The sequence below is a fragment of the Capra hircus genome, chromosome 23 (genome assembly GCF_001704415.2).
Source record: "Capra hircus breed San Clemente chromosome 23, ASM170441v1, whole genome shotgun sequence".
Classification (NCBI taxonomy): Eukaryota; Metazoa; Chordata; class Mammalia; order Artiodactyla; family Bovidae; genus Capra; species Capra hircus.
This window is the reverse complement of record NC_030830.1, coordinates 37787388-37857661: the sequence shown is the minus strand read 5'-3', so window position 1 is coordinate 37857661 and position 70274 is coordinate 37787388. Positions and strand designations below refer to the sequence as shown.

The window sequence follows — 70274 nt, the reverse complement described above, 5'->3', positions numbered from 1 at the left end:
AAAAGGGGGGTTTCCTTCCTGTTTTAGAAGGAACCCTTCACCTTCCTTCTGAAACTTCCTCACACAAATCTCCTCCTTTGGGCTTTTCCTCTCCATGTTTCTCCAATTCTTGGTTTTTCCTTTCTTTCTGACGGGAAAGGCCATTAGCCTTTTATCTTCCTTGGGTAGTCACCTTACTTTTTGTGTATGTTTGGTCCTTTCAAACTGTGGTTCCCTGTAAGGCGGCTTTATTGTGTTGTCTTGCGTTGTTCTGTATCTTCCACAGTAAGTGTTCAGTGAATTGTTTTTAAGTAATTAGATAATTTCCTGGAAGAAACTGAAGTAAAAATAGGTCAGTTACAACCATTATACCCCTAGGGAACAGAGCGGAAGCAAATGTTAAAACTGCCCTGTAGCTAAATTACCACAACTTGGGGCTCATGGGGACACCAAAAGGAAGAGGAAAAAAAAAACAAAAAACCTTCACAATAAAAATACTACAAGCCACTTGAAAAAAGGTCCATACAGTCAAAGCTGTGGTTTTTCCAATAGTCATGTATGGATGTGAAAGTTGGACCATAAAGAAGGCTGAGCACTGAAGAATTGATGCTTTTGAACTGTGGTGTTGAAGAAAACTCTTGGGAGTCCCTTGGACTGCAAGAAGGTCAAACCAGTCAAACAGAAAAGAAATCAATCCTGGATATTTATTGGAGGGACTGATGCTGAAGCTCCAATACTTTGGCCACCTGATATGAAGAACCAACTCATTAGAAAAGACTTTGTTGCTGGGAAAGATTGAAAGCAGGAGAAGGGGATGACAGAGGATGAGGTGATTGGATAGCAACACTGACTCAATGGACATGAGTTTGAGGAAGCTCTGGGAGGTGGTGATGGACAGGGAAGCCTGATGTGCTACAGTCCATGGGGTTGAAAAGAGTCGGACTCGACTGAGTGACTGAACAACAGCAGCACTCAAAAACACGTGCATTCCAACATGAAAATGAATGGGCAAAACAGGAGGATTAGTACTCCCTGGAACTTGATGTCATAGAAAATGGCAGTTTTCAAATGAAAGCAAAGAATGGAAAGTACTGAAAGAAAGAAAAAAAAAAAAGAACATGACATTGTGAGAAAAGAAGAGGTGTATTTGAAAATGAATTGAATGATCTAGAAATAATATACGTGCCTGAAATGACTGAGTGAAAGAAAATCTTGCTCAGCATTCACTCAACTGAGCAACCTGTCAGCCTGTACTTCCAGCTCAGCTGGTTAGTGCCCTCCTGCGGTCCCGGCCCTCCGTGACTGCCCCCTCACAGGGGCATTACCTGTGGCATTACAGTACCACACTGCCATATAGCTGCCTCTTTCCTCCCCTGTTAGACTGTAAGTTCTCTGGGCACACTGGACTGTCCTATTCATGGTTGGCACAGTGCCTGGCACATGGTAAGAACCCAGTGAATATTCACTAGAAAATGAATGAATGAGCAAAAGTACTTTTAACCATTACAAAGTTATTTATGCTAGCACCGCTTAAAGAATGAAAACTTTGGGAAGACCCATATGCCCCCAAAGCAGGATCAAATAAACAGCAGAAAATTAACAAGAAATACTGGGACTTCCCTGGGGGTCCGTTGGTTAAGACTCCACGCTTCCACCATAGGGGGCTCGGGTTTGATCCCTGGTCAAGAAACTTAAGATCTGGATATGGCCCCCCAAAAGAGAAATAATACATAATATACATAATACTCTTGTAGACCTTGAGAATGGTCGGGTATGTAGATTAGCAGTCCCTGGGATCATGTGGGGAACTACCATTAGAATGAAAAGACAGAATACAAAATAGCAATCTTTTGTTATTGCAACCAAGTTGATGTCCCGCTAACCAGGTCAGGAAGCAACTTGAGGTGATGCCAAAGCCAGAATGAGAACTCAGGCCTCACCTGAGGAGGGGTGAGCTATACCAGGTGTTAGAATTTATCCTGGTATAAAGAAGATGGGTTTGTCTGGATGCAGACTTTGTCTTTATTACTTTTGGGTGAAAACGTTCTGGCTGCTGCCTCTGTTCACCTGCTTGCCTGGAGTAGGGATGGGGAGCACGGGCCTTCCTTCTGTCCTGAATCCCTGGGGTTCCATACCTGCCTTAACTCAGGAAACACCTCTTGTCCTAATTAGGCTCAAAAAAGGCACTGTCTCAGGAATTCTCACATATCATGCAGGTCACTGGGCATATTGTTATGTGAGATCACCAAGCCTTCCAGGAGAAACATGGAAGACAGCTATGAAATAGATCCCAAGGCCTTGGGATGAAGCCTACAAGAGTGAAGAGGGGAAATGGGACCTATTCGCACCCCACTCCAGTACTCTTGCCTGGAGAATCCCATGGACGGAGGAGCCTGGTAGGCTGCAGTCCATGGGGTCGCTAAGAGTCAGACACGACTGAGCGACTTCACTTTCACTTTTCACTTTCATGCCCTGGAGGAGGAAATGGCAACCCACTCCAGTGTTCTTGCCTGGAGAATCCCAGGAATGGGGGAGCCTGGTGGGCTGCCGTCTATGGGGTTGCACAGAGTCGGACATGACTGAAGTGACTTAACAGTAACAGTCACTCAGGGGAGAGGGGACATGTCACAGTGAGCACAGTAATTACCGTAGAGTTGGAAAGGACCAGACGCCTAGTTGGTGTTCTGTTCTATTATCCTCCTCTTGGTGGAGAAAGGTCTCTTGTGCCCAATGTCTGTTTGTCCTGAAAGGTGGGAAGAAGTTTTCTTCTCCTGCAGTAAAAATCAAACATTAATGGGCCCTTGCCCCGAGTCTGGGTGAGTTTGGAGATTAAGACAACATCAGGTCTTTTCATTCAATGGAAGGATACTCAGCACTGAAAAGACATTGATTTGGGCAATGACATGGATGAGTCTCAAAAATATTTTTCTAAGTGAAATAATCCAGACCCACAGAATGCATGTATAATTCCATCTCTATGAAGTTGTAAAACAGGCAAAATGAATCTATGGGGTTAAAAATCAAAACGGTGGTTGCCTATGGAGGAATGACTGGAAAGAGTCAGGAGGACGTTTTGATGGGAATAAAAGCATTATTCATCCTGATTGGGATGGTGGTTACATGAGTGGGTACACTAGTAAGATCTCACCAAATTGTATTCTTAAAATCTGGGCATTTTCTTGTAAGATCATTATTCCTTAATTAAGGAAGAAATATTGGAGTAGGAGATGGCAAGCCACTCCAGTATTCTTGCCTGGAAAATTCCATGGACAGAGAAGCCTGGTGGGCTATGGTCCACAGGCTCATAGTCGGAGACGACTGAACACGTGTGCATGCAAGGGAGAAAGATTTTAGAACTAAGATTCTTGTTGTTTCCTTTTAGCAGGTATCTAAGGGTTTTAAAGGAAAGGTGCTGTCACAACATCTATTGGACACATTCATGTGAATTCTTACGTAACTAGAGAAATAAAACCATTCTTTTCTCCCTTGCTTCCCTACCAGCCCATGGCAGAGTCTAAATCCTGTGCAGGGCTGTCCTGATAAGTGTTTAAGAACTAGCTTTCTAGGAAAAGAAAAACCCTGATTCATAGCACTTGCTGATGAATGTGGTGTAAATACTCTCACCAGGGCTGATTTCATTGCTGCTGATGTGATGTCAACAAGCGTGGACTTGGGAAGAAATGGGTACAATTGAATTTCGCAAGCCAGTAGGAGCCAGCTCCAGCACAACCCTGCAACAAGCCTTTATTGCAAAACTTCAGGGGAGTCTTGGCAACGCTGAGGGAGCAGCTGTTAAAAGTGGTGTGAGGCTCTGGAGCAAGCAGTCATTGCCTGTTAGCTTGAACGTGAAGGGTGGCAGGAGGAAGGGACACTGCACCAAAGCGGTGGTGTGACAGACCACCCACTTGTAAGAGCGGTCAGCCTTGCTGGATATGGTGGTTTAGCAGCCATGTAACTGGGGTTAGCAACCTGTTGGCAGCATCAGGATTTTTAAGTGAACATATGGATTAATAGATACCATCACTGACTCAGTGGGCATGAATTTGAGCAAACTCCAGGAGATCATGAAGGACAGGGAAGCCTGGCGTGCTACAGTCCGTGGGGTCCCAAAGAGTCGGACATGGCTGAGCGACTGAACAGCAACAACATGCGTTAGTTCATTTAAAGTTCCTGAATTCTGGTTTCTGTTTGGAAGAACAGAGAGGAACATCTGACACCGTGGGGCCTGCATTCCCTCCTGAAAAGAACAGGTCATAACAGGGTAAAAGCTGCATCTCAACACCATACCTACTGCAATCCAGGGTTTGCCTGCCTGGCTCTGGTTGGCATGTGAGTTTGTAAATCCTGCTTTTAGGTTGTGCCGCCTCTGAGAATTGGTTTCTGGTAGAACTGTGTGTGTGTAGATGGTTACCTACTGGATGAGCAGAAGAATACCCATGCGCAGCCACAGTTCTCCAGTTGGAGGATCTAGATGTCCACTTGATGTCTTAGGGTACCCATGTTCACTCTGGGTGCTCTTGGGACACCAAGGAACAGCAGCACGTGGCCAGGGCGTTGCCTGGAGCCCCCATTCTCTATTCTGGCAGAACATTAGAATCACTGAAGTGAATTGAAGTCACTCAGTCATGTCAGATTCATTGCGACCCCATCAACTGTAGCCTACCAGGCTATTACTTGGATAGAGAATCACTGAAGGAGTTTTGGTTTTTGTTTTTTTTAAAAAAAAAAAAAAGCTCAGCTCTCAGCCCAGACAGTTGCCTAAGAATTTCCAGGGATAGAGTCTAGAAATTTAAATGTTTTAGAGAAGCTCTGCAGACGATCATAATATGTTTTGTTTTGTTTTGTTTTAAGTAAGGCACCACGTAAAGGTGCTTTTTCCTTGGACCAAAGGAAGAATCACATGTAGCCTCCAGCTTACATTCTCTTTCCTCCCCAGGTTGTAGTTCCTGTTCCTTCCTTAAAGAGAAGGACAGGGAAGTAAGGGAGGTGTGGCTTGCTCACCCCACCTCTGCGGGGAACCAGGTAGAAGTTGTATCTTGTACAGAAGAGTAGGGCCAGGGTTCCAGCAGAACACAGAGGCAGAATGAACTTTGGCTCACAGTGAAGCTAGGTGCCCTGTGAGAGTTCAGGAGGGACAGAAAGTAAAAATGCCCCTTGAGTCCTTCAGCCAATATGTATAGAACACTTCCTGTATGCCAAGCACTGGTGTAGATGCTGGAGATACAGCAGTAAGCAAAACAGACAAAAATGCCTGCCTTCATGGAACTGGCATTCTTATTCATTTATTTTTAATTTTGGCTGTGCTGGGTCTTTGTTGCAGGGCAGGGGCTCTCCATTGCTGCTCACAGGCTTTCTGTAGTTGTGACGAGCAGGGGCTACTCTCTAGTTGCAGTGCATGGGCTTCTTGTTGCGATAGCGTCTTTTTTTTGGTGGAGCATATGAAATTAAAAGATGCTTGGTCCTTGGAAGAAAAGCTATGACCAACCTAGACAGCATATTAAAAAGCAGAGACATTACTTTGTCAGCAAAGGTCCATCTAGTCAAACCTATGGCTTTTCCACTAGTCATGCATGGATGTGAGAGTTGGACCATAAAAAAAGCTCAGTGCTGAGGAATTGATGCTTTTGAACTACGGTGTTGGAGAAGACTCTTGAGAGTCCCTTTGACTGCAAGGAGACCAAACCAGTCAATCCTAAAGGAAATCAGTCCTGAATATTCATTGGAAGAACCGATGCTGAAGCTCTAATACTTTTGTTAGGACTGACTGAAACTGCTCACCCTGGTCAGGCCCTTTAGTAACTATTCACATGAGTTGTTTTATGATAGGAGATCCTGGTAAGGAATACGGAACTAATAAGCCACCACCAACCAGAAGAGTTCGGGAAAGGTCGAAAGGAGACACCGCATGTCCGTCCACTTCCCAGAATCCCTCTCGCTAGCATCCATCTTGGCTGAGCGATGCATGCGACACCAGGAAAGACTCTGGATTAGAATGATTGGCCAAAGACTAATCCCATCATCATAAAACCCGAGACTGCGAGCCACGTGGCAGAACAGTTCTCCTGGGTTCCCTTACCTACTGCTCTCCACCCGGTGCCCTTTCCCAATAAAATCTCTTGCTTTGTCAGCACATGTGTCTCCTCGGACAGTTCATTTCCGAGTGTTAGACAAGAGCCCAGTTTCAGGCCCTGGAAGGGGTCCCCCTTCCTGCAACACTCTGGCCACCTGATGTGAAGAACTGACTTGTTGGAAAAGACCCTGATGCTGGGAAAGATTGAAGGCAGGAAGAGAAGGGGACAAAAGAGGATGAGGTGGTTGGATGGCATCACCGATTTGATGGACATGCATTTGCGTAAGCTCCAGGAGTTGGTAATGGACAGGGAAGCCTGACATGCTGCAGTCCATGGGGTCACAGAGTTGACCACGACTGACTGAACAGGCTCTAGGGTGCCTGGGCTCAGTAGTCATGGCACAGAATGCCGGCTCAGTAATTGTGGCACATGGGCTTAGCTGCTCCACAACATGTGGGATCTTCTTGGACCAGGACTCAAGCCTGTGTCCCCTATATTGGTAGATGGATTCTTAACCACTGGACCACCAGGGAAATCCCAGAGCTGGCATTCTAATGCGGGAGCAATAAATATCTTTAGAAAATCAATATAACGGAAAGCAATAAAGGAGACAAATAAAGCAAGGGAGAGAGTCTGGGAACACCTTGTGGTATTGCACTTTGGGGAGTATGTGGGAATGAGGAAAGGCCTTGGTGAGAAGGTAACACATAAGCAAATATGTAAAGGAGGTGAGAGGGTGAGCCAGACAGGTATACGGCAAAAGAAAGTTCTAGATGGGAAGAATGACGCAGGCATAGGCCCTGGGGGTGGAAGGTAGTCTGGAAGGTTGGAGGGAAAGAGGTCAGAGGCCTAAAGCAGAGGGAGAGGAGGGAGAACAGTGGAAAGGAGGTCAGGGAGTTGAGCCTTGTAGGCTACTGGCTGTGGGCTTGGCTATGACACCCCAGGTGGTGCAGTGGTAAAAAAATCTGCCTGTCAATGCAGGAGACTTAAGATCCCTGGGTCAAGAAGATCCCCTGGAGAAGGAAAAGGCAACCCACTCCAGTATTCTTGCCTGGAGAATCCCAGGGACAGAGGAGCCTGGTGAGCTACATTCCATGGGGTAGCAGAGCTGGGCATGACTGAGCCCAGCACAGGAGCAGCAGAGACATACACCGGATATATCCCTAATGTAGACCAGACAAAGGTGGCCCTTGAAAAGAGTGGGGAAACTGAGGCTAGAGTCTTGGACATTCAGCCGGCTTTCTTTCCAATTTGCCCTACAGCAATCAGAAGGGTCAGCTGGGACAATATAGGGGGCTGGGACTGTGGTAGTGGCTTGCTGAGCCCTGAGATGGGTGGAAAACTGCAGGGTGGGTGTATGTGTAACCCTGAAGGGTGGGGCCTGACAGAGGAGGCTGGACGGGCTGGGGCTCCTTGGAATCTGGTAAACGAGGAAAGAGGACCCTCTACTCTCCCACAAGCACTTCCTACGCACTCCGAGCGTCCTGCTTCTTATTCAGGAAAGATTAGTGGAGGGCCTACTCTGTGGTGGGCTCTGTGCTACCTTGTGGGGACGCAGAGACACAGAAGCCAAGCTTCTGTCCCCCTTGGTCTTATAAGGACTAAAGCCTCTGGCGAGATTTAACAACGTCATTTGTGGGACTTCTCTGGTGATCCAGAGGCTAAGAATCTGCATGTCGGTGCAGGGGATATGGGTTTGACTCCTGGTCCAGGAAGATCCCACATGCTGCAGAGCCACTAAGCCTACGTGTCACAACTACTGAGTCTGCACTCTAGAGCCCCACGCTCTGCAACAAGAGAAGCCATCACAATGAGAAGCCCGCCCATCACAGCTAGAGAGTAGCCCCTTCTCACCGCAACTAGAGAAAGCCCAAATGCAGCAGCAAACCCCAGCACAGCCAAAAAGATTTCTTTATAAGCATCATTTGTTGCATTTCCTCGCATTCCTAGCACCGTGCCTATTTGTTAAAAGAAAAGAAGGAAGAGAGAATCCTGGTGGGAAGAAAGAAGAAATCACACAGCTCTTTGATGGAAGGAGTGGATTTTAGTGGTTTGTTATGTAACTCTCCCAGAGTTACAGCTCTCCCAGAAAGAGGAAAAACAGGAGCTTTGTCATGGAGAAGACGCACTGATGGTGTATCTCAGATGGAGAATCACTGCTTCTTGGATGGAGGCTGGCGTGGGGTTGTTGCAGGGAGGAAGCCAATTCCGACTCCATGTTGGAAACTGTTTCTTTGACTTGCTTTTCATCGCTTTTATTTCTATAATCACACTCCGTGGCTTGCCTGGAGGACCCTGCCCCTCTGCTTGACTATAAACTAAAGTGTCTTTGTTCAGCTCTTAGAGAGATGGTTTGTCCCTCCCCACCTGTGAATAGAAGAGATTAGCACATCCCTTCCAAAGGCTGGCCATTCCCTTAGAGATGTTTTGCAAGTCTGAAGACCCTTTCACTTTACTTCCCCACTGCCTTTTGACTTTGGTTCCTCATTGCTTGTTTCTCTCTGATCTATAAAAGAATCTGGCATCCAGACCCCAATAAGATGGTTATTTTAAGGCACTAGCTTGCCATCTTTTTGGAGCCTGCCAGCTCCCCGTTTAAAGTCTCTTCCTTGTCTCAACACCTGTCTCAGATTCATTGGTCTATTGTGCAGCCAGCAGAGCGAGCTTGGACTTGGTAAACAGGAGGAGACCGGCAGAGTAGTTCAGGCTGGGAAGTGATGACGGGAGAAAGGTCATCGGGACAGGCAGGGCAGCTGGCTGCTTGGAAACAATCTGTCCTTTCTCCACTTGGAAACCTCCAGGCTGCTCATGTTTCTCCCTGCGCTGCTGCTGAGGGCCCTTCCGGCCTCAAGAAAGGCCCATAGCTGTTTGGAGATAAAAGAGAGCCTGATCTGGGGTGTGAGGCCCCACCTGCCGGCCGTGTGCTCGCCCTCCGGGCGCCTGGGAAGGCGCCGCCTGGCACCGTTCCGGGGCTCAGGCCTTGCGTTGCTGGCTCCCATCTGGCGCCTCTCTGCCCAGACCCCTTCCTTGGCTCTGAGGGTGAGGGGGGGGGTGCTGTCCTCCCCAAGAAACATGATCCCTCCCTCTGCTCCCGGCCGGTCCCCCTCTCCCAGGCGCTGGGGGCGTAGCTCAGCCTCCTGCCTGTTCCCTGTTAGGCCAGCCCCCACCCCGCTGCTGTTTCACACAAGGCTCTCCATCATCGCTCCCAGAACGCCACCCTGGACCCCCCTCCACCCCCGGGCCAGCCTCTGGTGACCTTGAGGGCTTCTGGAATAAAGAAGGGGCGGGGCCTGGGCCTTGCACAAGCCTGGCCCAGTCCCCGGGAACTGCCGGCTTTGAAACTAGATCGTTCGCACGCCAAAGAAGAGCTGTTTACGGTCCCCACTGACACCTCCGGGCCACCCGCGTCAGGACTGACACGCCTGCTGACTTGCCTTTCAGGTCCCCGCGCCCTCAGAGGGAGTCTCCGCCTGCGGAGGGCGGGTGGTTTGCCGCCCTGGGTCCCTCCAGGCGCCAGTCGGCTCTGGGAATAATCACATCCCGCCAACTGACAAGTTAGGAGCACTGGGAGCAGAAAGGGGCCGGGGCGCACACAAGGGGAAATGTAGGGAGCGTCCTGGGGCAGTGAAGGGCAGAAGCAGGGCTGCCTGAGCCTGACACTCACGCTGACGGGCAGCTGGAGGCACCAAGCCCTCCCAGGAGACGGGAAGGTCAATACTGGAGGGACAGGATGGGAAATCCTGGCCGTTTGGAGGAGGGAACAGGAGAAACTGGTCTGCGAGGGAGGCGAGCTTTCTTCATTCCTCCTCCTCCAAAGCCAGGGGCTGGCGGGGAACGCCCACCCCTCCACTGGCATCAGCGGTTGGCCTCTGCCCATCACGTGACTACCCAGACAGCCCACCCCCTCACCCCCGTCTGGGCCCGGTTGGGGGGCTAGAAGACTGCAGCAGGGAAGGGGAGGCTGTGAGGGGAGGAGGAGCAAGGGCAGCGTCACAGGAGCAGGTTTCAGCCAGCTGCCTGAATCTCCTCTGGAGCCACGTCAGCCCCCACTCCCAGGTCTGACAGTCACAGGCGACTAGGCTCTTGGCAGGTGCTGTGCTTGACTGAGGCTGCAGGCCAGGTTGGGCAGCAGGGGAGTCCCAGGGATCACGGCAGCCTGTCCCCTCCCGGGCTTGGCTCACTGAGGACAAATGCTTCTCCGAAGAGTCCTCACTTGCCCCTGAAAAACCCCATCACAAACCCCTGGAGATCTCATGGGTATTTCTCTTGCTCTCTCTCTCTCTCTCTCTCTCACACACACACACACACACACACACACACACACACACCATCCAGGTCCCAAATGTTGACATTTCCTCCCTAGCAGCCCCCAAGTGCCCTCTGATGCCCCAGGACTGCCCGCGAGGAGCCCTCCTGGTGCCCCCGATCTGCACACAAAGCCGCCTCTGCATCCCAGGGCAGAGCTTTCTTGCCAGAAAGCCAGTTTGCCTGTCATGTGACTGCTCAGCCCTGCAGTTCCTGCTTGGGCACCCTTCCCTCCCTCTTTTCTGCTGTGTGGGCTACAGGGAACTAAGTTCTTCCATCTTTCTTACGGCTTGAAAGCAGAACTAAGAAGAGAAAAAAACCATGAGGCTTATCCATGCCAAGGACCCCCAAAAGCCCTGAAATGGATGCCCCCGTACTCAGAGGGAGATGTGTTCGTGACCATTGGATCAGAGTGTCCTGTGTATAAATAAAATTCTGTGTCCACTTCCCTTTGGCACCTTAGCTCAGCAAACAAAGCCTGCCAGGGCCAAGCTCCCGTGGACCCCTCCTCCCAGGTCCTGCCATTCCCCAGGCCCTAGACACCGCACTGTGCGGGACTCCCTGCTCTTTTTCCTGGTCTTGTCCTGGTCTCTCAAGCCCATATCTCCTCTGCTTTTAATGCCTTTCCCCACCTTGTCCACCTGGGGAGTATACTCATCTTTCAGGCTGCCTCTGCTGGAAGACTTCCTTGATGGCGCCCTCTGTGCTCTGCAGACTTCAGTGCCCCTTCTCTAAATGTTCGCAGCTCCCTGTTCAAAGCATTTCCCACACTGTATTTCAGTAGTTAACAGGCCCAGCTTCCTCATCAAGCTATGAGTTAAGGGCCAGTTTAATCCATAACCTCTACCTCAGGGTTGACAGTGTTTAATCCATAACCTCAACCTTAAGGCTGACACTCATAGACTCTACCGTAGTAAATGCTCAAGATATACTTGCCAACTGAATGCATGAATTTAATGAATGGGGCAGAAGAGATCAAAGTGAACAGAGAGGAGCACCAGGTCTCTGAGAAGGGAAGGGAATTCCAGCAGTGGATATTAAGGAAGATTTCCTGGAGGAAGCAAACAAGTTATTTACTAGGTGGAGACATTCCAGGCTGAAGGAACAGATTAATCAAGAGTAGGGGAGTGGGGGAGCCATAGAAGAGGTCTTCTGTCAGAAATAACATTCACTGAGCGCCTCCTCTGTACCAGGCCTTCCTCTTAAACCCTTACACCTGGTATTATCTTATTTAATAGTCACGAACAACCACAGGAGATTGGTGCTATAAATATCGCCATTTCACAGATAAGGAAAGTGAAATTTAACTACTGGCCCAAGGTGTTGAGGTTAGATTTGATGAGAGAAGCAGATCAACCAGAAGTGATCAACAGAATATGAAATTTGACTTTATACAAGGGGCCAGGTTCTTAAATCACTGATGCTGGGACTTTGCTGGTGGTCCAGTGGTTAAGACTCCGTGTTCCCAATAGAGGTTACTCTGGTTTGATCCCTAGTCAGGGAACTAGATCCCACATGCCACAGCTAAGACCTGGCTCAGCCAAATAAATTCAAAAAAAAAAAAAAAAAGAATTGATGCTTCTGAGTTTAAAACCTTCATGAAAAGCAGTGGGGAAGGGAAGATGGATGTGAAGTTGGGGGGAACAAGAAGGAAGAACCAGTGAGAAAAGGCTGGGACTCTAGAGGATGAACAGGCAGCTACGCCAAGACAGCAACTTCAGGGACACAGGTGACCTCCAGGAGAAGCTGGCATCTTTTGTCCTGGGGCTAAACACACACGCGGCCCAGGACCAGACAAGCTGAAGGAGGTTCATGGAGAAGCCTCAGATCTCCATTAACACGCGTGAGCTGCAGCAGTTCTGGAGCCCTGCACCAACCACAGGAGTGAGCAAGGTTCTTGTGTCCCGTCCTGCCTCCATGGTCAGCTTACAGGAAAGGCAATCCTGGGGCCATGGTTCAGCTTAGCTCAGCTGGCACAGCCCAGAGCTACCAGGTCAGGGTCCCGACCCAGACCTCATGTGTATAAGGAAGAAATGCCTGGGAAGTCGATCAGAGCCAAACCAGGAGGGTCTTGGCAGCACGCCGAAGAGTTTGGGATTTCTTTCGTGTAATCACCGTGCTGGTTTTTAAGATTGTGTGTCGAATTGGAAGCGAAGGTGGGACGAGCCCTTAGTGATGTCCTGAAGGTGTTGGGCATACTCGGGCTGGGGTGGGAGGCAAGATGAGATGCCTGTGGATCCCTGGGATAGATTCTAAATTGGGTGGTAGAGGCTGCGGGTAAATGAGGGGGCCAAAGCTGAGCCTTGGGTGGTACCCGCGGGCGAGAAGCAAGTCAGGCAGAAAGGCTGGTAGAATGGTATGGGCCGAGGTCAGGGAGGTGGGAGGACCAGGGAAGCAGGGTCCTGGAAAATCTGGGGGAGGCAGGGGTGTGCGGGTGTCTCGGATCCTCCTTCTTGGGCAGCTCGGATGGTGCCTGGGCCCTGTTTGGAGTTGGGCCAATTTAGTGTGACCTCCTGCCGGTGACCTGGCCCACTCTGCGCCCCCTCCCCCCACCCCGGTGTGAAGGGCAGGTTCAGATGTTCAGTCCTTGCTCTGGAAGCCCAAGGCTCTGGCAGCTGAAGGGTGAGATAAGCCTCCGGGCTCAGGGTGTGACGTTTGTCCTTCCTGCATGTCTCCTGAGGCCCCACTGCGTGCAGGACACTGGGCTTTGCTGGGCACGGGGCCCTGCCTGTCGGGAGCCTGGAAACAGTCTGGTGGGAGGCAGAGGAGGAAACTGGGCCGTGCTGTGGAGGGGAGAGGAACGCCAAGGACGGAGGCCTCCCCAGACGTGGGAGGAATCCAGAAAGAAGTGGTATTTACATATGTTTCCCATCAAGCCCCTAGATCTAACCACGGGGACAGGAGATTCAGGGGCCAGCTCTGCAGTCAGCAGACCGTGGGAGCTGTAGGCTCAGCGACCCAGCCCAGTGGTGTGGGAAAACAGAAAGAACGAGGTGAACCTATGCATGAAAAGAGAGTTGATAGACACAACAGCCCATTGTAACATGTGGACCTTATTAGGATCCTGATTTTTTTTTTAATGATGATCAGTTAGTCTGCTCAGGCTACCATAACAAAATACCACAGACTGAGAAGCTTAAAAACAACAGAATGTATTTCTCACAGTTCTGGAGAGACTGTTCTGTTTCTCGTGAGGATGGTTTTCCCAGCTTGAAGACGACCACTTAGTCTCAGGTGGCCTTCCCACGGAGTGTGCAGGTGTGTGTGTGGTGGGGGGAGTGGGGTGGGGAGAGAGAGGGCTTCTCCCCTTCTTGAAAGGCCACCAGTCCCATCAGATTTCAGCCTCACTCTTAAGACCTCCTTTAAAATTCTGCGTGTGCTAAATCGCTTCAGTCATGTCTGACTCTGCGACCCTATGGACTGTAGCCTGCCAGGCTCCTCTGTCCTTGGGATTCTCCAGGCAAGAATGCTGGAGTGGGTTGCCATGCCCTCCTCTAGGGGATCTTCCCAACCCAGGGATCGAACCCGGGTCTCCTGTGTCTCTTGCACTGGCAGGTGTATTCTTTACTGCTGAGCCACTGGGAAAGCCCTGTTTAACTTTAATTACTTGGTGAAGGCCCTATTTCCAATTTCAGCCACCCGGGAAGTTAGGGCTTCAATATGTGAATTTAGGGGGGACACAAGTCAGTTCACAGCAGGTGACATCTGTGAGGCATTGGCACTTTGCTGACTAGGCATTTGATTATATTGAGGAATTACTACAAATTGTCTCCTGGGATGGGCTTCCCAAGTGGTGCTAGCGGTAAAGAACTCACCTGCCAATACAGGACACATGAGAAACCCGGGTTCAATCCCTGGGTCGGGAAGACGCCCTGGAGGAGGGCATGGCAACCCACTCCAGTATTCTTGCTTGGAGAATCCCACGGACAGAGGAGCCTGGCGGGCTAGAGTCCTTGGGTCACAAAGAGTCAGACATGACGGAAGCGACTCAGCACGCACATATCTCTTGGGATATGATAATGGTATTAGTGTTTCCTATGTATACATATACATATGCATGAAGTGAAGTGAAGTCGCTCAGTCATGTCTGACTCCTTGCGACCCCGTGGACTGTAGCCCGCCAGGCTCCTCCATCAGTGGGATTCTCCAGGCAAGAACACTAGGGCGGGTTACGATTTCCCTCTCCAGGGATACATGTGCATAACATGCATAAAATGTATGTAAGTGCGTGTGCATGTAGAGTGTAATATTCCCAATGTATATATTGTGTGTGAGTATATATATTTCCTTACTTTTTATCATAGAAGCACACGGAAATATTTGTGGGTGAAATCACCTGCTTGACTTCAGCCTGGTCTGGGAAGGGGCAGGGCGAATGTGGCTGTAGATGGAACAAGGCTGACCATGAGCTGATGGTTGCTGGGTCCGAGTTATGAGTTCATGGGCGGGGCGTGTTATATTATTCTGTCTCCTTTTGCATATGTTCCAAATTCTCCATAACAGAAAGTGAGGTGAGTTAGTGAGGTTTAGACATGAGTGGCGGAGAAGGCAATGGCACCCCACTCCAGTGCTCTTGCCTGGAAAATCCCATGGATGGAGGAGCCTGGTGGGCTGCAGTCCATGGGGTCTCAAAGAGGTGGACACGACTGAGCGACTTCACTTTTCACTTTCCTGCATTGGAGAAGGAAATGCCAACCCACTTCAGTGTTCTTGCCTGGAGAATCCCAGGGACAGGGGAGCCTGGTGGGCTGCCGTCTATGGGGTCGCACAGAGTCGGACACGACTGAAGCGACTTAGCAGCAACAGCAGACATGAGGGGAGAAGGCATCTGCTAGAAGAAATTGCTCAGGCGAAACTCTGAGGGAGGGAAGCTCTTGGGCGTGGGAGGCCCCAGTGTTTCACAGGCGCTGGAGCGTGAAACTGCCAGGCGCTTTGGGTACCAGAATGAATGAAGCTCAGCCCCTACCCTCCAGGACAAAGACCAGTCTCAGTGGACGGCCCTTGCTTAGGGCAAGTGAGAGCAGAACCCAGTGGGAGAGCCCTGAAGGGCCTCTAAGACTTGAATAACGGGAAGAGAAGCAGAGATCATTGTTCTGGGAGGGCTGGGAGACCAAGTCGTAAAGGAGGGAGGCAGAGACAACCCAGTGGGCTGGGAGCAGGGAAGCTCGAGGATGGAGCAGCAGAAACTGGTCATCCAGGCTTCCAACCAAATCTGCTGGAATTGTAGGATGCTGATTTCTCTGCTTTAGAAATCTGCCTTCTTTTTTTGTGTTTCTTACTGGGTGACTTTGGGCAAGTTACCTAACCTCTCTGATCCTCAGTTTTTTCTTCTGTAAAATGGAGGTCATAATAGGGCCCACCTCATAAGACTGTTGTGGTGTTAAATGAGAAAATACTTGTGCAGCACTAAGAAAGAGTGTGTGTTTGTTATTATTAACATCAGAGTTTCGGGGAGGAAGTTGCCTTCCCCTGGGGCATGAAGGTGGAGACAGCAGTTATTAAAATGAGAGAAGCCCAGGGAGGGAGGAGGCAGGAACAGCACATTACTTCTCTCTGCCAGCCCCTAATAGGCTTGCGATTTATTTTTAATTAAAGAAGCTGTTTTCTTACAACAGTGAACAGGGTCAGACGCAGAGAAGTTGTGGAGAAAGGACCAAATAAAATCCCCCGGGAACCTTGTAAGAAAGAAAGTGTGGTTGGCCAGAGTGGTGAGCGTCTCAGGCCTAGAGCCCAGTTCTGGAAGCCACCTCTAGCCCCTCACTTCCCCCTTGGAGTGGCTTCTGGGACCAGGGGTCTACAGGAGTCAAAGGTCAGCGCCCATGATGGGAGGGATGGGGCCCAAGCAGGCTCCTCCCCTGCGGGAGCCCTGGCCTTTCCCCTTCAGGGCTGTGGCTCTGGGACCACTTCCTCTTTCTTCTCTCTGAAGCAGGGAGCAGGTCTGCTGAGCCCTTGGGAGAGACGGGACTCCAAGGATGCCGGAGCCCACCTGTGACCCCAGGTGGGGGTGACTGAGTGTGCTGGCTGGAGACCCCCCGCCCTGCTTCAGGGGAGCTGAGGGCTGCCCTGGAAGCCTGCAGGATGGAGGGGGCGAGTGAGGAAACTCTGGCATCTGTATCCAGTCTGGTGACTGTGTTTGAGAATAGCAGGTATGGGGTAGTAGAGACGGGGAGGGTCATCAGGGCTGTCTGGCGTCTCCCTTGAGCTCCGCTGCCTGCCCTTGGGCCCTTGGGCAGCCCAGGCCCTCCCAGTCTCCTGGCTGAGAAGCAGGCGTAAGGCCACCTTGAACCCTGACAGGGAGCAGTGTCCTTGTCCTGGACCCCACCTCCTGTCCGGACAGTGCCCACATCCTTTGATCACAGGATCCTCAGGGCCTGGAATAGTGTTTGGGGCACCAGGTCTGGGCAGGGAACAGAGTGTGTGCGTCGGTGTGTTGGGGAGAGTCCAGACGTGTGTAATTAGGTGTGTGAGTGTGGGTGGACCAGATGCCCTGTTTGGGCTGCAGAACTCCACCTACTATCCCTCCAGCAGAAATACTTATAGCTACTACTTATTAAGAGCTTACTCCCTGTGAGGAGGATAACCAAACAATTTATCATTCAAACCAGGACACAACTGAAACTGAAAGAGGACGCCCTTAGATCTCTTTGGTGGGAGGGAGGGCGCCATAGGAGAGGTTGAGACCATCTCAGGCAAAGCAGACTGTGTGGTCAGCCTATCTACGGGGCAGTGTTCTGAGTGTGTTTGCTAATTATCTCATTTAATCACCTATCAGCCTATTGGGGGTAGGTTCTATCTCTGTTCCTATATTACAGGTGAGAAAGGGGAGGCACAGAGAGGTTGGGGGGGCAGTTTAAGTGTTTTAAGTTCATGGGCAAGGAGCAAAGCAGGGGCTTCCTTCTGAAAGGAACAGGCTGGAGGTCATTGTGTGTGTCTGTGTGTGAGATTAATCCACTCAAACAGGCATTTCTTATGCCTGGGATTGTGTTAGAGGTTGTGACTGTTGTAGGTAGGGTTTTCTGGAAATAGACTCTGGATAGAGATTTGCTTCAGGAGGTTTACTGGGGAGGGTTTGGGGTTGACGGGAGGCAGCACTGGGCACAGGTAAAAATTGAACTGCCGTGCATTGGCCAGAGGACGTAGCCTGTTCCAGAGAGTTCTGGAGCTGGAGGCCCCTCTGGCTGTTCCAGTCAAAGGGCTAGGTCTTTGTACCTGCATATGAACTAGTGATTGGATGTGGACTTGACCTTAGATGAGGCCGCTCTCTTGCAGAGAGGGCAGTTCCCAGGGAGGGACCCAGTCAGTAGCCTCTAGGCCCCCATCCCCCCAGCAGCTAGGGGAAGAGTGCCTCCGTCCTGAGGGCTGTGGGTGGCACAGCACCACATCGCATGGGACCTGTACCAGACGCAGGAGCCTAAAGGAAGATCCCCGCCCAGAAGACTTTTGTCTTTGGTGATAAGCTCATGGAAAGACCATGATGCCAGGTCACAACCAACAGATATCCTGAGAGGGGCCTAGACACTCTGCTGAGGGCACTCAGAGCAGACAAAACCTCCTGTGTGGGCTTCCTGGTGGAGGCAGCAGCATGCGGACCTAGAGGGGCCGTTCAGCTTCCTCAGCAGGTGCCCTGGCCCCGCCTCTCCCAGAGGCCTCGGCCGGCATGTTCTGTTCAGCACCAAGGACAGCTCTAGGTGCCACCTTCCAGGACCACCATCCCCTGGGGTGTGCAGAGATAGCACCAACCCCACTCAACACACCAGGCATGCCCACTGGAGACTCAGCACATGTGCCATGCCTCGTGAATATCCCTTGCAGGAGGAGGCAGCCCTTGACCACAGTGGGATCAGAGGAGGTCTTGTCAGCAGGATGAGAGTCACCCCTCACTCTCATGAGAGGGGCCAAGGCCACTGCCTTGCCTGGCTTTCTTGTGAGGTCTTTCAGTGCCTTAACTGATCTGAAACTGAGGGAATGAAGAGGAAACAGAAACTGGTCTGGGCCCTGGGGGAGAAATGCAGAAGCTGAAACCAAACATAGAACAGAAAGCCTGAGATTCAGCTAACTGCATGAGCTACAGACCCAGGGGCTGAGGAACCGGGTGTTGGGGTGCAAGAGCCAATGAGGAACCACGGGGGCCTGGGTCACAATCTTCTCTCTGCTACCAGCCAGTGTGTGATGTGGGGCAAGTCATGTTGACTCTCTGCACCCACTTCTCCCTGACTCACATGGGGAAGGGCAGTTTAGGGCTCAGACTCGGGAGCCAGCCAGCCTGATCTGAATCCCGCCTCTGCCCTCCTCCTTCTGCAAGATCCTCTCTTTCTTTAGTTGCAGAATGGGGGTAATGAAAAACTTAGTCACAGAGTTTTGAAGATTTTGTACCTGTCTGGTCCTCCATTTCCCAGTCTGCCTTTCTTATAAGGCTGCCCACTGTCAGCACAAGCCTTTCCACACCAAAGGGAATGGGGCACATCGTATGTCATTGGATATATTCCTTGCTGCTGGCCTCTGTTATCTGAAGAATTTAACTGGTCTGCAGATCCAGTACGTAGGATAAGAAAGCTACACTATGAAAGCTTGTCCCTGGAGGGAGAAGGAAACTGACCCTAGGCTGGCTTTTTATCACCGACTCGATGGACACGAGTTTGAACAAACTCCAGGAGTTGGTGATGGACAGGGAAGCCAGACGTGCTGCAGTCCACGGGGTCGCAAAGAATTGGACATGACTGAGCGACTGAACTGAACTAAACTGAGAGGTGTGGAGGGCATAGTTCTCAGTGAAAGTTCAGTTCAGTCGCTCAGTCATGTCCGACTCTTTGCGGCCCCATGAACCGCAGCATGCTAGGCTTCCCTGTCCATCACCAACTCCTGGACTTTACTCAAACTCATGTCCATCGAGTCGGTGATACCATCCAACCATCTCATCCTCTGTCGTCCCCTTCTCCTCCTGCCTTCAATCTTTCCCAACATTGGGGTCTTTTCAAACAAGTCAGCTCTTTGCATCAGGTGGCCAAAGTATTGGAGTTTCAGCTTCAACATCAGTCCTTCCGATGAACATTCAGGACTGATTTCCTTTAGGATGGATTGGTTGGATCTCCTTGCAGTCCAAGGGACTCTCAAGAGTCTTCTCCAACACCACAGTTCAAAAGCATCAATTCTTCGGTGATCAGCTTTCTTTATAGTCCAACTCTCACATCCATACATGACCACTGGAAAAACCATAGCTTTGACTAGATGGACCTTTGTCGGCAAAGTAATGTCTCTGCTTTTGAATATGCTATCTAGGTTGGTGATAACTTTTCTTCCAAGGAGCAAGCGTCTTTTAATTTCATGGCTGCAGTCACCATCTGCAGTGATTTTGGAGCCCGCAAAAATAAAGTCTGACAGTTTCCACTGTTTCTCAGTCTATTTTCCATGAAGTGATGGGACCAGGTGCCATGATCTTCGTTTTCTGAATGTTGAGCTTTAAGCCAACCTTTTCACTCTCCTCTTTCACTTTCATCAAGAGACTCTTTAGTCCCTCTTCACTTTCTGCCATAAGGGTGGTGTCATCTGCATAGCTGAGGTTACTGATATTTCTCCCAGCAATCTTGATTCCAGCTTGTGCTTCATCCAGCCCAGCGTTTCTCATGATGTACTCTGCATATAAGTTAAATAAGCAGGGTGACAATATACAACCTTGACGTACTTTTTCCTCTTTGGAACCAGTCTGTTGTTCCATATCCAGTTCTAACTGTTGCTTCCTGACCTGCATACAGATTTCTCAAGAGGCAGGTCAGGTGGTCTGGTATTCCCATCTCTTTCAGAATTTTCCACAGTTTATTGTGATCCACAGAGTCAAAGGCTTTGACATAGTCAGTAAAGCAGAAATAGATGTTTTTCTGGAACTCTCTTGCTTTTTCCATGATCCAGCAGATGTTGGCAATTTGATCTCTGGTTCCTCTGCCTTTTCTAAAACCAGCTTGAACATCAGGGAGTTCATGGTTCACGTATTGTTGAAGCCTGGCTTGGAGAATTTTGAGCATTACTTTGCTAGCATGTGAGATGAGTGCAATTGTGTGGTAGTTTGAGCATTCTTTGGCGTTGCCTTTCTTTGGGATTGGAATGAAAACTGACCTTTTCCAGTCCTGTGGCCACTGCTGAGTTTTCCAAATTTGCTGGCATATTGAGTGCAGCACTTTCACAGCATCATCTTTTAGGATCCCATTGAAAAGTCCCAGCTTTATCAGCTCTACCCTCCCTTTAGAGTGTTCCATGGCTCCTACCTTCCCTCGATATATCAGTTACCAGGTTTTAGGGGATTTCTCGCTATGGAGAGACTAAAACCTGGGGTGAGGCTCACAGGCGAGGGTGATCTGGGAGGGTACATAAAATCTTCTATGTGCAACTAAGTAAGTCAGACAGAGAAGGAGATATATTGTATGACACCCCTTACATGCAGAATCTAAAAAGAAATGATACAAATGAACTTATCTACAAAACAGAAACAGATTCACAGAGAATGAATTTATCCTTGCCGGGGGGAAGGGCAGGGTGAAGAGAGAGTTAGGGAGTTTGGGATCAAAATGTACATACTGCTTTATTTAAGATAGATAACCAACAAAGACCTACTGTATAGCACAAGGAACTCTGCTCGATGTTATGTGGCAGCTTGCATGGGAGGGGAGTTTGGGGGAGAATGGATACATGTATATGTATGGCTGAGTCCCTTTGCTGTCTCCCTGAAATTATCACATTGTTACTCGGCTATACGCCAATACAAAACAAAAAGTTAAAAAAAAAAATCCTGTATGTGCAGAAGGAAGGGTTCCTCACTGCATTTTAAAAAGGGAAGTGTGTAGTTACCCAGAAAACAAGACACAGTCTACGCTGACTCATTTTGAAGACTGGAGTTCCCTCCAAGAAAGGTGTCCAGAGGAGAAGTAGATGTCTCTGTCCATTCCTTCTGTGTGCCAGACACTCAGAGGCCAGTGAACATCTCCAATTTGCATTGTTGTCATTTTCCAGTGGCTAAGTCGTTTCTGACTCTTGGTGACCCCGTAGAGTGCAGCACCCCAAGCTTCCCCGTCCTTCACTATCTCCCAGAGTTTGCTCAGACTCCTGTCCATTGAGTCAGTGATGCCATCCAACCATCTCATCATCTGTTGCTGCTGCTGCTGCTGCTAAGTCGCTTCAGTCGTGTCCGACTCTGTGCGACCCCATAGACGGCAGCCCACCAGGCTCCCCCGTCCCTGGGATTCTCCAGGCAAGAACACTGGAGTGGGTTGCCATTTCCTTCTTCAATGCAGGAAAGTGAAAAGCAAAAGTGAAGTCGCTTAGTCTGTCCAATTCTTAGCGATCCCGCGGACTGGCTCCTCTGTCCGTGGGATTTTCCAGGCGAGAGTGCTGCAGCGGGCTGCCAGGGCCTTCTCCGCGCGTTTGCCTTGACTGCCCCATTTCCCTGCGGGGGAGGTGCAGTTCTTCTCCCTACCCCTGACTGTTCTCTTCTCCTCAGGATGACAGGAGCAGTGCCCGGAGTCCACGGCCTGGAAGCCGGGCAGCAGCAGCCTGGGTGCAGGTCTCCTACGTCTGCAGAGCCCTGCGAGAAGCCCACCGAGGAGGAGGCCCTGGAGTCCGGGCCCAGGACCGTCAGCAGGAGGTACCTGAGCTCCCTGAAGAACAAGCTGTCCAGCGGAGCCTGGAGGAAGTCTTACCAGCCCAGGACTTGCCCTGGCTCAGGGACACAGGTGCCGGAGGGCTGGGGAAGAAGTGGGGTACTGGGGGGCCATCCACTGATCTCCTCCCCATTCTTTCCCGGCCGGAGCCAACTCCTCCCCTGGGCGGGGGTCTTCTGTGACCAGAGATCAGCTGAAAGCTAGATTCACGTCCCCCCACCCTTGATGGCCTTTGATAAGTGCCTACTATGCAGCCTGCTGCTGACGTTATTTCTCATACCCCTCGCTGAAGGGGTATTTCTTTACTTTTGACCATGCTGGGCTCTTGTTGCCATGCACAGGCTTTCTCTAGCTGCGGAGAAATTAGCACTCTGTCGTGGTGCACAGGCTTCTCGTCGCGGTGGCTTCTCTTGGTGTGGAGCGCAGGCTCCAGGCACATGGGCTTCAGTAGTTGAGGCGCACAGGCTTAGTTGCTCCACGCATGTGGAATCTTCCTGGATCAGGGATTGAACCTATGTCCCCTGCATTGGTGGGCGGATTCTTAACTGCCTGGGAAGTCCTGTAGGAGTCTTTAAGGCATGGAGTTGAAATTCAGACAGCTTAAGGAACTTGTCTGAGACTACTCGACTTGGGACCTGGTACCCCTCCCAGGTGTGGCCTCAGGTTACAGCTCTGCCGACTTGAAATAGAGGTCAGCGCTGATCCCTGCCCTGAGGCTGGTTCCGGGGAGGTCACCTCCCTTTGCTGGGTTTCAGTTTTCTTGTCTATGGGGTTGAAGGGTTTGGCTGCAGGATGCTCTGCACCCTGGAGCCAGACCACCAGGGTTCCTGCCCCAGCTCTTCGGCTAACCATGAGGCCTTGGGCAAGTCTCTGTAACCCTACTGTGTGAACTTGTTTCCTCATTTAGAGAATGGAGATGTGATCATAGTGGTGCATGCTATGTCTACTGGCTATCGTTTGCTACGTAACAAACTACCCCCAAAGGTAGTGGCCAAGCAGCTTACTGCTTCTGACAGCTTTGTGGGTTGATTGGAATGTTATTGGATAGTTTTTCTGTTGGTCTCACTTAGAATTGGTTTCGCTTAGCTCGGGCTGCCGTAACAAACGAGAGCAGCCTAGGTGACTTAAGGGCTTCCCCGGTAGCTCAGTTGGTAAAGAATTCACCTGTAATGCAAGAGACCCGGTTTGATTCCTGGGTTGGGAAGATCCTCTGAAGAAGGGATAGGCTACCCACTCCAGTATTCTTGGGCTTCCTTGGTGGCTCAAATGGTAAAGAATGCATCTGCAATGTGGGAGACCTGGGTTCAATCCCTGGGTTGGGAAGATCCCCAGAGTAGGGCATGGCAACCCACTCCAGTATTCTTGCCTGGAGAGTTCCCATGGACAGAGGAGCCTGGCAGGCTATAGCGGTCACAGAGTTGGACACAACTTAGCAACTAAGCACAGCACAGTATAGGAGACTTAAAGAGCTTCCCAGGTGGTGCTGGCGGTAAAGAACCCACCTGCCCATGCAGGAGACGCAAGAGATGTGAGTTTGATCCCTAAGGTCAGGAAGATCACCTGGAGAAGGAAATGGCAACCCTTCTCCAATATTCTTGCCTGGAGAATCCCATGGACAGAGGAGCCTGGTGGGCTACAGTCCATGGGGTCACAAAGAGTCGGACATGACTGAAGCAACTTAGCACACACAGGTGACTTAAACAACAGAAATACATTTTCCCACAGCTCTGAAGATGGGACATCAAGGTCAAGGTGCTGGCAGGGTTGGTTTCTGGCAAGGCTCCCTTCCTGGCTTGTGGATGGCCAGCTTCTCACTGTGTCCTCAAGTGACCAATTCTCCTACACATGCTCTCCTGGTGTCCCTCCCTCTTTTAAGGGCACCAGTCCTGACGGGTTAGGGCCCCACCCTCCCCAGCAGTTAACTTAATTACTAAATATAGTCACATGGGCGGTTAGGGCTTCAACATATTAACTCGGGGACACGGTTTAGTCCATAACAAGGGCCCCCATGTGTCTGCAGCAGATCTTGGCTGAGGCAGGAATGCCCTTGATAGCTCATCTCCCAAGCCTAGTGCCTGGCCAGGGACAGCTGAAAGCTTGTGCATCTGGGATGCTGGCACAGCTGGGCCCCTGGCTTCCTGTCCGTGAGGTCCCAGGGCCTCTCCTCTCCCTGTGGCCTCTCCCTCAGGGCAGCTAGACCTCTGGATATGGTAGTTCATGGCTCCCAAGGGAGCACAGGTGGAAGCTTCCAGGCCTCTTAAGGCTTAGGCACAGCCTCACTCTGTCCCATTCTCTCAATCCCAGCACAAACCCAGACGCGCCTGCAGCATGGCGTGAGTCCTGGGAGCTACGCTCACTGGGGCATCTTTGGATCCTGCTCGCATCAAAGGAGACCAAATCTCTCCTTCTCCTTCTCCAAACTTCCCTGCAGGAGCCTGAGGAGAAGAAGATTGTCCGGGAGCTGCTGGAGACCGAGCAGGCCTACGTGACCCGCCTCCACCTGCTGGACCAGGCCAGTGGCCAGGGCGCCCCCCGCCCCACTCTTTGGCACCTGGGTGTCCTCATCCTACCCTGCTCTCCTTTCTGACCAACCTCATAAGAGCTGAGAGTTAGGACCTCAGGTCTGATTCTAGGAAGCCTTAGTCCTTTAACTGATGACTGGAGTTTGGGCAGAAATCAGGATACAGCTCATTAGCACCACTCCTGATTCTTGGTACCTAGGCTGGTCTCCCAGGAGCAGAGACCACACCAGCTGGTCCTTCCAGGCCCCACACAGCATCCTCACCATTCTTAGCCCTTCACACTGTCTTCGGGAGCCCTAAGGCAAGAAGGTTAAATCACTGAAGTGGGATCTTGAGCCTGGCAAAGTCCGAGGTCTTGACAGATACAAGATGGGCCCGCTCCTGACATTCATCAGCTGCCAGCCTCTGGCCAAGTCCCTTGGTTTGCCCATCTGTAAAGTGGCCAGAATAATCCCTGTCTCTCTTTTTCGAGGATGATGGGAGATTAAGGATGTGGAAGTGTTCTGGAAGCTGGGTGGGGAGGGACCCCGCAGTCCTCCGGACTGTCCCCCGGGCCGGTGTCAGGGGTGGGGGGCTCCTTCTCCGCCACACGCTCAGTGACCCAGCGGCGGCTGCAGGTTTTCTTCCAGGAGCTGCTGAAGGAGGCCCGTGGCAGCAAGGCCTTCCCTGAGGACGTGGTCAGGCTCATCTTCTCCAACATCTCCTCCATCTACCAGTTCCACTCACAGTTCTTCCTCCCAGAGCTGCAGCGGCGGCTGGACGACTGGTGAGGTCCAGCAGGAGCCCCTGAGGCCCCCGGCTGCAGCCCTGGCCAAGTTGGGGTGCGGCCTCCAGGACATGGGTTTGGCCTGTTAGGTCTCTGCGCTTGCTACGTGACCATGACTCGACTCCTCTGGGCTTGCTCTGTCTGCACGGTGAAGGGCTTGAATGAGTCGTGCGCGTGTGTGTGTGTGTGTTCTGGAGAAGGGGATGGATCAGGTCCTCACTTGGCTGAGTGACTTACGAGGCAGTAGAAACCACCAGCACTAACTGAAGATTTCCTACTTGCCTTGCCTTGGGTTTCACACCTACTAACTTGCTTAGTCTTCAGATCAGCTCACTGTGTGATGATGGCCTTGTGGTTAGGCCAGAAACCCTCTCTGCTTTCAGAGATACCCACGAAAGTATTTAGTGGTGAAATTAGTATCTTGCCAAAGAAATGCCATGATGTCTGGCATGTCCTTTAAAATTTCTTGGCAAAAAAGAATCTTTCAGTTCAGTTCAGTTCAGTCCAGTTGTTCAGTCATGTCTGACTATTTGCGACCCCAGGGACTGCAGCACATCAGGCCTCCCTGTCCATCACCAACTCCCAGAGTTTACTCAAACTCATGTCCATTTAGTCCATGATGCCATCCAACCATCTCATCCTCTGTCGTCCCCTTCTCCTCCCACCTTCAATCTTTCCCAGCATCAGGGTCTTTTCAAATGAGTTAGCCCTTCATATCAGGTGGCCAAAGTATGGGAGTTTCAGCTTCAGAATCTTAGTAATTGTTAAATCCTGCGATGTGTCTATAGTTAGGGTTAGATGCTTAGTCGTGTCTGACTCTTTGCAGCCCCATGGACTGTAGTCCACCAGACTCTTCTGCCCTTGGAATTCTCCAGGCAAGAATACTGGAGTGGGTAGCCAATCCCCTTCTCTAGGGGATCTTCCCGACCCAGGGATCGAACCCAGGTCTCTCAAACTGCAGGCAAATTCTTTACCATCTGAGCCACCAGGGAACCTGATGGATCTATAAGGGTTCATTATTATATTCTTTTTACTTTATGATCGATCAAATTTTTTTTCAATAATTTTTTCCCCAAAAGACAACCCTCTAAGGTTGCCTACCATCATGCCCAATTTTTTCAGATGGGAAACCTGAGATATAGTGAGGCTAGGTGATTGGCCCAAGAACACACAGCTGGAGTAAGTGGAGTGGTTGGAAATCAGACTCAGGCAGGCCAGCTCCAGATTGCTGACGCTCTGCTATAACAATTCCAGGGTTGAATGACCTTTTCTTAGCTCTCTTAGCCTGGATTTCCTCCTCTCTAAGATGGGCCACTGACTGACTGTCCTTCCTCCCCCGCACAGGGCTGTAAGAATTAAATGAGAAGAGACATGCAGCTTGTCTTGGGCAGTGCTGGGCATGTGGCCCTTGTTATTGTTACAAGAACAAGCATCAGGTGGTTGTTGAACACCTGCTGTGGGCCTGACCCTGTGCTGGGCCTTTAGGGGGCTTCTGTCCCTGGGAGAGGTCAGCATCTGCCCTCCGGGGGCTCCCAGTCTAAGGAGGGGTGAACCACACCTGTGCCAGCATGACACCCGCCCCCCCCCCATACCTATGCCCAGGAGTGCTGCAGAATGGCTGTGTTGCGGGGGGCGGGGGGGGGTGGTTTGTTGGGAGCCTCGCCTCTCCTGACCCCGTGTGGAGTCAAGAGAAGAGGTCCCCAGACCGAGGGCAGTACCTGGTACCCCTCCGGCAGGACCACCACCCCCCGCATCGGTGATGTGATCCAAAAGCTGGCGCCCTTCCTGAAGATGTACAGTGAGTATGTCAAGAACTTCGAGCGAGCCATCGAGCTGCTGGCCACTTGGACAGACAAATCTCCACCCTTCCAGGAGGTTATCACCCGCATCCAGGTGAGGCTGGGGTGGGCGCGGGGCAGAGCCCGCACGGCCGCCCCCAGCCTGCTGTGGCTCCGGTTCCCCAAGTGATTTGGGGCACCTTGCCGGCTTAGCGGCTTCCACAGCACTGCCCGCTCCCCCGACCCTCAGGGGCAGCCTGACCCACCGCTTCCCCCTTTGACCCCTCCTCCTCTTCTCCCCCTCCTCCCTCCCCAAGAGCAGCGAGGCCTCAGCTAGCCTGACCCTGCAGCACCACATGCTGGAACCTGTGCAGAGAATCCCACGCTACGAGCTGCTGCTCAAGGAGTACGTCCAGAAGCTGCCAGGCCAGGCCCCAGACCTGGCTGATGCCCAGAGTGAGGACACCCCCAGTGAATTGAGGGGCGGGGGGCAAGGGGGCGGCACTGGGAAGGCTCAAGCCACTCCCCTAATTTATGGAGCACCAGCTGAAGGTGATTTTGATGACCGTCAACCATTAACACTGTTGTACTTCATAGACATCGTCTGTCGCATTAGTCATTCTTTTTTCTATAGACACTAAGGCCCACAGAGATTAAGTGACTTGCTCAAAGTCACACAGCCAAAAAGAAGCAGAGCTAGGATTTGAAACCGTGCCTTCACCCCTGGATATGGCGGGCAGTGAAAGTCACAGAGGCCAACCACCTCGGCCCTTCTTTCAGGGACCTCTAGTCCCTTCCCCCCGCGTGGGAAATGGCCCCCATTGTCCAGACACTGGATGGGCCAGGCTACAGGGGAAGGGCTGCCCCTGGGGTGCTCCGGGCAGGCTCTGAGGCCACTGGGTTAAGCCTCAGGGGCCTCCTGCCTCAGCCACCAGCCCCCTACTTTCAGGGGGTGACTCCGACCCTGCCCCCTTTTCAGAAGCTCTTGACATGATCTTCTCGGCTGCTCAGCACTCCAACGCAGCCATCACTGAAATGGTGAGCACCCCAGTCCTCCAAGAAGGAGCTGTGGGCATCCCCAGGGCCCTGTCACCTCCTCCTGCCGCTCTCAGCCCCCGCCAACCCACCCAGGTCTCTGTGTCTGCCCCTCCTCTGACCCTGCCCACAACACCCAGCCCCCTGCTGCCCTCCTTGCCACACCCCATCTCCACCCATGAGAGGCTAGCCTTCCAGAAGCAGGCAGGGTCTTGCCTAGCCCTGGCTGAGGGTGGCCCTCCCGCCCCCAGGAGCGGCTGCAGGAACTGTGGGACGTGTACCAGCGCCTGGGCCTGGAGGACGATATAGTTGACCCCTCCAACACCCTGCTCCGCGAGGGTCCCGTCCTCAAGATCTCCTTCCGCCGCAGCGGCCCCATGGAGCGCTACCTTTTTTTGGTAAGGAGATGCTTGGGGGGCCCGCTCGCTCCACACTGGGGAGGGGAGTCCACAGGCATGGGCCCTCTGCCCCAGGTCCTGCCCGCCTGGCATCTACCTGGCCGGCACTGCAGGAGAGCAGGGACAAGCCTGCTTCTCTATCCTTATGGCTCTGGCACCCTGGTCAGTTCAGTTTTAGTTCAGTCATTCAATCGTGTCTGACTCTCTGCGACCCCATGGACTGCAGCACGCCAGGCCTCCCTGTCCATCACCAACTCCTGAACTTTACTCAAACTCATGTCCATTGAGTTGGTGATGCCATCCAAATATCTCATCCTCTGTCGTCCCCTTCTCCTCCTGCCCTCTATCTTTCCCAGCATCAGGGTCTTTGCAGTGAGTCAGCTCTTCACTTCAGGTGGCCAAATATTGGAGTTTCAGCTTCAACATCAGTCCTTCCAGTGAATATTCAGGACTGATTTCCTTTAGGATGGACTGGTTGGATCTCCTTGCAGTCCAAGGGACTCTCAAGAGTCTTCTCTAACACCACAGTTCAAAAGCATCAATTCTTCTGCATTCAGCTTTCTTTATAGCCCAACTCTCACATCCACACAGGAGTACTGGAAAAACCATAGCCTTGACTTGGGACCAATCACATGCTGCCCCCAAGCCTCAGGGATTTCCAGCTGAGGGGCTTCCCAGACATGTCCTAGGAAGCCACAGAGTCAGAATCTGAACCGAGTCTGTTTGGCTCCAAAACCTGTGATGTCAATCTGTGCTCTAGAGAGGGCAGGCTATTGTTGCTGTTGAGTCGTTTAAGTCGTGTCCGACTGTTTTGTGACCCCATGGACTGTGTAGCCTGCCAGGCTCCTCTGTCTATGGGATTTTTCAGGCAAGAATGCAGTGGGTCGCCATGTCCTTCTCCAGGGGATCTTCCTGAATTGGACTCGCGTCTCCTGCATTGGCAGGCAGATTCTTTACCACTGTGCCAGCAGGGAAGCCCTAGAGGCTGCGCGTCAGGAGGGAATTAGGTTGGCTGCTAGGAAGAACAGCCCCGGTGTGCAGTGAGGAAGCCAAGGCGTCTCCTGGAGATCTGGAAACTGGTCCTACCTGGGGCGGGAGCTACAATCTCTCACCCTTGACCCCCGTGAGAAAGGCCTCATAGGTCTCCAAAGTCTGCCCTGGTCCCCTGAAGTCCACAGGTCGGGCAGCCCCTCGGTGAGCACCCCAGGTGGAGTGGGGCTAGACCGCCCCTTCCTCATCACACTTGTGTTGTCCTGTGAGCTGGCCCAGCGCATGGCGAGAGGGGAGTGAGGCCCAGAGGGGCTCAGCCCACGTCCAGCGAAGCCTGCCCGCTTGTCCTTGCCGCCCTTGCCGCCCTTGCCGCTGTGCACACACGCTCGCTCATGTCTCCTGCAGTTCAACAACATGCTGCTCTACTGTGTGCCCAGGGTCATCCAGGTGGGCGCCCACTTCCAGGTCAGGACCCGCATCGATGTGGCGGGCATGAAGGTAAGAGGGCTTCACCCCCAGGGTCGGACCAAGGGTGGGGAGCAGCAGGAGGGGCCGACCGGTGACTCAGTCCAGGAACCCAGGTGCAGCAGGTCTGGGGCAGTGTGAAGGCGGAAAAGACGAGGCTTAGATCTCTCCCATCTGGACTCCCAGCCTTCCTGTCCAGGGTCCTTCCCAGTGCCCAGCTTCACTTTGCTTTCTCTACCATCTACACCAGGGCTTTGGAAACTTTATGACTGCATGAATCCCCTGGGAGGCTTGTTAAAATAATGGGTTCTGAGTCAGTAGGTCTGGTGTGGGGTCAGAGATTCTGCATTTCTGCCCAGCTCCTGGCGGATGCCAGTATTGCAACTTTGAGTAGGAAGGGTGTCCACTGTCAGCTCAGTTGCCTACTTGGATGTGTCCACATCCAGAGATGGCCACGAATGAGCAGGGACAGCAGCCTATAATAGTGCCTGAGTGGTCCCCATAGGTTAGGCCCTGCATCACTCCCATTGGACCCTCATAACACAGCCCTGGGATGTAGGGGCTGTTATTATCCCCTGCATTTCTTTAGTTTTTAAAAAATCTTAAAATAAAATAATTTTATTACCTAAAAATGTAAATAATACACGTTCCAAAATCAAGCTACGTAAAAAAATATATGCAACATGAATTGCACATATAGGCTCTCCGTCCCCTAGCTCCCTTCCCTAGAGGCAGCCTTTGCTCCTTGTGAGGCCTTCCAGAGATAGTGTATTCATTATGGCATCCTTACTTTTCTTTCACATAGACAGTGTTTTTCACATACACTATTCTGTGGTGGACTTTTTAAACTAGCTACTTATTCTGGAGATGATTAGAACTCAGTTCGTTTGGAGCTTCCTCATCCTTTTGCATAGATGCATAGTGTCCTGGTGTGTGGATGTACCGTGATTCATTCAACCAGTCCGGAACTGATGGACGTTTAGACTGTTCTCAGTTGTCAGTGTCTGCAAATGAGACTGCAGTGAGTAACTGTGTACAGTCTGAGGATATCTGTAGTTAATCCCATTTTCAAAAATAAGGAAATAAAGTGATACATCCAGACAGTGAGATATTATTCAGTGGTAAGAAGGAGTGAGCTATAAAGCCATGGAAAGACATGAAGGAAGGTTAAATTCGTATTACTCAGTGGAAGAAGCCCATCTGAAAGGCTACATACATACATACGGTGCACGCCTACTGTCTGATTCTACATACATACATACGTGCATATCTACTGTCTGAGTCTACATACATACATATGGTGCACGCCTACTGTCTGATTCTACATACACACATACATATGGTGCACGCCTATTGTCTGATTCTACATACATACTACATACATGCACGCCTACTGTCTGATTCTACATACATACATACGGTGCACACCTACTGTCTGAGTCTACATACATACATATGGTGCACGCCTACTGTCTGATTCTACATACATACATACATGCACGTCTACTGTCTGATTCTACATACATCCATACGGTGCATGCCTACTGTCTGATTCTACATACATACATCCATACGGTGCACGCCTACTGTCTGATTCTACATACATACATACATATGGTGCACGCCTACTGTCTGATTCTACATACACACATACATATGGTGCACGCCTACTGTCTGATTCTACATACATACTACATACATGCACGCTTACTGTCTGATTCTACATACATACATACATATGGTGCACGCCTACTGTCTGATTCTACATACATACTACATACATGCACGCTTACTGTCTGATTCTACATACATACATACATGCACGTCTACTGTCTGATTCTACATACATACATACGGTGCACGCCTCCTGTCTGATTCTACGTACATACATACGTGCACGTCTACTGTCTGATTCCGATGCTGTGACATCCTGGAAGAGGCATTTTCTCTCTGGATGGAGACAGCGAGAGGGTCAGTGGTTACTGGGGTTGGGAAGGGAGGGATGAACGCAGGATTTTAAGGGTGGTGAGACTGCTTTGTATGGTGCTATAATGGTTGCTGTTGGTTAGTTGCTAAGTCATGTCCAACTCTTTGTGACCCCATGGACTCCTCTGTCTATATAATGGTAGATATCAGTTATTATACATTTATCCAAACCCACAGAATGTGTACAACACCAAGAGTGAAGTGTGATGTGAACTATGAACCTTGGGTAATGATGACAGGTTTGTTGATTCTAACACATGTACCGCTCTGGTGGGGAAGTGTTATTAATGGAGAGGCTGTGCACGTATGGGCACAGGGGGCATCTGGGAAATCTCTGTACCTTCCTCTCAGGTTTGCTGTGAACCTAAACACTGATTAAAAAAAAACAAGGCCCAGAAAGGTTAGGGCCTCCCTGATAGCTCAGTTGGTAAACAATCTGCCTATAATGCAGAGACCCGGTTCGATTCCTGGGTCGGAAAGTTCCGCTGGAGACGGGATAGGCTGCCCACTCCAGTATTCTTGGGGTTCCTTGTGGCTCAGCTGGTAAAGAGCTGGCTCAGTGGTAAAGGCTTACCCACTCCAGTATTTTGGCCTGGAGAATCCCATGGACTCTATAGTCCATAGGGTCACAAAGAGTTGGACACGACTGAGTGACTTTCACTTTCTCTTTCAGAAAGATTAAGTAACTTGCTTGGGGCTCACACAGCAAATCCTTGTTTGCATGATCAAGCCCAGATATAACAGAGTCCAGAGCCTCTGTATCTAACCAGCATACTATACTGTCTCCTATTAAGGCTTCAACCCAGAGGGATAAAGCATAGGGTGGAACTGCAGGCATAGTGGAGGAAATGGGAAGAAAACCCTCTGGGCCACCCCTCTCTGATGGCTCCTAAGTCCCGGTGGCCGGGGCTGGAAGAAACAGAGGTCAGATCTGGCCCATCTTAGTATCTTTCCATCTCCCCTTTCCCTCTCCTTACCCCACATGACATCTCCCAGGATTTGCCCCAGGAGGCAGCCCAATTCTGACCCTGGAGACCTCCTGAGGTCTGAGAGCCCCTGCAGGAGGGCCTTGCCCCCGCTCCTGACTTGGATTGCCTGGCATTTGGGGCTGAAACAAGGGCTGGGGGTGGGGTGTAGTCTGAGGGTGATGAGAGCTGATGGCTGGACATGGGCAGCTTCTGGGGGCTCCCAGTCCGCCCCCCATGCCTCAGCAGACTGAGGTCTTTTGGGAACGCAGCCCCCTACTCTGTGTCATCCAGCTTCTCTTACTGAATGTGGCCAGAATGTCCCAGAGGCCAGAGCAGGCATGCGCTTGTACGTCTGGGCGCCGTGGTGGGTGAGACTGAGAAATTGAGAAATTGAGACTAGAGAAATTGGAGACTGGCAGCCCTGTCTTAGGACTGGCAGAGACCCAGGCATAGAAAAAGAGAGGCAAAGATTGACAGAAAAGCCAAGAAATATAGAGACCAAAACAGAGTCGTTAAGAGGAAATCCATAAATATGTTCCCTAGAGTGTCTGACGCTCAGGATGTGTGCGCCGTCTTCCCGGCGTCTGCCAGTCTCGGCGAACACAATCACTGCAGGGCGTGTCTGGTGCTCTGGTGGTCACACAGCGCCCTCTCCTGGATGGCGCGGGCCTGGCGGGTGCAGAGCTGTCCACCCAGCCGCGTTTGTACAGGAATCATTTTCTGAGTCTGAGGTTTGGAGGCAGGGCTGGTCTTTGACCACTATGATGGCTCCCACTAGCCCATACCCCCCGGCCTCTCTCCTTCCTGAGTGTCAGGGAGCCCTGGATCTCAGCAGCTGATTTCCACCCCCCAGGGGCTCAGTTCAGCTCAGTCACTCAGTCGTGTCCGACTCTTTGCGACCCCATGGACTGCAGCACGCCAGGCCTCCCTGTCCATCACCAACTCCCGGAGTTTACTCAGACCCATGTCCATTGAGTCGGTGATGCCATCCAACTATCTCATCCTCTGTCGTCCCCTTCTCCTCCTGGCCTGCCTGGGTCCTATCTTTGTGCCATTCTGCACAGGGCCATCCTGGGTGTGGGCCCTTGGGCACTCATGGACCCAAGACAACTGCGTCTCCATGGACAGCTGTGCAGGTTGGGCACTGCACGAGCACCTCCCAGCTAAAACGAGCGCTCGGCAGCCACAGCAGACAGCACAGGTTGCATATAGACAGTTCTCATTGTCCGGCAGATGGCAGTCAAGTCTCGGGTTCAACAAACCAGACTCTTGACTATTACATCAGTTTGCCAACAGATGTCAGTAAAGTGTTTTGAGGAAGAGGTGTCTTTTTCTAATTAGCACAAAGGCACTGCATGGGCTGGCAGGGACCTGACTGCCAAGTCTGGTGGTTGAGCCTGGGCACAGCCCAGCTCGGGAAACTGTCCTTCAGAAACCTACATCCTGCACCCCTGCAGAGGTGGTCCCTCAGGTCAGGGATCTCCCCAGTTCCCCTTTACTATGAAAAGCGTCATGTTTCTTCCCAGCTCTGGCCTCCAAGCCTTAGATTTCTCCCTTCTTGTCCCTCTCCCTCCCCCAGTCAGTCATGGAGTCTTGCCAGATTCCTGATATAGACCCTTTGAGCCTCCGCATTGTCAAGGGTATCAAGAGCAGGTCACATCCAGCCCCTTCTAGAGGCAACGGGCAGGTTCTGTGGGCCCAGTGAATAGACCAGGCCTCTCGTGAGCAAGTCATGCTCTTGCAGGAGTGGTGGGCGGCCTGAAAGTGTGCCAAGGCCTGCTCACCTTGCGGCAGGGAGCTGCAGAGGGGCCAAGTGTCAGGTGGGTTCACGTCCCTCCATGCTAGGCCCCTGGGCTCCAGGTCTGTGTCTTCACTTCCTTTCATGACCCTGTCTTCACACGGCCTGGGAGGCATCTGTGTTTACCGGGCTCTGGGGTAGAGTAGAAAGAGACGTGCTTCTACCTTACCCATGAGGACCGAAACCCTGAGTCTGAATCTTCATTCTGCTCTTTAGATGCTGTGTGACCCCAAGCAGGTCTCTTGTCCTCTCTGACCTCCATTTCCTCATCTCCCAAATGAGGGTGATAATATCTGCCTCTCAAGATTGCTGTAAAGATTTTCATTCACATCTGTTTATTATGGACACTTTTAAGGGGAGAAAATGGTACCTCATATATTCATCACCTGGTTAGGATGACTGTCAACTCAAAACTGGTCTCTTCAGCAACCCCCCTTCTAGTCCCCTTTTCCAATGGATTATTTAAGAGCAAATCTCAGACACGCAATCATTTCACCTATAAATACTTCAGTATGTCTTTGTAAGAGGCAGGAACTGTTTTTTTTTTTTTTTTTTTTTTTTTGGGAACTGTTTTTTAAAAAAGATATTTTATTTTATTTTTTGGCCATTCCATGCTGCATGTGGGATATTAGTTCCCCAGCTGAGGATCAAACCCTTGCTTCCTGCAGTGGAAACTCAGACTGTACCGCCAGTGAAGGCCCAAGGACTCTTTTCTCTTTTTTTTGCCCTAAAAGATGCCAACAGTACCATGATTACATCTAACAAATTAATGATACTTATTTAATAACAGAGAGATCCCTTGGTTCTCCTTGGCTGGGTCGTAATTGCCTTCTCACAGCTGATCTGTGTGAATCATTTCTGATATGCTTCTTACATGCCCTTTATCTATCATACTTCCCTCTCCTACTTTCCTCTCATTTATTAATTGAAAATCAGATCATTTCTCTGGCAGAGTCGCTCTCAGTCTGGATTCTGCTGACCGCACCCCAGTGGTGTCATTCACTGTGTCCCATGGGCCCCCATATTCCCCAGAAACTGGTAGATGACCACGGGTTCAGCTGTGCCAGAGGACTGCAGCCGGTGGCAGGCAGTGCCCTCAGGGACACGTGGTGGCCGTTAAGTGTTAGAACTGATCAGTGGGTTCAGCAGTTGTGCCCATTAAATGAGAACACGTGCGGGTGCTCAGCGAAGCGCTTTGTGACCGGCAGCCTTCACAGCGGCCTCGGAACCTGCGGAGTTCTGGGATGAGGGTGGTGGAGGACAGGAGGTGGAGATCTGTCCGGTCTGTCGAGCTGTTATCAATTCCTTCATTCACGATATGGGGCAGAGGGTTTCATCCTAGGCCCTATGTCTGCTATTGGAAAAGCCGTGTCCCCAAACCCAGCGTGTGAGCCAGTTTCCATCTTGGTGACCCTTTTGTCGGGAGTCCCCGCCTCACCCTGGGCAGGCTTATCTGCTGAAGTTCTGGGAGCCCCAGGTCCCGTCTGCTCTGTTGATCGAGGCCAGCTCGGGGCACCTTTGCTGGGCTAGACGGAATGGGGAGCCACTGAGCAAGCTCCCCATCCTTGTCTCTCTGTTTGAATTGTCCCTGGGGCACGATCCTCCTCCCTCCCCACCACAGTGCCTGGGGGGGGCGGGCGGGAGCCTGAGCCATCTCTCCCTCTCTTTGGAGCAGGTGCGGGAGCTGACTGACGCAGAGTTCCCCCACTCCTTCCTGGTGTCCGGGAAGCAGCGAACCCTGGAGCTGCGAGCCCGGTAAGCAGGGGCGGGTCGGTGGGGAGGGGAGAGATGGGAAAGCTGGGAGGGGCCGCTCCCCTCAACACCTGTGTTCTCTTTCTGAGCAGGTCCCAGGAGGAAATGATCTCCTGGTTGCAGGTATCAGAACAAAAGCTCCAGGGCCCCAAGGGTTGTGACTGTGGGGGAGGGAGGGGTGCTGAGTGTGTGCGTGTGTGCGTGTGTGTGTGTGTGTGTGTGTGGACGTGTGAGCACACATGCACCCACCTGCTCTTCCTCAGCTCTGTAGTAGTTGTAGGTGTCAGACAGCTTCAGCTCTTGCCGCTGAATGGCCTGGGACAAGTCAGTTATCATCTCTGAGCCTCAGTTTTCACATCTGTTCTATGTTCAGTTGCTCAGTTGTGTCCGACTCTTTGCAACCCCATAGACTGCTGCACACCAGGCCTCCCTGTCCCTCACTATCTCCCATAGTTTGCCCAAGTTCATGTCCATTGAATTGGTGATTCCATCCCACCATCTCACCTTCTGTCGCCCTATTCTCCTTCTGCCTTCAATCTTTCCCAGCATCAGGGTTTTTTCCAATGAGTTGGCTCTTCGCATCAGGTGGCCAAATAGTTTCTCCTCCCTTTAATCAGATGCTGGACGCTTGAAATGTTGTGCCAACACCCGATAGGCTTTTAGCAGTGCTTATTGAACGTGTGGATGGATTCACAGATGAGCAAACCCCTTCTGCCTCCCCCTCAACCGCCTCCTTTTGCCCTGCACCCCCACCCCGACCCTGCACCAGGCCTGCCAAGACGCCATTGACCAAATTGAGAAACGGAATGAAACCTTCAAGGCTGCAGTCCAGAGCCCTGAGGGAGACCCCCAAGAGCAGGAGGTAAATTCAGGCTCTGTATTTCTACCCCCCGACCCCGCTTGGAGCTGCCAGCTTCACACAGGAATGACTCCCTCTCTTGGCTCTACCTAGGTAGCTTGGAGGGTGGGGGCATGTCACCCATCACGAATAATTCGGAGGGATCAGGGGAAGCCCCACACCCCAGCATCACCCTACTCATAGAAACTCAGTGCCAAAGACTCCCTCATTAGCAAGAAAGTCCTTTGGGAGCCTCTTTGTGCAGCTGCTCCCAGAAAGGATTTCAGGGCCATAACTCTGGCTGTGGGGGGTGGGGTGTGTGGGTGTGGGTGTGGGTGCAGGTTGGGGTTTTGAAACTGCCTGAAAAACACGAGACCAAGGGCAAGTGAAAGGCAGGTGGGGTGGCAGTTACAGAGAGTGTCTATGACTATTTCAGCTCTGAGCTCTGAACCGTGGCCTGCTGGGTGTCTTTGCTGAGTCCCTTGACCTCTCTGGGCCTCAGTTTCCTCACTTGTAACGCAGGACGTGGAGAGATTGACCTCCCCCAAGTGTGGTCTTTATCCGTTCGGTCCCCTTCATGTGGGAGACACTGGGAAGCATAGCCCGCAGACTCTCTGCCACAAGCCGGTGGGCAGAGGGCCCAGGGCCCCAGGGAGTGGGCAGGGGGGTCCTGAGGTGCCCACCCCGCTGCCCCACAGCTGCAGTCCGAGGAGCTGGGCCTCCGGGCACCCCAGTGGGTGCGGGACAAGATGGTGACCATGTGCATGCGCTGCCAGGAACCCTTCAACGCCCTGACGCGTCGCCGCCACCACTGCCGGGCCTGTGGCTACGTGAGTACCCCCCCCCCCAGCCCCCATCTGCCAGCCCGGCCCTGCCCACCCTGCCCGCTTCAGCCAGTGCAGAAGCGCTGGGCGCTAACCCGGCCAGACATGTGCGTTACTTCGTTCGGACCTCACGTGTCCACATGTGAAGCAGGTCTCCCCCAACCCCTAATCCCCTTTCTGCAGATGCAACCTGAGGCCCAGGCCGGTTAAAGCCACCAGCTCAAGACATTCCCCAGAGCCGACCCTATTCATTCCCCTGCTTCCTTACCACCGTTTCCCAAGACCCCAGGGCCCAGGACCAGGGAACAGCCTCTAGTGTCAGACCCTTCAGCCCCTTGCAGGCCTTGAACCCACCTCCTCATCAGCCCCAGGCCTGCTACACACACCCGCCCCCGCCCCCGCCCCACTCTGTCCGCTCTTCTTGGCCGACCTCAGCTAACTGTCCCCTCTGCTTGGTGGATCCTCAGCACTAACTGCAGCACCTACTCATTCTGGGGCTAACTCTGCCTGCCACGTTCAGGCCTGTTTCCTCACCTGTACAGTGGGAATCAATAACACCTGGGCGGAGACCTCAACAAAGGAAGCTTCACCCCTTCCCTCTCCTTGGCCTCCTTTCCTTACCCTTCCTCCGTCATGGGGGCAGCACCACTCAGAGGCGCAGCCGCCAGCTGATGGAGGAAGGAACCAGGCCACTCCTTTGTCTTATCGGCTCAGGCCCAGTTATCAGAGGCAGATCTTGCTTTGCTTTTTAAGCACCTGCTGCACTTGAGCTGTTCTCTGTTGACATTACAACCCTCTCCATTCACTCCGCAAACACAGGGAGCCCTTTAATGACCTCAGTCTTTAATGACCTTGCAGGGGGTGCCGGGGGGGAAACAGGAGGAGACCAGCTGGGCAGGTTGGGGCCAGTCAGGGAGGTGTCCCCAAAATGTGTTAAACTGCAATGAGAACAAAAGTAAATTTCCAGGACTGGGACACACCTGTGTTCAGATGTGCATTCCATCCCAGAGCCAAACAGACAGGATCTGGGGATGAACTTCCCTTCTCCGTGAGTCACATCAGGAAATGAGAGTCGAGTCCGCTCGCACTTGTAACTTTGTAAGTCGTTTCTAAAAAACTATTTACAAGAGTTAAGAAATACAGAGAGGCCCAAAGAACAATACAGTGACACCCGTGTACCTGCCTTCCGGGTATGAGGAAGAAATAAAGTATTCTGAGAACTGAATAGATGATCCTTGATCGAAGCCTGGATGGGAAAAGACAGAACCAGATACAGACGTCATTGCTGGGACCATTGAGCGATATTTGCTTATGAAGCATTTGTAGTTAATAAGACTGTATTGATGTTAAATTTCCTGAGTGTGGTCATGATATTGTGGGTAGGGAGAAGAATGTCCTTGTTCTTAGGAGCTACAAGCTACATATTTAAGAGTGACAAGACGCACAATGACTGTAACTTAAATGGTTCAGAAGGAAATATAGATCGAGGGAGAGAGACAGAAAGGGAGAGAGTGAAGTGAAGTGAAAAGTGAAGTTGCTCAGTCGTGTCCAACTCTTTGCGACCCCCTGGACTGCAGCTTACCAGGCTCCTCCGTCCATGGGATTTTCAAGGCAAGAGTGCTGGAGCGGGGTGCCATTGCCTTCTCCAAAAGGGAGAGAGGGAGACATCAAACATGGCGATACATGTTCACAATCCCTGAATTTGGTGGTGGGGGTATCTGTATTATTCTTTCAACTTGTCTTCAGGTTTGAAAGTTTTGAAAATAAGAAGTTGGTAGAGGAGAGAGAAGAAAATAAAAAGTTTCTAATAATGTTTAAAAAAAATTAAATCTCAAAAAAAAAAAAAAATCTAGTTAAATATTCCCAAGGCTGAAGCCCTGTGTGTGAGGGCTTTGTGAGACACCCTTGGCCCAATTCTGGGGTTTCTCGTGCCCGTGCAAACCTTTGTACTCTGTGAGTCATCCTTTCGGTGGTTGGGTGCCCAGTTTCTGCCTCCCCGCCTGCCAGACGGGAATCCTGGTGAGGGTGGGGCAAGCCCAGGCCCTCTCCTACCGGTTCCTCCCAGGCCACGTGCTGTGCTGGGCACACAGGCCGGCTCCCTGATGAGTTACCCTTTCTCCTAGGCTCGCTCTCTTGCCCCCATTTCCAGTCCCACTTCCTGGACTCCCTGTGACACCCTAGTCTTCCTGGAAGTTGCATCCTGCCGTGCCTGTGTTTCTCCCCAGGTTTTCTCATGCCTCTTTCACCCGGTCACCCCAGCCTGCTCTGCTGCAGCCTTCTTGCAGCTGTGGTGGGCTGAGGGACAGCCCCCCTCCAAAGACTACACATGGCAGATCTTCCTGGCGAAAACTGCCAGCCCACCATTTTTATATCAGAACATGCTTGACTCTAAGATTGAGTGGATTGCAAAACCTGGATGACTTAACGCTCAACCATAGGACTGTAAAGGCACGTTCCGAGTGAGGAGGGCTGGCTGCTACCTGTGAGCGGTGTGGCCCTTGCCAAGTCACTGCTCCCTCATTGCAAAGTGAGGGTAAAAGTCCCAAGGCTGGTTCCTTGCTGGGGCCACAGGAAGGCAGGTGAGATGGCGGAAGGGAAAGAGAGAGAGTATTCAGAGAAGTGATGAGATGCAAGGGGTGAGTGCCGGTCAAGCCCCCGGGATCAGGAGCTGCCCCCGCAAAGGGGACCATGCAAGGAGAGAGGCTGAGCTCCTTCAGAGGGGCCCACATCTCAAGCCCCCCAGCTGGGGGCCCTGGAGCCTGACACCAACCCTCCCAGGCAGCAGACAGGACAGGGAGGCCCCACTCTATCTCCATCTCTCTCCTGAAGCCTGTTCTTTCTTTGGTCCCTGGTGATTCTCACGTCCCTAGCTCCCGGGTCAAGGCAGGAACCGCGTCCAAGCCCCTCCCTGCCCGTCCTCCCAGGTGGTGTGTGCCAGGTGCTCGGACTACCGGGCGGAGCTTAAGTACGATGCCAACAGGCCCAACCGAGTCTGCCTGGACTGCTACACCTTCCTCACCGGAAACGTGCTCCCTGAGGAAAAGGAGGACAAGAGACGGGGCATCCTGGAGGTGAGGGTCGCTGCCTCTGCTCGGCAGACGTCTGCAGGGCCTCCCAAGTGCGGGCGCTGTCCTTGGCACTGAAGAACTAGCCCGCTGTGGTCACACACCCCCACCTTCTCTCTGCCCATGGACACCCCCGCTAACATCCCCTACCCCTGCCGAATAAAACAGAGCTGGGCCTGTCACCCAGTGGAAGCAACTTCTGGCTCCAGGCTGCCACCTGGTCTCCTGCCCCTCCCCTGCCTCCCCATCCAGTGGTTCCCACAACCCCCCGGAGCACTCCTGTTCACGTCCCCATGCCCCAGCCGTCCCAGGAGGTGAAGAGAGCTGGTGCCGCTGATTCCATTTTGCAGATGGGGAGATTGAGGCTCAGGGTCCCACTGCAGGGAAGAGGCAGACTGAGACTCCATTCTAGTTGGAAGGGACCTCAGGGTCCGGCTGGTTCTATCCCAGGGAGGCCCAGACCCAGAGAAGTGACTCACCCAAGGTCACACGGCGACTTAGGAGCCAGCTCTCTGATCTGTGCTACGGGTAGTCGCTGCTGCCTTTGGGGCTGCCCAGGCTGCTCCCTCCTCTGGGGCACTAGCTGTATTCAGCTTCGTGCTCCACATACAGTGGTATCTAGCCCAGCCACTGGTTACCACCACCGCTGTCTGCACGGCCCCCGCTCATTAAAGCCAGGCTGACATCCCACTGTCCTTGAGAGGTGGGAGAAGACCCCAGCCTATTCCACCTGAATTCAGCTCCCAAGTTCAAGTTGATCCTTTCCGCCACATCTGCCCACTTTCTGACCCTCCCCCATTCTTTTAGGCCCAGACCCTGCCCACACCTTCTCTGACTGCTGGTCCGCACAACCTGCTCCTGGAAGAGGGAATGGTCTCTGCCCCTTTTCAGGCTCCCTTTCTGCTCCCTGGGGGCTACTTGCAAGGGATACGCCCTCCCAGCCCCTACCCCAAGCTCAGGCTGGCCAGCCGTGTGACTACAAGTCCCTGATGGGACCTCTCAGAGCCTCGGGGACAAATAGCCTCTCCTTTTGCGGGGTTGCCAGTAAGGTTTAGAAAGAGGGCTTTCTGATGGCCAGCATCGGGTAGTGGGAGCTATGCTCCCTGACGGTCCCTCTCTCTGGTTTCAGAAAGGAGCCGTGGCGGGGTCCGAGCAGAGCCTGATATGCAGCTTTCTGCAGCTTCTGGGGGACAAATGGGGCAAGAGTGGGTCCCGGGGCTGGTGTGTCATCCCCCGGGACGACCCCCTCGTGCTCTACGTTTATGCTGCCCCTCAGGTAACGCCACTCCCTGCCCCTCCTCGCAGTATGTGTGTCTGTCAGCAGGGGGGTGAGGGTGAGTCCCGCTGGTCCCATAAATCAGATGGGGAAACCGAGGCTTGGTGAGGCCCTGGTTCCCTCGAGTCACAGGGTTAGCAGCTTTCAGAGCTGGGCCCAGACTCCAAGCCATGACAGTTTTGCCTCAGGGGGATGACCAGTCTTCTTCTTTGAGGCCCCTCCTGCCAGCCCACCCCACTGCGTGGGTGTTTGGGGGGGCAAGAGGTGGGCGTGTGGCTGGAACCCAGAGGCAGCAACCACAGCTCCCCCTCCCTCCCTTCCACCCCAGGACATGCGGGCCCACACCTCCATCCCCCTGCTGGGCTACCAGGTGACCGCTGGGCCCCAGGCGGACCCCCGGGTCTTCCAGCTGCAGCAGTCAGGCCAGCTCTACACCTTCAAAGCCGAAAGCGAGGAGCTGAAGGGCCGCTGGGTGAAGGCCATGGAGCGGGCGGCCAGCGGCTGGAGCCCTGGGGGGCCCGCTGACAAGGACCTGTCTGACTGAGCCACGTGCCAGCCCCTCTCACCCGCGGAGCCCGATGCCTGCCTGCGGGCTGAGGCTGCGGCTGACCCGCTACCCCCAGCTGAGCTTTCAAAGAATCATCTTCAGTGTTCTGCGTTCAGCCCGTGTCTCTGGATTTGAGATTCAGAAAACATGGGTCCGTTCCTCTGGGGAGGGGGTGAAGAAGTATATCTCGGCTTACCCAGGGCCGAGGGGGTTCCTGGGATGGGGGACTTTCAGCTCTAAAGCTAGGAAAGTCCCAGGTAACCCACGACTGTTGGTCACCAAGGTGATTCTCAGTCCGGGCTGTGCATGAACTGACAGAAAAATAAAGATAAAAATAAGTTAAAAATTAAAAAAATACCAGTGCTGGTATCCTTCACGAAAGATTTCCGATTTGACTGGTCTGGGATGGGGAGGCACATGAATGTTTTAGGAGTTCCCCCAAGAGTCCGATGTGCAGCCTGGGTTACCTGGATAAAGGAGAAAGCAAGCGGACTACCAAGTGCCCATCATGAGAGTAATAATACTAATGAATGTCAAACATCTACTGAGGCAGGTACCGTTCTCGTTTTATGTGGATTATCTCACTTTACTCTCAGGATTTATAATCCCCATTTTCCAGATGAGGACACTGACTCTTAGAGAGGGTTAGTCATTGCTCAAGGTCCCCCCAGCTGCTGGATGTAGGAACCAGGTTTTAACACAGTGCACTAAGGTGGAAGCTCCATCCATCAGGTAGCAGAGCAGTTGGCTGAGCAGAGAAGGGGGGGCAAGAGTGAAGAAAATAGGGGGAGACAGCAATAGGAGCTGGAGGGGAAGTCAGGGGAGCATCTCCCACCCTCCAGAGGGTGGGGTAGGCTGCTTTTTCATAAGAGACCACCGAGGGGTGGCAGTGACCAGCAGCCCACATCCAGGCCGCCCCCCCCCCTTCCCGGTCCCTGACACGAGTAGCAGACAAGTCACACATCTTTGCCCAGCAGTCTGCTCCTGCCTCCCTCTGCAATCTGAGGTCCCCTCCCTTCTGTAGGGTATTTTTTAATTTTCTTGGTTGAGTCACACAGCACGTGGGATCTTAGTTCCCCAATCAGGACTCAAACTCACGGCCCCTGTTGTGGAAGCATGGAATCTTAACTCCTGGACTACCAGGGAAATCCCTTTAGGGTATTTTTTAAAGCCCAAGAAAACCTACTTGGCACCATCTCTCTGGGGACCAGCCTGGCCTGGCTGTAAGTTTATTCCTTCATTTAACAAGTATTTGTTGAGCATCTTTTTGGGCCAAATGCAGTTCCTATACCAGGGTACAGCGATGAAGGAGACAAAATTTCTGCCTTCATGGAGTTTATGTTCTTATTCAACAAAGTAAGTCCATATTAATAAAATGTAGAACATATTAGATTAACGAGTGACAAACCATCCAAGCTTGCCTAGTTTTGAAACTGAAAACCTTAAGTCTCAGGAAACCCCTCAGTTCCAAGCAAACCAGGAAGGTTGGTCATTCTGGTAGGACAACAAAAGGAGTAGGAAAATGAGCAGGGGTCTTGGGGGGGGGTGTGTGTCCGTTTTTAAAGGAAAATCAAGGAAGGCTTCACTGAGCAGTCAGTGTCTGAAGAACAAGCTCAAGGGGAGAAGAAAGGGAGAGCAGCACTCAGGTAGCGGGTGTTGGGGGAGAGCATTCCAGGCAGAGGGAACAGCAAGTGCAAAGGTCCTGCGGTGGGAGCCTGCCTGGCGCGTGCAAAGAACACTGAGGAGGTCAGTGTGGCCGGAGCAGAGTGGGCAGGAAGGAGAGCAGGGCAGAAGACGTCAGGCCATCACTAAACTGAGCGTGGGGTCAGGGCTGAATGAGATGAGGAGTCTTGAGGGGAATTTGATTGGTTTGAACGGACTCTGTCCTGCTGCTTGCTGAAATAGACTGAAAGGGATGAAGGCAGAAGCAGGTGAGAGGCAGTCACAGCTGTATCAGTGAGAGGGGAGGTGGCTTATATTAGGGCTGGAGCAGTAAAAGTGGTGAGAAGGGATCGAATTCTGGGTTTATTTTGAAGGTAGAGTGGAGACCCCCCCTCCACAGTGACTACGGCGGGAGAGAGAGGGAACCAGAGGTGACTCTACGGCCTCTGACCTGGCCACTAACTGAGATGAGGAGGCCTCGGGAGGGGTAGGTTGGGACGTGCACGAGTTAGAGCTGAGGTGACCGCTCACAGCCTCGGCCAGCAGTCAGGTATCTGAGCCCAGGCACTGGGTCTGAGAGCGGTCATCCACAGATGGGATTTAAAGAGTGTGTGAAACAGAAGGAAGGGGTGTTAGCACCCTGACGTCCTGACTGCACACACATTCTAACCTTCACCTGCAGTGACAATTCTGAGGATTTACCCCAAGGAGGCAGATCAGTGAGAAAACACTCATGCAAGTCATGTATGGTGGTCCCCCAAACTGGAAACTATGTAAATATCCATCCAGAGGAGACTCAGCAAAAAAACTTATGCCCGTGGAGAGGGAACTAGCAAAGTGCTGTGTCCACGCAGTGGAGAACCGTGCGGCTCTTCAGTGAAGCTTCCGTCTTAAGAAGGTCACCTGGGAAGATGCCCGCGAGGTATAAATGGACAATAGCTACAGAAGGATCTAACATTTTAAAACACTCACTGTATGTCAGGCACTGAGTTAAGGTCTTGGTGGAGATTATTGCGCTTAATTCTTTTTTATAAAAATTATTTATTTATTTTTAATCTGGATTTGTAAAATAAATTTATTTCTAGCTTTCCCTGGGTCTTCACTGCACGCACTTTCTCTAGTTGCAGAGGGTGGGCTCTGCTCTTGGGTTGTGATGTGCACGCTTCTCACCGCGGTGGCTCCTCTAGGTGTGGGCTCAGAGCACAGGCTCTAGGTGTGGACTCAGTAGTTGTAGTGCGCAGGCTTTGTTGCCACGTGGCATGTGGGATCTTCCCGGACCAGGGATCAAACCCGTGTCTCCTGCATTGTCAGGCGGATTCCTGTCCATTGTGCCACCAGGGAAGTCCTGCAGCTTCTATTGTGAAGGTAGTTTTATGAGTATATAAAAGGCCTTTGAACATATTTGCTGTAAAAATTTCAAAGGTAATAGTAGTTCATTAAGTGGAAGGAAAGTTAAGGTGTCAATCCCTCAGTCGTGTCTGACTCTTTGTGACCGCATGGATTGTAGCCCACTAGGTTCCTCTATCCATGGGATTTCCCAGGCAAGGATACTGGAGTGGGTTGCCATTTCCTTCTCCAATTAAAAAGTTATTATTATTACTTCTTGGCTCGGCTGGGTCTTCCTTGCTGTGTGCGTCGTCTCTCCAGTTTTGGCGAGTGAGGACTATTCTTCATCACGGTGCTCGGGATTCTCATTGCACGAGGTGGCTTCTCTTGTTGCCAACCACCGGCTCTAGGACACATGGGCTCATCAGCTGAGGCAAGGCTCAATAGTTGAGGTGCGTGGCTTTAGTTGTTCCTCAGATGTGGGATCTTCCTGGATCAGGGATCAAACCAATGTCCATGCAACGGCAGGCAGATTCTTATCCAGTGTACCACTACGGAAGTCCCACTTAATTCTTAGTAACATTAGAAGTAGATACTATATCCAAATCCTCATTTTACAGATGAGGAAACTGAAGCGTCAGTGGTTGAGTAGAACTTGCTTGTGGTCACATAACAGTGGGTGGAAGCGGCAACTTTCCAAATCACTGGCGGTGGAATGTTCCGGTCCTGCTTGGGTGAAGATATTTTACATCTGCCCGACTGAAGGGTACACAATGCACTTTACAAGTGATTGTTCTGCTGTCTTCTTTAGCTGCGTCTGTGGTGTTTGAATCTTTTTTTTCAACATGAGATATTATTCCATAATCACAAGAACAAAAGTGACTTTCCTGTGTTAAGGGGAAAATAAAGGGAGGCCCCAAAGAAGACTCACCCACCCTGCCCTCCTTGCTGGAAGGGTACCTGATCTGCCACCACTTGGGGTTACTTGGCAGAAATGCCAGAACCCAGAGGCTGTGTGCCCCACTGTATGCTGGGCCCCCGCAGCCACTAGGAAGTGCAAGCTGGAAGTACCCGGCAGGAATGGAGTCACTTATGATTCCATGAATGAGTGTGAAGTTGTGAAAATGTACAGTGACCAGGCAATAGAAGAGAGCTGGGACTGGCAGAACTCAGAGTCCCACCAGAAATACCACCAGGGACACCACAGCTCATCTTCTGAGAGCTCAGAGAGGCCCTTATGACGCAGGGGGAGCCCCTGACCTTCCCGGGCTGACCTCACTCTGGCTTCCCTCACCCGTTGACCCTGTTTGTCCCAGGCTCACGGGCTGCGTCAGGTAGGGGTGACTCTAAGGGATTCGGATTTTCACCTTGAAGCTCCCTGCTTCTAAAAGGCTGGAGGCTTGCCTAGCAGCCTGGTGGCTCAAAGTACCCATGTGCCCTGATCGTGGAAGATGATCTAGGGTGGAAGGGGAGGGAAGGCTGGCAGAGGCCAGGACAGGGGCATCTCTGGTGGGCCTCGGGGGCCCCAGGTCAATGGAAGACGTTGTCTCTCCCTGCCTTCCCTCCTGGGGAATCCTCCTTCCTCCGGCACCCGGGGCTGCCTCCAGGGCTCTGGGAACGGCGTCCTCTCATTCATTCACTCATTGCTTCTCACATCCATTATTGCTCAGCTTACTGAGTATTTACACTACGTCATTTCATTCATTCAGGAACAGCCTTTTGGCAGCAGTTCCGCTGTCCGCATTTTACAGATGAGGACGGTGAAACCAGTCAAGGCTCAATAACTTGTCCACGGTCACCCAGCCTGTAAGTAATGAACTCAGACTCAAAGTCTCCTCCTAGCCAACACTGGGGGGCAGTATGCCCCGTGGTTAGTGGGCCCAGGCCTCCACACAGCTCTGCCACTTACTGGCTGTGTTGTCTTGGGTGAGACTTCATTACTCTGGGCTGGGTAAAGCGGGGGTGACCATAATCCTACCTCCCTGGGGAGCTCAGGGGAGTCAGCTGAATGACTATGTGTCCAACACTCAGAGCAGTGGTGGCCACACGTGCTTATCACAGACTTTCACCGTGTCACACTGCGCTGTCAGCTTCTACGTGCTGCAATGCACATATTTATGGAGAATCTGGGAATACAAAGTTGAATAATTTGTAATCCCTACTCTTAGGGAGCTCAGTGTCCAGGTCATTTAAATCACCTGGGAAGCTTTTGAAAAACTCCCAGTGCCCAGCCTGCACCCCGAGGCTGTTAAATGAGAATCCCCTGATTCAGGCTGGGCTGTGACATCAGCCTTTTAAAGTTCATCAGTGGTTCTGAAGAAGAGTCCCTTCAGAAAGGGCAGGACCAGTTCTTGAGCTCGGGAGCCCTGACTCTGGTCCCCAAGGGTTCCCAGCAGTGGTGAATCTGAGTGGGGTGTGTGGGAAGTGGCCTTACTATGACACTATGTGAGTTAGGATATATTGAGCTGGAATTTACATACAGTAAAACCCACCCTGTATAAAATAGTTCCAAGAGTTTTGGCAAAAGGTACAGTCATGAAACCATTATCACAATCAAGACTTATTAATAGGACAGGGTCTTTCCTGACAGTTCAGTGGTTAAGATGCCACAATTCCAACGCAGGGAGTGTGGGTTCAATCCCTGGTGGGGGAACTAAGATCACTCTTGCCACACGACATGGCCTTTAAAACAATGACATAGAACAACTCTGTCTCCCTGAGAAGGCTCCCTGCGCTGCGCCTTTGTAGCCACTCCCTGCCCTCACCCCCTGGCCCCTGGCAACCACTGCTCCGTCCCCTGACCTATGGCTTTGTCTTTTCCAGAAAGTCATCTAGATGGAGTCACACAGTATGGAGACTTTTGAGTCTGGCTTCTTTTACTCGGCCTCATGCATCTGAGACTCACCCACATTGTTCATGGACCAGGACTTTGTTCCCTTCCACTGCTGAGTAGAATCCCCCGTGTGGATATATACGGGTTTGTTTACCTTTACCAGCTGAAGGAAGTTGGGTTATTTTCAGTTTGGGGCAATTATGAATAGTGTTGCTATGAACTATAAACATTCGTGTTCTTTTTTTGTGACCATACATTTTCATTTCTGTAGGGTAAATACCTAGAATTGGATCACGGGGTCATATGGTAAGTGTATGATTAACTCTCAGAAACTGCCAAGCTGGTACTCCCCTTGTGGTCCAGCAATTAAGACTCCACCTGCCAATGCAGGGGACCCAGGTTCGAGCCCTGCTCTGGGAAGACTCCACACGCTGCAGAGCCGCTGAGCAGCAACTACTGAAGCCTGGGTGCCTGGGGCCTGTGCACTGCAACAGGGGATGCCACGGCAATGAGGAGCCCTGCACTGCAATGAAGAAGAGCCTCCGAACGCCGCAGCGAGAGAAAGCCCACACACAGCAGCAAAGACCCAGCGCGGCCAAAAAACTAATCAATTTTAAAAATATAGTTTTAAAAAGGAGTATAGAAAAGAAGAAAAAAGAAGCTGCCAAGCTGCCTTCCTGTATGCTTTCGCACTCCCATCATCAACAGCAAGACCTCCATTGCTCACATCTTCACCGGTTCTTGGCATAGTCAGGGTTTTCGTTTTTGCTTGTTTATAATTTTAATCATTCTGGTGAGGGTGTAGTATCTACAACTCTTTTTTTTTTTTAAGTTTACGAATGTATCGAAAACATCATGTTGTACATCCTTAATCTATGCAATTTGTTGTCAATTATACCTCAATAAAGCTGGCGGAAGTTTATAAATGTAATGAAATAAGGGCCTGTAATAATTAATATTTTTTAAACATAATAATTTTAAGTGTCTATTATGTGCCAGATTCTTCCAAAGTCCTAGGGGCAGCTGGTATGTTGGGAAGGGCACCATGACAGTCTAAAAGGCTCAGATCCCAGCTCTGTGGTGGGTTTGCTGTGGGACTTTGGGCACATCACTCTCTGAGCTTCCAAATTATTTATGTAAATAGGTTGAGCAATGCCCCCTTCCTTGCAGGTTTGGTGTGAAAACCAAAGATGATGCAGGGAAAACTCCTGGTCCACAGAAGGAGTTCAATAGCTGGGAGTTGTGATTAACTATGCTCTTTGTGTAGGCGCCCCAGGTGGCAGAGCGGCAAAGAATCCACCTGTCCATGTTTGATCCCTGGGCCGGGAAGATCCCCTAGAGGAAGAAATGGCAACCCACTCCAGTATTCTTGCTGGGAAAATCCCATGGACAGAGGAGCCTAGCGGGCTACAGTTCATGGGGTGGAAAAGAGTCAGACACAGCTGAGTAAACATGCCCGCTCAGTAGCCACATTCCTGGGGGAACGTGTTCCATTAGCGAGTCTAGTTACTTCTGCCTTCAGCGTTAGTGTTAGTCGCTCAGTCGTGTCCAGCTCTTTTTGACCCCGTGGACTGTAGCCCACCAGGCTCCTCTGTCCATGGGATTTTCCCAGCAAGAATACTGGAATGCGTTGCTGTTTCCTCCCCTAGGGGTTCTTCCCGACCCAGGGATCGAACCTGCGTCTGTTGCGTCTCCAGCATTGGCAGGAGGGCTCTTCACCACTAGCGCCACCTGGGAAGCGCCTTGGTGGTCATGCTCCGAACATCAGACATAGGAATTCTCTCCCACCTGAAACTCCAATCCAGGGGCCTGGTCCCAACCCTCCAGAGGTGGCGTCATGGTTAGAATCCCTGTGCTGCCTCCCTCCTACAGTCCACCAGGCCCTTTGTGATCTGGGTCCTGGCCACCTCTCAGAGCTCATTTATGCATCTCTGTATCCCAGAACTTAGCACCTAGTAAGTGCCCAAGAAATACCTTCTGGCCTGGATTCACTAGCGCTCTCAGGTCACCAGCATGGTTTATTTAGCCATTTAGAGGTGAGATTCCTCTTCCACCGAGGTGAGTGGAGGTCGGAGAGGTGCCATGGGTGGGTGCGAGGTCGTGTGGCACGTCCACCGACTCTCCTAGGGCCCAGGACAAGGTCTCCTAACCCTGACCGTGGCCTCCCACCTTTGCCTTTTCTTCCTGGCTGCCTGTCCCTCCCCCATGACTGGACCCCAAGGCCCCACTTCTTCATGCAATCGGCCAGGGTGGGAGTGTTCCCACCATGGAAACTGGCAAATCAGTCTCTCTCTTACTCCTCACCTCTCAGCAAAGATCTGGTTGCTACTCTTTGCCAGCACACCGCTGTCCACAGGGTCTGGCATCCTGAAGTAGCTGAACGAAGCCACCTTGCTCACCTGCCCAAGCCTCAAGGTGGCCCAGATGCCATCTCTTCTCTCCTCTGGCCTCACGCTCTGTCCTGGGCCAGTTGCTAGCTGACCTTAGCCTGTGCAAACAATGAGCTTCTGCAAGTCGAAGGCCAAGGTAGAGGTGAGGGCACCCAGCTGCTGGTGCTCCTGGCCTGACCCCGGCCTCCACCTGGTCTCGCCCTTCCTGTTCTTACTGCCTGAGTCACTGACACGCTGGAGCCATTTGTCACTGTCATTCTGGAGCCAGTTCTGCCTCTGATTTTTTTCTCCTCACCCTCTTCTCTCCGTGATTCTCTTATTTCTCATTGTTGGCACTTTAATTGTGTCTCTCTTTATCTCTGGGAACAAAAACAAGGGATCAATTTTAATGAACACTTATTATACGCTTTCAGGGTGCCAGTGCATTTAATCTGCAAACCTGCCCCATTGTACAGACGGGAATAGGGAGGTGCAGATTCAGCAGTTCACCCCAAATCACACTGCCCGTAAGTGGGGGAAGCCGGAACTGACTCCGGACGCTCTGTGACCTTTCTGGGAAGCGGCAGTGATCACATTGGACTTACAATTGTAAAACACGGGTTTGAGTTCTGACTCTGTTGCCTCCATGTGACTTCGCTCTCTGGGCCTTGGCTTCCTTCCTCCTTCATAAAACAGGGTGACCAACATGTGCCCTGTCCATTCATAGAGCTGTTTCGGGGTCAAACAAAATAATGGGTGTCAAAGGACTTCGAAAATGTCAGCGTGCTGAGCGTGTGAGTGGATTATTCATATGTGGTTTTGTTTTCCAGTTTTTATTTTCTCTCTCGCCTCTCAGAAGCGGTTTTTGTCTGCCTTGGTTGTGCCAGTGCATATAGGGCCCAGACACAGAGGCGCTCGGTTAATAGCCTTTTCCTCTGTTCTCTGCTGGGCTCCTGTTCCTCAGGCCTTTCGGGGAGACTCATCACCTTTCCCTCTCTCACAATCATCAAGCCCAGACTCAGAGGGTAGGGAGTTTACCACGGCAGGATTCCAATGCTCAGATCAACCACCACCAGGGTAAGTCCACAAACACATCTCAGACATTATCACGGAAGCCAATTGGAATTTACGCTTCACTTTATAGAAACTGGCTGAAGTAAATTTTCAGAAACATACTTTTGTGAAGCAAGGCAAGGTCTGACTTTATCTTTTGGCAGCCTGCCTGGTCTGGCTTTATTTTTCTTCTTAAAAAATTATTTTGGGGACTTCCCTGGTGGTCCAGTGGTTAAGACTCTGTGCCTTCATCGCCGGGGGCGTGGGTTCGACCTTTGGTTGGAGAACTAAGATCCCACGTGCCATGTCATGTGCCCTGCCAAAAAAACACAAAGTAAAAAATTATTTGTAATATATATTTTTTTTCACTGATAGATATCGCTTTCGTGAAAGTATAGCATAATAAAGTACATTTGATTTTAAGTGTACAGATTGACAACTTTTCGTGTGTGTTCATCCACATAGCCACCACTCACATCTAGAACCAGAATATTTCCAGCACCCTGGAGAACTCCCTTGTGTCCCCTCCCAGGTGATATCTGCTCCCACAGTTTTGGTTTAATTTTTGTACAAAATTCAAAAGGAACGAGGATAAATCTAAAAATCTTCCTCCCACCCTGCTGTCACACACCCATTTTTTTTCTCCTAAGAGTCAATATTACTGAGAAATCAGTTTCTATAAGAAACTATAGATATTCCCAAAGAAAGGAGATACACACACATTATATTATGTTTTATGTTTTGTTGTATAGATTCTCCCCCTTTTTACAATAAACGTATCTTTTTTCACTAAAGTTGCAATTGTTGTACACCTTGTTTCTTTGAAACACTAAAATCATTTTAACAACCAGCAAATTAATATCTTTACCAAAAGGCTTCCCCTTACAAAAAATCTAAACTATGATTACTAAATAATTCTATTCTCAGTCTTACAGCCCTCTGAGGGTCCTTAGGCAACAAGTCCAGCTACTACATCAAAAAGTATGATTCAATTAGGAAAATGTGATTCATGTTAACTTCCTGGTCCAACCAATAAACCATTTTGTGAGATTCTATCTTATTGGTATTATCTTTTCCTTTTATAGCTCTTATTAAATAACATTATGGGTTTATATTCTCAGTAACTCCTGAGTTCTAAAGGACAGGGAAAAAAAAAAAAAAGACTAAAATTTGGAGCATAAATCCTGGAATTTCTCAATGGTCCGAATTACTGGAGTTTATTGGGCTGGGGCTAATGAAAGGGTGAATGAAAGACACGTACTGTACTTTCAGATGTATTAAGCAGTTTTCTTGGGAAATTGGTCAAGAAGAATCCACTGGAGGTGTATGAACTTTCCCAGCGGGGAGGCAGACCAGACCCTGCCAGAGGACAGCTGACGGGGTGGGGCCGTGAGTTCCAGGAAGCAGAGTGGAGGCCAGGCTGAGCGGGAAGGCTGGCAGGTAACCTGAATCAAAGTCCACACATGCATCAGCAAGGCCAGAGGGCATAAACAGGGCCCCAGACCAGAGACACAGCGTATGTTCAGGCAGATCTTAGGAGCTGGACTGGCTGAGAAGGGAGTGAAGAGCAAGCTGGGAGGCAGCAGGCTGTTGCCAAGAGTGAGACCAAAGTTCGAAGATCTCTGGGTACATGTGTGGGGCGTGCTGACCCAGTGTGTGAACTTTGCGCACCATCCCTAGGGAGTGTTGTTACAATAATGGCCCCCCAGAGAATTACCCCCACCTCTGTGTTCATGCCTCTTTGCAACTGGACTTTGCTGCTTCTGCTACCACAAGATGGAATCTCTTTCACCTCTTCTCTCTTTTTTTTTTCGGCTTTCAGAATCTTAATTCCCCAACCAGGGATTGAAACTGGGCTCCTTACGATGAACGTGTAGAGTCCTAATCACTGGATGGAATTTCCAATTTCACCTCCTCTTGAGTCTAGGTTGACCTGGTGACTTGCTTCAGCCAGCAAGACAGGGCAGCAGTGAGGTTCTGATATCTTTGTGGAGACGTCCATGTGGACAGGCACTGAGGCACCCTGCCTACAGGTGGCACTAACTGGCCAGCTATACAAGTGAGTAACCTTAGAAATGATCCTCCAGTCCCAGCTGAGTCATCTGATGACTTCGGCCTCAGTCAACACCTGACTAAAGCCTTGTGGGAGACCCCAAGTGCGAGGTGCCCAGCGGAGTCCTTCACAAATTTCTGACTGAGAGAAACCATAAGAGAAAATAAATTTTTGTTGTAGTTTTATGTCAGTATATTTGGGGGGTAATTTGTTATATAGTCATATATAATTAGTAAACAGTCTATATGTCCATCAATAGGGAATTATTTAAATATGTTACAGTCCATACATATAATGGCAGCCACGCAGCCACTCAAAACAATGAGGAAGTCCTTCATGTTCTGATATGGGACAGCCCTCCAAGAGGGTTCAGGTGAGAAATGCAAAGCGCAAAGTAGTATATAGAGGATACTACTATTTGTGAAAAAAAATTATGCATATACATATATGTATATGTAGAGAGGGCTTCCCTGGTGGCTCAGACGGTAAAGAATCTGCCTGCAATGCAGGAAGCCTGGGTTTGATACATACGCATATTATTTTATGTGTGTCTACACATAAACACATACTACATACATGTGTATGTGTGTGTGCATATATATATATATGTGTGTGTGTGTAAAATATCTCTGGAAAGAACATAAGACATTGGTAACAGCAATCGCCTCTGAGTAGGGGAACTGGTTGACCTCGGAACAGGATATACCTTTTATATCTGGATATAATACTATATCCTTGTGAGTATACTATCTATTTAAAAATAAAGTTGAAATTTTTAAACAGTGCTCTCTCTTTGACTCAGAAGTTTCACCTCTTGGAATTTATTCATAGTAGATAATCATGGCAAAGATTTAACTATGAAGATGTTGTTGCAGCTTCATTCAATATCATAAAAATGGTCAAATAACCCAATTATTCAACAATAGGAAATTTGTTCAGTAGCTTATGGTGTGTATCTGCCACCATAGAAAATAGCATTTTAGGAAACAATTCAGTGCCTAGTGAGGTGATCGTGATATAGTAATGGATAAGAAGTTATGAAATGGCACAGCTTACTCTTATCTTTAAATTCAGCTATATAAATGTAGATGAAGATGGAGATTAATAAGACACATCAATAGATACAGATAGATACAGAAACCCAAATGTTAACGGTGATTATCTCTGGGAGGCCCAATTACTGATTATCGTTAATTTTTCCTTGTTTTTTGTCTGTTTTTAATGATAAACACATACTACTTACGTAAAAGGGCTTCCCAGGTGGCTGTAAAGAATCCACCTCCCAAGCAGGAGACTTGGGTTCATTCCTTCCCTGGGTTGGGGAGATGCCCTGGAGAAAGAAATGGCAACTACTCCTGTATTCTTGCCTGGGAAATCCCACCGACAGAGGAGCCTGGCCGGCTACAGTCCATGGGGGTGACAAAGGCTCAGATATGACTTAGCAATTAAAAAACAACTTTTGTGAAAACACAAGCACTTTGAGTTCATCTCTTTTTTAAAGAGACTCTTGAATGATCCTATAAATAGCAGCTCAGGGTAGAGAGTTTGAAACTTTGTTTTTAAAGACCACATCTGTTCAAGCACAATGATTACCAGACCTTTATCACAGAGCAGGGAGCGGCTCACCCTATTCTAAGTCCAGCATTTTGGTTGCAGCACTGACCCCTCCCAGTCCACTGGCCAGTGGGGGCCACATCCAGAAGCTGCATCCCCAAACTACCAGGATCATAACTGGGTAGGCTTGTAAAAAACAGCAACAAAGCAACTGGGTGGGCAGGGGAGGCCCCAGAATGTCTAAGGAAAGGTGGTCATCTCTGAGGAGTGGTCTTGGGACTAGTCTCCAACCTGCATTTCCAAAGCCAGCACACCGTCTTCACTTCCAATTTCAGTTAAAAATCAGCGAGCGTTGTTGGCTGAATTGTGTCCTCCCCCAAACTTGTATGTTGAAGTTCCAATCCCCAGTTCCTCAGATTGGCTGTGTTTGGATATTGGGTCTGTAAAGAGATAATTAGTGTAAAATGGGGACTTCCCAGGTGGTGCTAGTGGTAAAGAACACACCTGCCAATGCAGAAGACACAAGAGACGGACGGGAGTTCGATTCCTGGTTTGGGAAGATCCCCTGGAGGAGGAAATGGCAATCCACTCCAGCATTCTTGCCTGGAAAATTCCACAGGCAGAGGAACCTGGTGGGCTACAGTCCAGGGGGCCTCAAGGAATCGGACACGACTGAGCAACTGAGCAAAATAGCAGATAAAATGAAGTCAGCAGGTGAGCCCTACTCTTATTTGACTGGTGTCCTTATCAGAAGAAAAGATTAGAAAGAGAGAGAAAGCCCCTTGTCTAGGGAATTCCCTGGCAGTCCAGGGGTTCAGACTCCATGCTCTCACTGCTGAGGGCGCCGGTTCAATTCCTGGTTGGGGAACTGAGATCCTGAAAGCTGCGGAGCGGTCAAAAAAACAAAAAGCCAAAAGAAAGAAAGGAGATTAGGACCTAGGCAGGGGGAAGGCCACAAAAGACAAAGAGGGAAAGAGGGACCTTAAAACAAATCAACCCTGCTGACACTTTGATTTCAGATGTCTGACCTCCAGGATTGTAAGAAAATTAATTTCTGTTGTTGAAACCTCTGCAGCAGGAGTCCTGTGCTTCAGCAGCGTGAACAAACTATAATTCATCAGTTTTCCTAAAGACATAGTTTTGCACGAGACTGAGAAAACGGGCATTGTCCACAGCGAAGACTATTGCCTTCTGGTGGTGGCTTTGAGAGATGGAGCTGGTGGTGACCAGGGGACCTCGAGTAACCCCAGCCCTTAGTTGTCACTACTGCAGGCTACATGTGAGCATCCCTGGCCTTTCAGGCACACAAATGTCAGGAAGTAATCCCAGTGCTCATTCCCCCTGAGAAGCACCCAGGGCTTGCGCCAGGATGTGACCTCCAGTTCCCTGCCAAGACTGTAGCCCTACTGGTAGCTGCCGCCTGGCCCCGAGGCCCCTGCTGGGCCTCGGTTTCAAAGCCCTGGGCATCTTATTCTCGGAGGGTACATCACTGGCAGACTCTTGAGAGTCCCTTGGACAGCAGGGAGATCAAACCACTCCATCCTAAAGGAAATCAGCCCTGAATATTCACTGGAAGGACTGATGCTGAAGCTGAAACTCCAATAATTTGGCCACCTGATAAGAAGAACTGACTCACTGGAAAAGACCCCAATGCTGGGAAGGATTAAGGGCAGGAGAAGAAAGGGGCGACAGAGGATGAGATGGTTAGATAGCTCTACTGGCTGAATGGATATGAATTTGAGCAAATTCTGGGAGATAGTGAAGGGCAGGGAAGCCTGGAGTGCTGCAGTCCAAGGAGTCACAAGGAGTCGGACACAACTGAGCGACTGAAAAAGAACAGCATCCCTAAATGTATTCAAATGGACCCACGTGCCACAGCGCATATAATTTACATAAAGTACAGGAGCTGAGTTACAATTGCGTAGTTAATATTTTGTAGACGGCTTAGCCATTTCATCCTTACAATATACTTTTCTAATTTGGGAGCTAGCAATGATCCCAGCTGTGGCCCAGGTGTTGCCATGAGCATTTGAAAAGCTGGGTGGGCTGACCCCAGAGGATCCCTCCAGCCACCCAGGCCCCAGTCTCCTTGGGTGCTGTAGCATAGGAGGGACAGCACTTTTCCCAGCAGAGCTGTCTCTTCCTTGTCTCTAAACCTGTTCTTTGGCTACTTCCCACCTCTTCTTGCTTCTAGCAGATTTTCAACGAGGCCAGAAGCCAAGGGCTAGGAGGTCCTTGGGGTTTCCAAGGTGCTGCCAGTGTTAAAAAAATAATAAACAATAAAACCTCGAGTGCCAACGCAGGAGATGTAAGAGACACTGGTTCAGTCCCCGATTTGGGTTACAATCCATGGGGTCGCAAAGAGCCAGACTCGACTGAGCAACTAACACACACTTTCATTTCAGATAAACAAAACTTTTTTTTTTTTTTTTTTAGTATCAGGGCATCCCAAATGTTGTAGTTGATCTGAAACTCAAATGTAACTGGGTGTCCTGTATTTTTATTTGCCGAACTGCTCACCCTCTGAGTGCCCCCTTCCGTTTGGGTCCGGCCCCTCCGCCCTGCAGCTGTGAGTTTTCTTGACACCTCAACAGCGTGAGTCACACAGTTGTGGACTTCTAGGCAAATGTTTTTGAGCAGAGCAGCATCATGGTTTGGGGGAATCCCCACACTGTCCCCATAACGCATGTGTTGGCAAAGCAGAAACCCTAACACGATGCCTGTAAGAGGAAAATAGAAGAGGCAACAGGAGTGTGTGATGTCCTGGGGAGACCCCCCAGCCGTGGCTGTGCTGCAAAGCCGGCAGTAACTAGATCGCTGGCTCGTCACCACTCAGAGCTTGCTTTGAGGATCGGCGATACTGGAGATCACACCTTCCCAGCCAGCTTCTTTGAGGGCCTGATAGTCTTTCTTCCCCACCTTTCTGAGAAGCAGTCTACTGGGAAGAACGGGCTTGCGTGCTGGGTGAATGGGCAGGTTGCTTGACTTCAGGAGTCTTCGTAATGGGATTGCCCCCTGGGGTGGGGGTTACAGGAGGATATTCATGTAAAATGCTAGCATATGCTAAGTGCTTAGCCTCAGTGGTGGCTCTTGTTTATAATCACATCAGGACTTCTGCTTTGCCAACAAGCCAAACCTTCTTAAAAAAAGGCAGGCTCTCAGTTCTTGGGGCTCCCACAGTGTGTCCTCAAAGAAGTTTGGAGGTCTTCCGTGGCCCAGCATCAGCAAGAAGCTGGAGTCACCTGTCGGGTCTTCGTCTGGGTCAGATGTTGGGTCGCCCAGCAGAGCCCCTAGGAAGCAGGGCTCTGAGGATGTCGGCTGGGAGGGCTGAGGAAATAAATTTCCACCTGGCGGGTCCCCGAGGGAGGGCAGGCCACATTCTGTGCACGCACTCCCCGTGTTGGTGGAGGCAGGGAGGGGCAAAGGGTGCATGTGCCCTGAGGGGGAAGAAAGGAGAGGGGTATGGGAAAGGGCCTGCAAAACCCGGGTCCGGTTTTCCTCTTCTGGAATGTCCACCTGTGGACCCGAGATGGGAAAGCCCCTGACGTGGGACCTCTCTTCCCTCAACACCTGGCTCTGCACTGAGGGGTTGGGACACTCCGGCTTCTTAGAAAGAAACTGAAAGCCCTTAGGAGAAACTCCCCCACTTCCCCTTCCTGAAGAGGAACTTGGAGTTGCCCTAACAGGAAAGTCTTGGTGGGGTTTCTCGGAAGCTGCCGCCGCTGCTCTACTGAGGAAAACCGCAGGCCCGGGGCCAGGGGCCCGGCCGGTGGACAGCCGGCCATTGACAAAGCCGTGGCCCAGCTGAACTGGGAAGCCGCCAAGGTTTTCTCTTCAGCTCCACCTGCCACCTCCTCTCTGGGGACTCCTCACGCTGCTCCCCTCAGCCGCCCCGGGGTCCCCTTCCGGCCGCCCTCCGGCCCTCTACCCTAGACCCCTGCTTGTGTCAGAGCGCCAGCGTCCCCTACTGTAAATGCGCTCTCCGCACGGCACGATGCAGCCAGCCAGTTACCATCCGTGCAGAGAGGCACCGGCCCTCTAGTACGGGGAGCTGGGGGGGCCTGAGGGGGCACAGGGAGCTATGTTGTAGAAGAGCTCTCACCCTCTGAGCTGTCTCAGGCGGCCTGGTGAGTGGAAAATGGGCATCTTCTGGGCACATAGGACTGCCTGCCTCAACAGTGGCTGCTGTTTGCTTCATTTCTAGAGTGGACACAAGCTTCTCTCTGGAGACTGGGGTGGGGGTGCGCCTCTCTCCTTCGCAGACACATCCGAGGACTGCTGCTGCAGAAAGAAGGGGCAGTACCCAGGGACAAACCGCATGCAAGGCGCCCAGCCCTAGGAGGGACTGAGAGACCCTCAGGGGCTATGCTTTGGTACAGACGTGTCAATAGCTATGGCGCCGGAATCTGGCCGGGCCATTCCCCTGCTGGAAGCTTTCCATGGCTCCCCACTGCCTGCAGGGACGAAGTCCAGACCCTGTGGCCCGTGTGTAAGGCCCTCTGCCCAGGGTCTCAACTCTCCCCTCCAGCGCCTCCTCTGTGCTTTGCTCTATTTGACCTCTGCCTCCTTCACCCAGCCATCTCCGGCTCACAGGCTTTGACCCAGCAGGGGCTGAATCTCTTGGGCAAGTTGTCCCTGCCCCCAACTCCAGTCTAGATGGGTTAGGGGCTGCCTCTGCGACCTCACCGGGAGCATCTCTCCTGGGACCCTTACCTACATCGCCTAGTTGCTGCCTGGTCTCTTGATCATCACCCAGCCGGGGATAGAAACTGTGGGCTTGGCATATCTGAGAGAACGTTTGGTAAAGGAAGAAATGAGCACATGAGTGAATTCAGTGCTATCTGCCAGGCGGTGTGGCAGAGAGCCCCACATGCCCACAGGCCCAGACATCCACGTGTGGATGTGTCCGCCCCCATGCAGTGGGAGGAGACACGTGCTTGCTTGTCATGGTGTCCCTGTTGAGTGTGTGCGTGCGTGCGTGTGGGTCCCTGCATTAATCAGCCCTGTGCGTGCGTGCGTGTGGGTCCCTGCATTAATCAGCCCTGTGCGTGCGTGTGTGTGGGTCCCTGCATTAATCAGCCAGTATTGCGGCTGGTGTCCTTCTGGCCAGCAGGTGGCGCTGCGGCCCTCCACGGCAGCGTGTGTCCATCCTGACTGCCACTGGCTGTCATCACCGGAGGGAGCCTGCCTCCCTTATCCTACAAGGGGCCAGGCCCGCTGGGTCTCCTGGGGAATCAGTCTTGATCTTCCGATTGAGCAGCCAGGGCTCTGATGCCACAGTATGCGAACTCCGGTTCAACCCATATCCGTGGCACGGTGAACGCCCAGCGCCAACCTGGACCCTCACAGGAGAGCCTGAAGTCCAGGCGGCTGTGGAGCACAAAGGTTGAAATAAAAGTATGTGCTCAAAAAAAATAATAATAAAATATGGTCTCAGAGTCCCAGCTCTTAAGTGGAAATCATGGCAATGTATAAGATGACATAATTGAGGTAAACCAAGGACCACGGCAGGGCTGTATCATACTCTCAAACTGTAGCCCTGGAGGGCTTGCTAAAACATGGATTCCTGGGCTTCACCTTCCAGATTCTCAGATTCAGAGGGTCTGGGTTGGGGCCTGTGAATCTGTATTTCTAACAAGTTCCTGGGTGGGTGCTGATGCCACTGGTATGGGGACCACATTTTGAGAACCCCTGGGTACATACTGAGGGGAGACACAAGGTTATAAATGCAGCAGGCTTCTGGTGAGACGTGATGGAGGCAGAGGTGATGAAGGGGCAAACTCCAGGCGCTACAGGGCCAAGGAGAGGGGGCAGATCCCCGTGGCCTGGGCAGTAGGAAGGGGAGTGGACCCGGCTGTGCTCACTCCCACCACCGTTCTCAGCTCTGCCCCTGGGCAGTCGCGCTGGAGGAAGTGAGCCCAGCGGCCGGCTGTCCGGTTGGCGGGGCACCAGGCTTGCTCCACTCCACGTGGCTGCTGCCTTTCCCCGAAAGGGATGGGTCAGTTGGTTCTCTGCTCCAGGCCTGGCCTCTGCTGTGCTTCCTCAGCTTCTGGGAACTCGCATTTCCTTTCTGTTTCTTTTTTTAATACTGCTTTCAAATCCAATTATCATGAAGGCAAAGCATGTCCATCTTCGAACATCCATACAAAGCAGAAAAGTATAAAGAAGAAAGCGAAGTTTCTTCTTCAATGGAAGTTCCAGTCACTCAGAGGTAGTCGCCGTCTACTTCCTTCCTTGTACGGGTGTCTCCTGCACAATATTCTATCCGCTTGATATTGCAGCATGAGTGTTGTCCTTTGACGTGAACGTCCTTAGGAAACATGAACTTAAGGGCAGCGCAAGTGCACAGGTGAAGCTCTTGATGCAGTAACCGTGACCAGCGTTTCAGGTGACTTCTCCAGGGGAACCTCCCAGAAAGGGACTCGCTGGGTCAAAGGGCATGAAAATTTTAAGACTCTTGATACATATGAACCATGTGCTCCCCAAAAACATTGTGCAGGTTGGTGGCCCGGCCCAGGGTGGGAGGGGAATGATAGCTGCTGGGCCCAATTCACAATGTTTGAAATGAAATGAGGAGGCCCATGCGGCCACACGGTGGGCTGGAAGAAGGGCCTGGCACTGTCCAGCCTCCACAGCTGCCTGGGCAGTGCCATGCCCCATGCCATGCTTCCGGTGGAGGGTGTGGCACCTCTGATGGGGCCTGGCCTGGGCAGAGATGCCCTCCTGTCCTGGAGCCAGCGTGGGACTAGTTTCAGAACATCAGAAATGACCACTTCTGGGACTTCCTTGTTGGTCCAGTAGTTAAGACTGTGCTCCCAGTGTGGAGAAGGCAATGGCACCCCACTCCAGTGCTCTTGCCTGGAAAATCCCATGGACGGAGGAGCCTGGTGGGCTGCAGTCCATGAGGTCGCTAAGAGTCAGACACGACTGAGCGACTTCACTTTCTCTTTTCACCTTCATGCATTGGAGAAGGAAATGGCAACCCACTCCACTGTTCTTGCCTGGAGAATCCCAGGGACGGAGAGCCTGGTGGGCTGCCGTCTATGGGGTCGCACAGAGTCGGACACGACTGAAGCGGCTTAGCAGCAGCAGCAGCAGCAGCAGCTCCCAGGGTGTGGGGCCTGGGTTCAGTCACTGGTCAGGGAACTAGATCCCACATGCCGCACAGCTTGACCTAAAAACAAATGACCACTTCTTCCCACCTCACCACCACCAACCTGGCCCATCTCCGCCAGGATGGTCTCGGTAGCCCCCCATTGTCTCCCTGTCCCCATCCGTCCCTGCCGCGTTAGTCTGTCTCCATAGCAGCCAGAGAGATCCTTTTCAAACCTAAGTCAAGTTGGGTTACTCTTTAGCTCAAAACCTTCCAGTGGCTCCCATCTCACTCAGGGTTAAAAGCAAAGACCTCACTGTGACCTCCAAGGCCTTTAGGATCTGTCCCTCCCCTACTCCCATTAGCTCTCTGACCTCGCTTCCCACCACTCCCTCCCTTACCTGCTCAGCTGCCCAATGCTCCTCAGAACAACCCATCATACTCCTGCCGCAGGGCCTTTGCACTGCCGTTCCCTCTGCCTCAGCTAGCCACGCTTCCTCAGCCATGCACAGGCTCCTCTGCTCAAATGTCATTTCAGAGACAACCACAGGCAAATACGCCCTATTCTGGAAAGCCCCTCCCCGGCCACCGTGTCGGTCCCCTCATGCTGTGTGGCGCTCCTCAGGGCACTGCTCACTTGCCTGACCGTCTGCCTTCCTGCCGAAGTGAGGCCTCTACGAGGACGGTCCTCTTTGCCCATTTTGTTTTGTCTGGTTTTCTGTGAACCTGTTGAATGGACAACTTTTTTTTTTTTAAGTGGGAAGACATGGGAAATTCCCCCAACCAGGGACTGAACCCGTGCTCTCAGCACTGGAAGCATGGAATCTTAACCCCTAGACCACCAGAGAAATCCTGAATGGACAACTGACAGAAAGATTTCAGCAGCTGGGTACGCGTGTGGTTTCTCCCCTTGATCGTACCTTGCCACTTTTAAGTCGCCAGCTTGTGGACAGCACCTGGTCCATACCAAGCGCCCGTACAGTGCTTATGTACAGATGAACATAAGGGAGGAGAACTTGAGGTGGGGCACAGGAGACCCTGCCCCGAGACTGGAAAACTTGGACTTGAGATGAGCCCCTGCCACTCGTAATCACACAGGCCTTGGGCAAGTCCCCTCACCTCTTTGAACCTTGGTTTTGTCATCCATAAAATGGGTATGATGATACGTGTGCTGCCAGCATCACAGGGCCGTGGCAAGGATTAGATGACAAATGTAGGTCAGCAAAGCCCAAGGACAGCCCTGCTCAAGCTGCAGCTCCTCTCTGAGGCTCTGCCCAACACCCCTCACCCCACCAGCCACTCCCTGCTCTGAGTGCCTGCAGAGCCCTGCGTAGGGATGTGGGTGTCTGAGAGCTGTGCTGGTGTATTTACTAAGACTGTGCACCCTTGAGACAGGGCCAGGCCTCACCGTCTCTGCATCCACCGGCAGGGCACTGTGCCTGGCAGCTGGGCAGTGCCCCTTGGACATCTGATGACTGGCCAACAAATATATTCATTGAACGCAATAGACAAGTTACTGTGATATGAATAAATAAGGGTGGGGATTTCAGACCCAGACAGAGGGCTGGGGTGAGGCCACCCAGCTAGGGGCTCTCTGGGTTCTGGGCAGAGGGCCCGCAGGGACACCAAGTGCCCCGACTGAAGAGGAAACGTGGGAGGGAACCAGACTCGGTGCCACTGGGAGACAGCCTGGTCAGCATCCTCCCCAGAGATTCGCCACGTCGAGAGCACCTTCTGGGCTTCAGGGCAGAGGCCTGGCTACCCACCTGCATTCCTTGCTCTGGGTACCCAGGATCTCATGCTGGCCTTGTGGGCCACCCATGGGCTAGAAGGCTTTGCCCCACTCTGCAGATGAAGAAACCAAGGCTCACGGAACTCAGTGCCCCGACCTGGGGCAGGGAGTCATCTCACCTGGGTTCAGGCAGACACCCTGGTGGAATTCGGTCAGGGAGACCATGCCACACTATTCAGTTGGGTTTTAAAAGCCCCACTGATCCTCTGCCCCTACTCAATAAACTCTGGTCAACCGACTCTCCCTAGGGCTGCCTGGGGGGGGGGTCCTGGGGTTTTCCAGGCCCTACTGCCTTCCCTCTCAGACTGGATGACCCAGACAGACTTAGCTGACAAATAGGCCCTACCCGGGAGGGGCGTGGGATGCAGCGAGCGAAACTCCTTTTAGGAAGGAAATCTCAAAGCCAAAGTTGAGAAACCAGTGTCTCGCCAAGGCCTGGAGGGGTTGAGGGGGGGAGCCCAGGTGAGCCGACTCAGTCCTCAGGAATGGGTGGGGTCTCAAGGTCGGGAGAGGGGGAGCACTTCCTCCCGCCCCAGCCCAGAGTCTTGTTCAATCCTTATTGAGGAGCTTCCTGGCGACAGGTAGTGACCTGCCGGCCAGCCGTGTGGGAAGCAGCTTGGCGTGGCCCTCACCATCTCATTAGCCGTGATTCACCCAGGACTCACCTGCTGTCAGGGACCTGTCCCACTGCCCGCCAGAACCAGCCTGGCCGGCACCCTTGGAGAAGCCCAGACCCCATTCCTGCAGCAGTCCAGCCTCCACGGCAGCCGGGGCCAAGTCTACCTGGCACACAGACACTACTCAGAATTCATTGGTTCAACCAACAAATATTTACTTATTTGCACACCTACTGTGTGCCAGGCACTGTTCCTAGTGCTGGGGACGCCGAGTGAACCAGGCAGACCCAAATCCTTGCCCTCCTGGAGCTCACTTCTCGTGGGAAAAGACAGACAGTAAACAAATAAGTGAATCATACAAGCTCTTGAAGATGGTGAGTCCTGCGGAGAAAAAGGAGGGCAGGGCATGATACGAGTTGCAATTTTAAATAGTGTATCAGGATGTACCACTGCTCTGAGAGGTGGTATCTGAACAAAATCTGATATAGATGAAGATGTACAAACAAGGAAGGAGAAAGGTGTACTAGAAACAGCAAGTGCAAAGGCCGTGGGGCAGGGATGCAGGGTGGGGGCCATGTTTGAGGACCGGCAAGGAGACGGGGGTAGCCGAAACAGAGCTGGCAAAGGGGAGACAGTGGAAGACGGGGTTCACGGCTGGGGGGGCAGGTCACCCAGTCTGTGCAGGGTCTTTTGTAAGAACTTTGGCTTTTACTCAGTTGAATTCTGTTAAAAATTCTCCAAAATCCCCCCATCCCCCCACTACTTTGAGCCCAACATAAGTTTTCCAGGCTTTTGCCTGGCTCAAGAGGCCAGAGAGCAAGGGTCACAGTTATTTTCACCAGGGAGGGTCTGGAAGGAGTTTGCTGATGAGGATGGGGGACGAGCAAGATGCCTGTCTGAGAATCAAGTACCTACTGTGGAGAGATACTGTGGGGAGAGGAGGAGAAGGCAGCAGAGGCTGAAAAGGAAAGACGTTGGCAGTTAGAGACAGCCTTGCCCAGCCACTCCAAGCCTAACCCTCTAGACGCACCTGGGACACACCCCACTGATACTCTGCTCCAAACTCTCTGACAGCTCTGGCCCACTGTACCTGCTGTTCCCTCTGCTTGGGAATCCTCACTGTTCTTTGCCTGGTGAATTCCCACTCAACCTCCACGAAGGGGTCGCTGAGTCCCCAGAGCAGGTGCCCCTTCCACCAGCCCAGCACTTCACTCCCACCCCTAGAAGCATTTTCACACTGAGTCATACCTGCCCACGGAGGAGTCTCACTTCTCTGTGAGACCGTGGCTGCGGAACACACTGGGGGTTGCTCACCTTTCCATCCTCTGAGCCGGGTGCAGAGTAGGTGCTGAAACAGCTAAATGAGTGAGGAATCGCTTGCTAGGATTTGGATCTCTCCAAGGTTTTGGAACAGCGACAAGACCAGATTCACATTTTAAGAAGATGACTGTCTCAGTGTCTGTGTCTGGGCGTGTGGAGGGGTGGGGGGAAGATTGGGGGACGGTGACAGCTAAGAGGCTACTGCAGCAGTCCAAGCAGGGGCAAGAGAGAGGCAAGGAAGGACAGAACCAGGGTGCCAGCTGCTGGGAGTGAGGTGGGGGGGGGAGCAGCTTTTAGAAGGGGCATCAACACTGGCCCTGGGGGTGATGAGGAAGAAGGAGCAGAGGGTGGGGTCCCACTCTCCCTCTTGTGTTTGGTGTCCCTCCTTCTGTCCCACCGGTGGATAGACAGAAACCACTTCTCAGACACAATACAGCGTGGTGGTTAGGAGCCCAGGTTTTGAAGCCTGAATCTGGGTTCATATCCCATTTCCACCGCATAGTCGCTCTGTGGCATCAGGCAGGTTTACCCAGCTTCTCTGTTCCTCGGTAAGGCTGTAAGGCAAGGATGACAACCGAGAATCGGCTACTGCATTTCATTGATTCTAACATTCCCGTTTTAACATTTCTGAGCGCCAAGTGAACCTTAAAATCAATGGCATGCCATGGATTAATTGGCAGTATTCTTCAGTGGTACATCATACATGGCATATCTGAAGACTGATGGAGCCTCAGATTTGATGAACCACAAAAATTACACAGAGAGACCAGTACCTGGCATGCCATAAGGGCTGACTAAATGTTAGCTATTATTACTGTCATTATTTGCTTTGGGGAGTACTGTTCGTCATACAAGGTAACAGATGCTGCATCAGAATAAAGAGACAAATATAATCTGGAGCTAAAAGAAAAAAGGAGCTAATTCACAAATAGCTACAAAGGTGAAAGAAATCTTAGTAATTTCCCCTCCAGAAAAACACCCAAAGCGTAATGTTTCCTCTGAAAGATCCCACAGAATTCTGCCAAAGTTCCAGAGAGAACTTCAGAAATTCGTCCTTTACAATGGGAGACCAGAACTCCTGGCTCCCTGACTGGGAGGGGGAACCAGGGCCTGTCCCCAGATGACTTTGGGGGTGTTCCCTGTGTCCTTTTGAATTTTCCTGAGTCACCATTACTCACTGCCCACAATCAGGGCTCTGCCACCTTCTGACCAGCAGGCCGATGCCCCGGGATGAAGGGCACCCTCAGACAGAAGTGTGATTGTGGAATGCTCAGCACGGGCCGTCACCCGCGTCTGGCTCAGAAGAGCAGGGTGACCCTCGCCGCCGTCTTATTTTTGGCCTCTTGAGTTGTGTTCCTGCCTACTGACTTGGCAAATCCTGGGCGACTCGCCTTGTTTTCTCTCCTCACTTAAATACATGTCTGGAAAAAGCCTCCGCCCCCACAGACCCTGCTGTGTGTGGAAATGGTGACAGGCCCGGAGGAGGAGGAGGAGACACTGGGCGGCTGGTTCGCAGAGCCTCCCCCTCAATGAGGCGGGGAAAGGGGGCAGAAGAGTTGGCCCAGGCCGGCGCCCTGAGGCCCGGCTGCTCAGGTCAGCAAGGTTCCCAGGGACGGTCCCGCGTCCCTTCGGGCTCAGCCAGGGCCCCCGCCCACCCCAGCTCTTATCCTCTCCTGCTCTGTCTGTGACAGCAAGAGACCATCTCAGCCCCCTTCCCCCGTGTGAGGCTCAGTCAAAAGTCCCCGGTGACAGGGACTGGTTTGCACCTGGGGTTGGGAAGCAGTGGGCATGAAAACTCAGGAATCTGACCACAGGCAGGCAATGTGCACGCACTAGACAGCGAGGGGGTGCTGGGTGGACGTAGCTCTGCAGCCCACGGCCGGGGCCAGCTCTCAGCAAGGACAAAGGTGGCCGGGACACTCTACCAGGGGGAATGAGGGACTGAGCAGTCAGCAGTGGGTCCGCTGGGAGACCTGCCCCTTTAAACAGGACAACTGTCCTTGCTCCTGGCCCCCGGACATCAGGTCAGCATTCTCCCAGTGTCATGGTCTGACGGCATCTTCATTCTAGAACATGCAATCTCCTGCAGATCTTTCCAACCACGAGTTCCACTGAGTCTCTTCTCTGGGCTGGAGTAACCACCAGGATGGTTTCAAAGTCTCAGGACACCCCATCCCACCCCTCCCATTTGCACGGGGAGGATGGAACTGACAAAGGATGTTGTTGAATAAAGGCACTGTGTGATACCTGGGGAGACAGGCATTGTCATTTCTATTTATCATCCCCATTTTACAGATGAGCAGGTTGAGGCCCTGGGAGGTTAACAGTCTTGCCTGGGTTCCCGCAGTTAGCAAGTAGCAGGTCTGGGCTTTTAACCAAGCTCTATCAGTTCCCAAGAGCCTTCATCCTTGACCTCTGTATCACACTGTGTGCTTAGAAGGTGCTTGACCAACCCCCTGGCACAAAGGGTGGTGTTGGGGTGGGGGGCTTAATAAACAGTAGCTACTGTGACAAATATTACTGATCTCATAATAACTCACTGAGATCCTTTCTTTTCCCATTTTACAGATGAAACTGAGGCTCAGAGAGGCTTCACAACTTGCTCAAGACCACACAGAATGTGGTGGAGCCAGGATGAGTTTGAACCCCAGGCTCCTCTGATTTCACAAGCCTCCTCTAGTCTAGCCAGTGCACTCACTGTCTCTTGGGGGAGGACCAGCATCCTTGCTTAGCTGCGCCCCTCATAGACTGAGGTTCTCTCTCTGCAGGAAACCGTGGCTGGAATCTCCTCTTGGTCATCTCCCTCTCCTGGCATCACTTGGGTTTCTGATGTAGCTTCCCAAGTGCGGGCACCTCTTTGATCTGTGCAGCTCCCCATGTAAGCTACCTCTCTACTTGTCTCTGTAACTCAAGGCCCTGCCCCTGAAGCTCATCAGATAGAGCCAGAAAGCCCTGGCTTTGAACTTCTCAACAAGAATTTCTCCACTAAAGGGAATCTCGGGAGACATGTCAGGAGCAAGATAACAGTGGTGAGAGGTCACTGAGAAGGATGACAAAGGCCGCACAAAGGGATCTGGCCCCCGGGAGGGTCACTTGTTTCCTTGATGGCATCTTTGGAGCCAAAACAAACACAGGCGTAGACTCAGCCAGCCTTTGCAGCATGTGTGTGCACACACTCACCCCACCTCCCTACCCCAGTCACAGGCTATGGTGGACAGCTCTCAGTAGGTTGAAAGTACTGGCATTCCTGCCCCACTTGGCTTGCTTCTCCAAGAGAAACCACACTCCTTTCACCAAGCGCTGGGTCAATCCTGCCATCAGACTCATTTGCAGAATTGCTGGACTGATGAGAAGAAATGATAATAATTTTGCAAAGAGAGACCCTGTTTACTTCAGACCCATGGCTGACGGCTACTTAACAAAAAACAAACAAACAAACAAAATATATATATAATAGCAGGTATTGGCAAGGATGTGGAGAAATTGGAAGCATTGTATACCACTGTTGGGATTTTGAAATGATACATCTATGGAAAGTAGTATGTAACTTCCTCAAAAAATAAAATTACTTTATGACCCAGCAATCCCGCTTGG

General features: G+C 51.6%; 1 protein-coding gene and 1 long non-coding RNA gene across 6 annotated transcripts; both read left to right on the top strand.

Moving 5' to 3' along the window:
• Window positions 13549-43356, top strand: FGD2 (FYVE, RhoGEF and PH domain containing 2). Of its 5 annotated transcripts, none has more exons than XM_018039186.1 (16): window positions 13549-13613; window positions 21841-22072; window positions 24432-24512; window positions 25140-25288; window positions 27025-27181; window positions 27384-27522; window positions 28046-28104; window positions 28353-28499; window positions 29895-29987; window positions 36382-36461; window positions 36551-36581; window positions 37228-37320; window positions 37995-38126; window positions 41045-41191; window positions 42315-42461; window positions 42790-43356. In XM_018039186.1, the coding sequence occupies exons 2-16, from the start codon at window positions 21842-21844 to the stop codon at window positions 43003-43005; spliced, it is 1902 nt and encodes a 633-aa protein (XP_017894675.1). In that variant the 5' UTR covers window positions 13549-13613; window position 21841; the 3' UTR covers window positions 43006-43356. The 5 variants fall into 5 exon arrangements, with proteins under 5 accessions (XP_017894675.1, XP_017894674.1, XP_017894677.1 ...); XM_018039185.1 differs by lacking the exon at window positions 13549-13613 and adding an exon at window positions 16271-16353; XM_018039188.1 differs by lacking the exon at window positions 13549-13613 and adding an exon at window positions 16271-16501 and having other exon boundaries at window positions 27389-27522.
• On the top strand, window positions 46261-49738 carry LOC108633517. Its single transcript, XR_001917129.1, has 3 exons — window positions 46261-47802; window positions 48820-48973; window positions 49101-49738. It is a non-coding gene; the product is annotated as an uncharacterized LOC108633517 (long non-coding RNA).

What these genes read in the sequence shown, in the direction of transcription:
- FGD2 (XM_018039184.1), top strand. Translation starts at nt 16,434, where the DNA reads ATGGAGGGGGCGAGTGAGGAAACTCTGGCATCTGTATCCAGTCTGGTG. An exon ending in AGACCTGGCTGATGCCCAGA is followed by an intron (nt 27,523 to 28,045) that starts GTGAGGACACCC and finishes CCCCCTTTTCAG; the next exon opens with AAGCTCTTGACATGATCTTC. An exon ending in ACTGCCGGGCCTGTGGCTAC is followed by an intron (nt 38,127 to 41,044) that starts GTGAGTACCCCC and finishes CCGTCCTCCCAG; the next exon opens with GTGGTGTGTGCCAGGTGCTC.